At 37.2% G+C, this 72,089-nt stretch overlaps 4 protein-coding genes and 1 pseudogene across 4 annotated transcripts; 1 reads left to right on the forward strand and 4 right to left on the reverse strand.

Moving 5' to 3' along the window:
- Positions 1-21,103: 21,103 nt before the first annotated feature.
- LOC110738110 (coatomer subunit beta'-3-like) lies at positions 21,104-24,465 on the reverse strand. Its single transcript, XM_021918478.1, has 10 exons — positions 24,398-24,465; positions 24,099-24,125; positions 23,945-24,006; positions 23,588-23,642; positions 23,452-23,491; positions 23,008-23,333; positions 22,533-22,667; positions 22,269-22,417; positions 22,045-22,113; positions 21,104-21,932 (listed from the first exon to the last, which is right to left on the reverse strand). Exons 1-10 carry the CDS (start codon positions 24,398-24,400, stop codon positions 21,881-21,883), a joined length of 918 nt encoding a protein of 305 aa, XP_021774170.1. The 5' UTR covers positions 24,401-24,465; the 3' UTR covers positions 21,104-21,880.
- A 7,297-nt stretch (positions 24,466-31,762) lies between these two features.
- On the reverse strand, positions 31,763-34,784 carry LOC110738111. Its single transcript, XM_021918480.1, has 3 exons — positions 33,968-34,784; positions 33,528-33,876; positions 31,763-33,425 (listed from the first exon to the last, which is right to left on the reverse strand). Exons 1-3 carry the CDS (start codon positions 34,613-34,615, stop codon positions 32,794-32,796), a joined length of 1,629 nt encoding a protein of 542 aa, XP_021774172.1. The 5' UTR covers positions 34,616-34,784; the 3' UTR covers positions 31,763-32,793.
- Positions 34,785-40,996: 6,212 nt separating this feature from the next.
- Positions 40,997-42,316, reverse strand: LOC110738164 (formin-like protein 2). The gene has a single exon (XM_021918537.1). The coding sequence runs from the start codon at positions 42,314-42,316 to the stop codon at positions 40,997-40,999; it is 1,320 nt and encodes a 439-aa protein (XP_021774229.1).
- A 1,003-nt stretch (positions 42,317-43,319) lies between these two features.
- Positions 43,320-44,945, reverse strand: LOC110738112 (annotated as a pseudogene).
- A 3,363-nt stretch (positions 44,946-48,308) lies between these two features.
- Positions 48,309-48,734, forward strand: LOC110738165. The gene has a single exon (XM_021918539.1). It carries the CDS (start codon positions 48,309-48,311, stop codon positions 48,732-48,734), a length of 426 nt encoding a protein of 141 aa, XP_021774231.1.
- The last annotated feature ends 23,355 nt before the right edge of the window (positions 48,735-72,089 follow it).

Genomic DNA, 72,089 nt, shown 5'->3' on the forward strand with positions numbered 1-72,089 from the left:
GGGCTGTCTTAGATTTAAAATTGGGGCCTCGGCAAAATTTGGTGGGCTGACTAAAGGAATGAGGCTATTTGGTGTCCATTACCATTTTTGGTTTGTCAAAAAACAAACATTTTTGTTAGTTTGGTCAATACTCCCTCCGTGTTTTGATAAGTATTACGCTTATCAAATTTGGTCGTGTTTTAACAAGTGGCACACTTTCTTTGTTTTGGTAAAAAAAAACTACATTTTAATATTATATCTCTCTTCTTTCGTGCTCCTCACCCAAACCTACTACTACTTTTTATTTTATTATTTCTCTCACATTCATTATTTTTCGATAAACTATTAACCCTACTATCTTTCTTACATACTTTTTTAATACTTCAACTATCCCACTTACCTCTTATTTTATTTAAGTTAATTAAACTGCCTAAAATTATATCCCGGTCAAGTTGTAACACTTATTAAAACACGAAGGGAGTAATTATTATGTGCACCTAGGGGGCCTAGGGGTGCTCAACTCGTTCTCATTAAGTATCGAGTCGATCACGAGCTGTTCGTTTAGATGTTTAGGTCTCTTTAAATTCAAACATTTGTTGATTATATTTTTTCTCTTTACATAAATTTTTCCTCAAGTTTATTAATTTTAATTTATTAAGTGTCAAGGTAAATACTTATTTTTAGAGATAGAAGAATAGAAAAATAATGAATTTCTTGTACACTTATCGAGCTTCGAGCTGATTTGAGCGAGTACGAGCCAATACAAGTCGAGTTTTGACCGAGCTGACCGAGTTGAGTTTAATTTGCTTGTGAGTTGCTCTGCTCAATTAGCACCCCTAGCAGCATCATTGCTTCATAAATAGGTACACTACGTTCATATTTTTAACATTTAGACATTTAGTATAAAAAAAAATTGAACATTTTACAAAAAATGAAAACATTTAAAAAAAATTGACCATTTTACAAAAAATGAAAACATTTTACATTTACATACAGTAAAATGTTTTGTTTCCCTATCCCTACCTTATAAAAAGTAGAAAATAACTCTTAGGAATAGTGTTCTACCAATTATACCCTCAAAAAAGTGTACAAAAATGTTTATTTACTTTTTTACCCTCATTAATATGTTTACTCATTAATATGTTTAATGTTTTTTTTCGTTAAACCTATCATCAATTAATTTAAAGTTTTTTTTAAAACAAAAAACTTGTAATGCTAGCTTTTTTTTTAATAAAAAAAATTCTAATGCTTTATACTTTATATGTTATTATTATTATTATTTAAAAAGAAAAAAAAAACTGTATGTACAAAGAGACTGTTTATTACCAAAAGACTGTCTATTTTTACTCCTTCGTGGTTACTCTTCTTATTTACAATTTTATCGTCATTTAATTGCTACTACTATTAAGGTTTATTAGCTTTGAAATGCACATGAACAACATTATGGAATTTGAATGGGATTCACATTAAAAAGTGATATTTGAGCAGATGTTATCAAGAGGTATTAAGAACTTAAAAATCCTAAAATCAAGGGCAACGATGATTGGAAAAAAAAATTGGTATTAATTAATTATGGAGAGAATTTAAAAGGAAAAGTATAACTAACGGAAGAACTTACATTATTAAGGGCTTGTTTGGCATCATTTTTGGTTTTTAGTTTCCTGTTTTTTTTAAAACTAAAAACCAAAAACAGGAAACAAGAAAAAGGTGTTTTCACTTTTTTGTTGTCAGTTTTCAAAATTATTATGGTTTTAATAAGTTTAAATAATTTTTTATTCATTATGTGACATGTATCATATATTTTTATACAACAAAAAACAATAAAACAGAAAACCACAGCAATGCCAAACGAACCCTAAGTTTTTAGCTACAATAAACACTTCACATTTTAAAACTTCGTATGACCAAAGCTCACAAAGAATTCATTTGAATAAAAACACATTAGATATTATTGAAACATGTAAATAAATTAAGAGTTCTAAACTGACAATTGCCGCTTAAATTATGAAGGAATCGGATACAAATCAATTAAATACCATTTAATAATAATTTGGAAAAAAACACTATCAAACTTTTAGGGTTTTAAAAAATAACTACCATAAAAGATTTTTGTGGCTTTCTTATATTTCTACATCGCCACCACATAGGCACATAAATCAAATAGTACGTATTAAAACTACCAGGTCTACCAGCCAAACCAAAGGTATAAATACACGTCAATACAACTTCTCTGAAGACCTAGCCCTTTGCGCGCATCACGCGCGTAGGTCACCCTAGTATATTACAAAAATATTGAATTATAACGAGTCAGATAAACTTCTTTCAAAAAATTGATGTTTATTATATAGTGTTGTATTTTAATATACTACATGTTCAAATTTGCGATTATTCAGATTTTTTTACTAAATGTTTAGAATTTGCAATGTTCATATTTTTTTACAAAATGTTCAAAAGTATAGGTGTGGACTGTGTGGTGCATTGCGATTGTTCATATTTATTAACTAAATGTTCTTATGATGTTCAGATTGTTTTACTAAAAGTTCAAATTTTGTAATTGTTCAGATTTTTTTTTTATTAAATGTTCAAAAGTATAAGCATGGTGCATTGGCACGCGATTGTTCAAATTTTTTTACTAAATGTTCAAAATTTACGATGTTTAGATTTTTTACCAAATATTTAAAATTTGTAACTGTTCATACCTTTTTACAAATTATCTATCTATCTATATTTATATACTAAAGTAATCAACAAAGGGGACACTTGGCATAATTTTGTGAAAAAATTTCCCCCCAAAATGCTATTCATTTATTTTCTTTAAAAAATTTAAATTCTTTTAATAAATCTATATCTATACTTAGTATTTAAAAAAGCAAACCAAAAAGACATATGTCATCATTCTATTACACTTTCCTATCTTATTCTTCAACCCAATGTGCCACATGTCGTTTTACCTTTTTTATATTTTATTATACAATTTTTCTTAACTCTTTCATTAAATACTTCATCTTCATCTCCCCTCTTTAATTCAACCTTTTTATTTTCTCTCTTTGATTTTAGTCCCTCCATCTTTTTTCTATTAAGTCTCATTTCAAATTAAAGTCCCAAAATTTTTATTTCTTTAATTATGTTTTCAGTTACATATTACACTCATAATTATATATTGGTATTTCCTCACTCATCTTATGCAGTTTTCTATGAACAAGTCGTGCATTGCACGGGCCAGAAGGCTAGTTTTATATCAATAGCTTCAGCAAGGAAGGTAGGGTAAGAGCCTAAATTATAAGTGCAGCTGGCCACATGATTCCCCAAGTGATCATATTAATTTAAGAATTTAAAAGATAAACATTAATAAATTCAAATTTGAAAAAAAAAAATATACTTCCTCCGTTTTCTTTTAGATGCAACACACGCTTTTTCACGATATTTAAAGAAATGTGGGGTTCACATGATATAATACACTTTAAAATGGGATGAGTGGTTGTTAGGGGTGTAATTTAGTGGGCCATGTGCTTTAAATAACGGAAATAATGTAGTTTTTCCCTAAATTAACTTTCTTTTTATAGTGTGTTGCAAGTATTGTGACATTTCCTTTTTAGGGAAGTGTTGCAAGTAAAAGAAAATGGAGGGAGTATTACATTAGTCATTTTATTTCAATGAACTCTATTTAATGTCAATCGACTATAATTATTAAGAAATCTTGTTTTATAAATTCGTGCATTGCACGGGGCCAAAAATTAGTATATATACTAAAATAACAACCGATGATGTCATCATTGCCTATGTGTCACTTTTTTATTTAATTTTTTCCCTTCAAAATGCAAGGATGATGTCATATTTTTTTAAGCCACTTTATTTAACATAGTTTTGAAAATGTATTCCATTTAAATTTTTAAATTTTGGGTTTTCTACACATATTATACTATTTAGTTATTTACGAGTTGTTAACAATAGTTAATAATATAAATTAATTGAAATTTCTTAATTAAATATGAAAACTATGCACTTTCGGAAATTGTATATTCATATTTAATTATAAATTACTCCCTCCGTTTTTAAATACTTGCTCCATTTCTCTTGGACATGCATGCCGATGTTAATATTTGATCAGTAATATATTTAATTACTAATAAGTATAAATTCTAACAATTGAAAATTAATAATCAATTCATTGAAATGATTCCAACAAGTACCCACAAGACTATATTTTTTCTTATGTATAAATCATAAACATTAGTCAAAGTAGGACAAATGAATAATACAAAAAATAGAAATGGAGCAAGTATTTAAAAATGGAGAGAATAATTAGGAAAAATGAGGAATTTATTTTCTTTCACTACGGTGTTAAAAGTCTATAATTCTATTCTTATTTTAAAATCGTACATCGCACGAGATTAATCTAATTCAAAACTATAGACTCGGTGTAAGTAGTACACCATGGTACACCTTAAAATTCGCGCGTATAACCCATTGTCTATTGGATAGATCTGGCCCACTTATAAATGACCCTTGCTAGTGTAGTGCCACTTTCTCTTGTTCCCCCTCCCACTCTTTCTCAGTTCTCAATTGAAGCGCACTCAACATCTCTCACTTCACGTTCTCCATTGGGTAAGTTGTTGTTACTTTTAGTAATCATCATATCAATTTCACAAATCCATAGCTCATCTTTGATCGAAACTCTGAACTATTGGTTCTAAGTAATAATAAGATTACGAAAGCTCATAACTAGCAATTATGTAGCTAGAAAAGAAAATTATGAGCCTAATTTGATGATTAAATCACATACCCCTATAATTATGTAAATTTTCGGGCCTTGTTTGATAATTGAATCAAATTTGGTTGCTATTAGGGTTGTACACCGGTCCGGACCTAACCCGAACCTGAATAGACCGGGACATGAATCCTTGATTTTTAAGGACCGGAAACCAGACCTGAATCAACATGTTCGATTCCGGTCCAGACCTGATTGGTCTGGGTTTTGACCTGAATAGACCTGATTATTGATTTTTTTTTTCGTTTTTTTAAATAATATAATATTGCTGACCTGTTTAGACTTGTTTGAACCTGTTTATGGACTTGTTTAGACTTATTAAATAAAAAATAAAAAAATAGCTTTATAGGTTTCAGGTCCGGACCTAAAAATTCCGGGTTTAACCCGGATTGGACCTAAAACCCGAAATCCTTGAATTTCAAGGACTAGGACCGAACCTGAATCTACAAGTTCGGATCAGGTCCGGTCCCAACAGGTCTGGTTCAGGTTGGTTTTCAGGTCCGCGCCAGTTTTTGTACACCCCTAGTTGCTAATGCATTGCACAACCCTTTAATGTTAGACATCATGTTAATTTATTATAGTTAATTAGTTTCCGAAACCACCCTAAGCACCATTTCACATGGTATATTGAATGAAAACTCGGGGGCAAATGGTCATGTGAATGAAAACTCGAGGGCAAATGGTTACTAATGTGTTGTATGACGGAACTATGTAACTAATGTGTTAAGTAACTTATGTAATTTAAAAAAAAAAATTGATCTTGAAAAATAAGATTTATAATTAGTTTTGAAATTGTTTAACAATTTTTGCCTTTTTGTTTTGTTTTTCATCTCCTAGAAAAAGATTTCAAGTATTAATATAATCTTATGTAAATTGCTTTTATTTTGACAGGATTAGCTGACATATGATTTACAACATGGAAGATAATTTATGTGTTCTGGGTACTGATCTAGTTCAATATATTCTATTGAGCCTACCTCCTAAGTCAGTCTTGATGTTCAAGTGCACTTGTAAAAGGTGGTATGATTTTGTTTCGGACCCTATTTTTCAACATTCTTATTCTTCGAAGATGATCAACTCTTGTTTCCCTGCTGGTATTTTTACGCAACAAATTTGGCATTGTTGTCGTATGGCTGTTCTTTTACCCTTGTATACTAGTATGGATAAAGAGTTAAGTACAAGTACTTTATTAATTATTAGATTTCCTCCCTGAAACAACTGCTTTGGTTGGCTCCTCAAATGGTATACTATGTTGCCGCTCTTGTAAGGTTATTGCTAAGCGCACGTGTCATATCTGTGGCCGAATTCGTCCCTTTGAACCAGTAGTATTTTATATATGCAACCCAGCTCAAGGGAATGGATTTCCTTGAGGTTGCCTGAAGAGTATAAGTTGGGATTGGGGAGAGCTTTTGCATTTTCTTTTGCTTTCGATCCTCGTGAACTGAGTTTTACGTTAGTTGGCATACAGTTTTCTCTAGATGAACCAGACTTTTGCTCCTTTGTTATTTATAATTCAAAGACCAAGACATGGAGAGTCACTAAAGAATTTATGTGTTTTGCTTTAAGGATTCGTCCTGAAAGCCATGCCTTTGTATCTGATCGATGGCACTAGATTTACACATAATTCATCCCGCAATGTGCGAAGGTTTCTATATGGTAGTATTTGACATCAGAAAAGAGTCGTGCCAAGTCATCAAGTTGCCACATATAACATCAGATGAGAACACTTACCTAAGACGTTGTTGCTTGGGAGAATACTGTAAATCATGTACAGCAAACAACATGTTTATAGGTTGAATTGTAAACATACAAAACATGATTGCGGAAGCGATAATTGATTAGTATACCTCCAGCCATTGCAAATTAATTACGAGGAAGGCAAAGACTCGAACAACCTCGTCGCGACGCCGAAACCGTGAACAATCTCTTCTCAACTTTGGTGCTGGACCCTCACTCTCACTTTGATGGTGTATATGTATTTTTTGAGAGTTGGATGCAGTGACCTTGTTGCTTGAATGAGACTCACGTTGAATTACATATATGTAGGAAGTTTTGCCATCAAAAACTCCTACTTTACGTGAGTTTGTTATGGGTGGTTTCTTAAGTTAGTGGGATAATGGGTAGTTAGTTTCCTTGATCATGGGAAACTAATTTTCAAAATAAATGGACCATTTTCTTGATAATTATCTATTTTCAAAATAATTCAAAGTATATCCAACATTCTCCCACTTGGTCCATTTAAACGGAAAAACTCAATATATGAATCATAGCGACAAATTCCCTAATAACGAGAACTAATCTTCCATGTATCACAATATATTCAGCTTTTCACCACTCATATAACTTAATGAGTAAACCTCATGTTCACTCTAGGTCAAACAAAATGACATTTCTTATTGAAATAACTAAATTTCCAAAAGTACGTACATAAATTCAAATAATGCAAGAAATATCAAAAACTTAATGAAAAAGGTTTCAATAAAACAAGTAAAAGTTTCACATGACGGAACCAAGTCCCATCTTTTCTACATGACCCTTGAAACCATTAACCGGCATGCCTTTGGTCAAGGGATCAACAATCATTAATCCAGTACTAATGTGTTCTATGATCACTTTCTTTTCTTGAACACGTTCCTTTACGGCTCGATACTTTATGTCAATGTGTTTACTTTTACTTCCACTCTTATTATTTTTAGCCATAAAAACTGCAGCTGAATTGTCACAATACATCCTTATTGGACGAATGATAGAGTCAACAACTCTTAACCCAGATATGAAACCTTTTAGCCAAACACCATGTGAGGTAGCCTCGAAACAAGATATAAACTCAGCCTCCATAGTAGAAGTAGAAGTTAAGGTCTGCTTCGCACTCCTCCAAGAGACGACACCATCAGCTAGCATGAACACATATCCTGAGGTGGATTTTTGTGAGTCAATGCAGCCACCGTAATCGGAGTCAGAATAGCCCACAACTTCAAGATCTTCTGTTCGTCTATACATAAGCATGTAATCCTTGGTACCCTGAAGGTATCTTACCACTTTCTTTGCAGCCTTCCAGTGATCAAGACCTGGGTTACTTTGATATCTTCCCAATACTCCAACAGCATATGCAATGTCGGGTCTAGTGCAAACCTGAGCATACATAATGCTTCCAACAACTGAAGCATAAGGAATATTTCTCATTTGTTCCCTCTCAAGGTCATTCCTGGGACATTGATCCAAAGTGAACCGATCACCCTTTACAATAGGTGCTACACTTGACGAACAATTTTTCATATTAAATCTTTCAAGTATTTTGTTGATGTAGGCTTCTTGAGATAGACCCAAAATACATCGAGATCTATCTCTATGTATCTTAATGCCAATGACATAAGATGCCTCATCCATATCTTTCATATCAAAACTACTTGAAAGAAATTGTTTCACCTCATGCAACAACCCTTTATCATTAGTTGCTAGCAAAATATCGTCCACATATAACACAAGGAAACAGATCTTACTCCCACTAACCTTGTGGTATATACATTGATCCATGATATTTTCTTCAAAACCAAATGATGTTATCACTTCATGGAACTTCATATACCATTGGCGAGAAGCCTGTTTCAGTCCATATATGGATTTATTAAGCTTACAAACCAAATTCTCACCCTTTTCAGAGAGGAATCCTTTAGGTTGTCTCATGTAAACCTGTTCCTCTAAGTCACCATTCAGAAAAGCTGTTTTCACATCCATTTGATGTAACTCAAAGTCAAAATGAGCTACTAATGCCATAATCACTCGAAGTGAATCCTTTTTCGATACAGGAGAAAAGGTCTCCGAGTAGTCGATTCTTTCTCTTTGAGTGCACCCTTGAGCAACAAGTCTAGCCTTATGTCTCTCGATGTTGCCAAATGAGTCTTTCTTTGTCTTGAAGACCCATTTACATCCAATGGCTTTTACACCATTGGGCAATTCAACAAGATCCCAAACTTTATTAGACGTTATAGAATTCATCTCATCTTTCATGGCACTAATCCACAAGTCTGAATCCTTTGAACTTGTGGCTTGTGAAAACGTAATTGGATCATTGTCAGCTTCAACATTATAATCCGGTTCTTGTAAATACACCTCAAAATCATCAGAAATAGCTGATCTTTTCACTCTAACGGATCTTCTTAAAGGAACTTGATCAATGTGTTGATCATCCAAATGTTCCTCATTTGTATTATTATCCATTAAAATATTATCAGCATTTTGTAGAACTTCATTGGCTATTGGTTGTCTTACATCCGGTTGAACTTGAGGAACGTGAATAATAACCATCTTATCACTTGAATTAGAAGTTGGAACTTCAATGCGATCCTTTTCAGGAACATTGCCCTGAAATTGATCACTCCCACTAACTAAGTCATTCTCATGAAATTTTGCATTTCTTGATTCCACAATTCTGGTGCTATGAGATGGACAATAGAATCTATATCCCTTAGACTTCTCGGCATATCCAATGAAATACCCACTAATAGTCCTTGGGTCAAGCTTCTTTTCTTGTGGGTTGTAAATTCTTACTTCAGACGGGCATCTCCAAACGCGCATATGGCGCAAACTCGGTTTCCATCCTTTGAATAACTCAAAAGGCGTCTTAGAGACAGCCTTGGAAGGAACTCGGTTTAATATATACGCTGCCGTCTTAAGAGCTTCAATCCACAAATATGGTGGAAGTGTAGCATTGCTTTGCATACTTCTCACCATCTCTATTAAGGTCCTATTTCTTCTTTCTGCTACACCATTCTGATCCGGAGAACCGAGCATGGTGTATTGGGCAACAATCCCATGCTCTTGAAGAAATTTTGCAAACGGACCACATGCTTGTCCATTCTCGGTGTATCTACCATAGTACTCCCCACCTCTATCTGATCTCACGATCTTAATGTGCTTACCACATTGTGTCTCTACTTCGGCCTTAAACAATTTAAAGGCGTTCAAAGCTTCATCCTTGGAATGAAGTAAGTAAAGATACATGTATCGCGAATAATCATCAATAAAGGTAATGAAGTATTTTGGATCTTTAGCTTTCATGTCCGGACAACAAATATCCGTATGTATGATCTCTAATAGGTCAGAACTCCTTTTAGCACCCTTTTTAGATTTGTTAGTTTGCTTTCCTTTAATGCAACTAACACATGTCTCAAAATCAGCAAATTCTAGAGTATCAAGTACCCCATCCTTTACTAACCTTTTAACTCTCTCAATGGAGATATGTCCTAATCTCCGGTGCCATAACATAGAGGATTTTTCATTCATAATACATCTTTTAAAACCAATATTAACATGCATGGAATTATGAGTGATATCATTTTGCAACTTAAGACAATATAAACCATTAGACAAAATACCATAACCAATAGCTTCAGAATTTCTTGATAAACTGAAACCAGAATCTGAAAAATTAAAGGAAAATCCCAAAGGTACAAGTCTTGAAACTGAATTCAAATTTCTAGAGAAATTTGGAACATAAAATGTCCTTTCTAAATGTAAAATAAAACCACTACTTAGAGTTAAACTGCATGTCCCAACTGCTTCCACATGCGAACTCATCTTGTTGCCTGAATAGATGTTATGTTCACTCCCCATTGGTTTCCTTAGGTTTGTCATACCCTGCAAGGTATTCGAAATATGGATTGTAGTACCAGAGTCAATCCACCATGTATTAGAATTAACATCAACCATATTAGATTCATAACAAACAAACGCTAAAAAATTACCTTTCTTCTTAAGCCATTCCTTAAACTTGGTACAATCTTTCTTCATGTGTCCCTTCTTTTTACAAAAGAAACACGTAGACTCCTTCTTAATGGATGACTTTGCTGGAATCTTTCCCTTTCCCTTTTCCTTAGTGTGATCCCTTTTCTTCTTTTTAGAAGTTGTGAGGTTCACCTTTTCACTCTCTTCCATAGCCAATCTTCCCTCCTCTTGAACACACATGGTCATAAGTTCATTAATTGACCATTTATCTTTATGTGTGTTGTAAGAGACTTTAAAAGGGCCGTATTGATTAGGAAGAGTGCACAGAATAAAATGCACTAGGAAAGAGTCAGACATGGTAACTTCCAAATCCTTAAGTTGAGCTGCTATATCCCTCATGCGCATGATGTAATCACGATTAAGGTGCTAGCAAGAGCTTTGTCAGAAGTTGCAAAATGCTCATCGATGGCCTTAATGAGTTCTTTGACATTAGTATGCTTATCGACAGAACCACGAATACTAGCACATATCTTAGTCTTTATGAACATAACGGAGAGACGGTTAGACCTCTCCCACTTTTCATAAAGACTAATTGCATCTTGAGTGCTATCCTCCGTTATGGCAGGTGGTTCGTCTTTCCTAATAGCATAGTCAATATCCATCCATCCTAATTGCAGCAGCACTCTTTCTTTCCACACCTTATAGTTATCACCCCTTAGTTCAGGAATGTCACATTTGACATCAGAAATATTTCCAGGTAAAACTACTGCAAAAATTAAATAAAAATGCTTAATATCAATATAGACTGTAAAATAAAATCATGCTTTACCAATGTAAATCATGTAAATACATAAATCTAGTGACATAAAACTTGCCTGTGGGCTAAAGTTCTACTCATTTAGATAAACATAATATAATAATCAAACAGTGAAGCTATTAAATTGTATCAATTTCTTAATTTCCTGTGGGACATTTAAGAAACAAAGTTCAATACTTCACTCTAATTAATCATTCTAATATAATAAAATTCCTGTGGGTAAGTCTTATTATATCATAGAGGATTAATTACAAACAAATGTCTAGTTTCCACATGTGATTTTTATATAAAATTTTAATAAATAGAGATGCTGTGGCTACTCCCTAAATAACAAAATCTTAACACACTTGACATTTACACAATTTAATTCATTATCCAATTGATCCAAAATGAATAACAAAATCCTTAAACAATGATGTATTACGAGATTAATAAAGTATGCAAATAATTATCATACTGACTATTAATGCGTTGCATATGAAAACGATTTTACCGCAATAGCACTAATAGAAATCCTTTTCCTTTTATTTTAATTTATCACATACTATAATTATGTAACTGGATAAATGCAAATATATTGTATAAACATTAAACAATGCACGCAGAGGGGATATCCATACTTTATATATACATAAATCAAAAAGATATGTAAAAATATAAATATGTGATGATGAATACGATATACACAGAAACATCAAGTAGTAGTGATACATTAAAATCATAGCTTTCATGCATACTCCTTATCCAAAAACATATTATACAGTAGCATATATGAAATAATCGCCCAACACAATCGAGATTGTTGCATCGTCAATGTAAGCAGCATGTAAAAAAATATTGACGATTCTAACTAAGCAAGGCAGAGGAAAACATGGCTCTGATACCAAATGTAAATCATGTACATCAAACAACATGTTTATAGGTTGAATTGTAAACATACAAAACATGATTGTGGAAGCGATAATTGATTAGTATACCTCCAGCCATTGCAAATTAATTACGAGGAAGGCAAAGACTCAAACAACCTCGTCGCGACGCTGAAACCGTGCAACGGTCATATTCACTATGTTTGTGCTTATATATATGAAGTAATGATTTGACAGTTGAAGGACTATGACGAGCCCCCTCATTGGATACCTGCTGCGTTCAGGTTTCCGTGTCTTGCTGATTACATGAATGTGCACTGGTGTGAGGAAAATAAATATCCTCGCGATGGTGACTGCAAAGATGCATTTTGCTCATATTTCAATCCCCTGTTTTTGTACAATGATGTCCTAATCATCGCAATGCCAGGAACATTATCTACCTACAATTTTAGATCTGGTGAGCAGGTTCCAGATTTCAGCAGTCCTCTTAGGCAATTTCATCAGGAGAGAATGTGCTTGATATATAGTCCGTCTATCTATTCGTTGAAGATGCTTGATTCTAGAGGGTCACCAGTTGAAGATGCTAGAGGGTCACCAGTTAAAGTTAGCTATTCTTGCACTCGCACTAGAAAAAGGAAGAAGTCCATCTTGCCTCCAAAACGATCTCCGTTATAATGATATTTGCCCTGGTTTGATTTCTCAGTCTCAAATAAGAAGTACCTCGGATAATAAGTCCATAACAATATGTTGCAAAGAGGAGATTGTGTTCCTATGATAACCAGATAATGTCATAATATCAACCATTACAGATATTATCCTTTGGTTTATTTCTACAGGAAGAAATAAATCAAGTATAAGCACATTCTCCAACTGACAAGCAAGCAGCCCCTCCCTCCAGCAGTGACATCCAAATTTGCATAAGCCATAAGCAACACAAGAGCAATTTATCGAGGATCTTGTCATTGTTAATGCTACAATTTAGAGGGGTATTCGGAACACACCCATCTGACCAAACCCTCCCATCCCAATCGTTTGGAGATTTAGGCACAAATCCTTTTACACACTGACATTGAGGAGAATCCATTAGATCACAAATACCAAATGAGCCACAAACTGCATGTGTCACAAGTTGTTGATAAAGTTCCCTGAGTCAGGAAGTTGTGCAATTGGATTCAGCACTGATATTGGGGGATTAGTAGACCACAATCACCATGTTACACTTCAAGGGAATTGTTGGTGACACGGAAAACACCAAAAAGTGGACTTTCTCAATTTGCAACCCAAACAAAAGTCTGATCTGGAACATTTTAAAACCAAATTCCAATATTTTCTCTCAGTACTGCCTGGGGTGAAAAGCTATAGAAAAATGTATGCAGTGATGGGTCAATGATCCAACAGATCGCGTTGTTCTGCACTTATCATCCCTCGAACCTTATACTCAAGTCAAGAGAAGGGGCACAGATTCAAAACTTCTAATAATTTCCATGAAAAGCACCTGATATTAACTTTAATCTTTTTAGTGATGAAGAGCACCTTTCACTCTTCCAACATCAGATTATTGTTGTTTATATTTTTAACTTTCCTACTCTTCCAACATCAGATTACTGTTGTATATATTTTAACTCTCCTACTCTGTTACATGGATTTTTCAATTCACCTCAAGTACCCATGTCAGACACCCAACACTCGATATAGGTATGATACTTGGACACTTCACCTTTAGTTCAAAACCATGAATTTTTTTTTTTCACAAAATAGCCGAGTCAGACGCTTGGACACATACCCATGTCTTACATGGGTATCCGATTCCATGTAACATAGCTCCTACTTATACCAATCTCATCAATTGACAAATTAAAATTCAATAAAAGAGGGACTACAATTTATTTAGATCAAATTGCCTAAATTTTGACGCAAATAGATTCAGAGAGAAAAGAACCAAAAATGTAATAATCATAAAAAGATAATAAATAAAATAAGCATAGAACAGGGATTAAATCCGGACGAAGAACAAAATGCATATATTAGGTGCAATATATGCATTATTAGGTGCAATAAAGTACTAAAAGATTTTGGTTTTATACAAAAAAAAATACTAAAAAGTTTGCCTAAAAAAAACTAAAAAATGAAATTATTGAAAGACTAGGAAGTTACAATCAGTCCTATTTAGGAGCTTGATCCATATTTTTTTTTTCTAATATGCTCAATAAAACCTTTTGTAAATCTTCTGCGTAATACATCACTAGGTGGCAACTCTCCGGTATGATACCTTAACCCCATAGCGTCAATCATAATCAGTCGTTCTTGTAATTGTTTCAAACCCACCCGTTCTTGTACCTGTTTCTTTTCATTTGAATTCGACGATTCCATCTTCAAACCCACTCGTTCTTCTACTTGTTTCTTTTCATTTGAATTCGACGATTCCATCTTCAACAGATACCTTTCAATTCATATCACAAAACAAAACATATAACTATATTTAACAAACTTTACATTAAGACCCAACAATTTTGTAAAAAGATACACAATTATTTCAGGAAATCTATTAACTAATACTAAAACAAAACATTGCTGACATCATTCCTTTCCAAATTATACACATGTCACTTTGACATAAAATTTTTTCCCGCCGATTTGCTTTGATGATGTCATTAATTTTTTTTTTAATTTTTCCTTTTTTTTTTAAATCTAATGCTATAAACATTTTATATAGTTTATCCTTTGTTCCCAAAGATATTTTTTTTATTAGTATGTTAATATTCCAATGTTGAAAAGTGTTAATATTATGCTATATTAGAAATTACTTATCATGCACACAAAATATTAACGAAGTACAAAACTTTCTTTCTCCGTATTATAAACAAATCGCATAATATATTTGTTTAAAACCGTGCATCGCACGGAAACTAAACTAGTTATAGACTAAATCAGGAAATTACAAGAACAAATAAATATAATTAGAGAAATAATCAAATATCCTAAAACCCTAAATCAAGAACATAATTCGATTCAATTTGACTCAATCATCAAATATAATTCATCTCGCTTTAGATATGATAGCAGTGCGGAATAATTAATTATATCTGATAGTTCCATAATCAATCCGAACCCGAAGTAAATTGACGATTAACACTAGATTGTGAAATTGATATATGATAATTTTGAAAAAGCATCTTACCTCAGAAATCGCTTCAATGGAAGAGAGAATGCTCCGCTTCAACAAAAAAATTCAGATTAATAAGACAAAGAAAAGCAACGTTCTTCAATACAATGCTCAATAATACGTACGTAGTACCAAGTATATAAATATTACATATATACAAAGTATATATTAACTAGATTAATTCCCGTGTCATGTACGGCTTTTACAAAATTTTATAACAAATTATAATATTACCAAAAAATAATCATAAAAGATATGAAATATATGTAAATATTTTCTTAGGAAGTGAATATTACAATTATATGATTTGGTGAACAATTTTTTAAGGAAGCAAATCATAATTATATAAAAAGTGAATTTTTTTAAGGAAGATAATAACAAAAAAATAAAGAAAAAATGTTTTGGAGGGAAAATATAGCACTAAGAAGTGACACGCGTCATGCTTGGTGTCTGTTTTAGTATTATGTTATGTTATGTTATTGATTGATTGATAGTATATATTAATACTCGTCTGTAAGTAACTAGAGTGTCTAGTACTCTAGTGTAATGCACGGGTATATATAATGTTATTTTATATGATGATTATGTTATGGTTAGTCACACCGTGTGATGACCTTCAATTCAGTCCTGTTCTGATTGACTAAATTAAGCTGAACTGAATAAAACTGAATATTTTATAAGAGAAGAAAATTAAGAATTGAACTGAATTAAATTGAGTTGAAAATAATTTGAAGAGAACATGCTCATATCCATTCAGTGTTCTAGAGGTAACCCCTTTAGTGTTATAAGGGTTACTCCATCAATGTTATTAGCGTTACTTTGTTTTTTTGCAAGCACCTACACTTGTGACTGATCGCACAGAAAATGTGTGTTTTTCTTTATTTTTTATTTTATATGATTAGTGGATTACTAATAAGGTAGTTATTGAATGTATTTTTTTTTGAAATATCAGTCAATGTGTGTACTCGTGCTAATGCACAGATTATATTATGCTCAATAGAAAAATGCACGGATTATATTATACGCGAAGGAAAACAACACAAAATGAAATGTCAGTAGATATTGAAATTCCTAAAAAAAAAGAAAAGAAATTATTGGGATGGGAAGAAAACATATGATGTATAAATTTTTGTTTCACAAAGTTTCATATGTGGCCAACCACACTATGTGGCCAGTTATTTATGTAGAGGTTACTAAGTTGGTTAAGGGTTACTCGGTAGAGGGGTTACTCAATATTATGGTGATTGTAATTTATTTTTTTCTTAAATGAAGTTCACAAAATTTAAAGATTGATTTGCAAGTATTATGCGAAAATGTTAGGAAAAAATGTGCAATAAAACCAATAATAATATAGATTCCTTGTAATTTTGGAGTTTCTAAAAACAATTTATTAGAAACTCCAAAATTACAAGGAATCTAGAAACGCAAAATTTTGGACAAGGGTTGAACATTTTTTGGCTCGTAACCTAAAGTGACTCGATCCGAGATGACTTATGACCCGACCCTGATTGATAGGTCTACATAGTAATGAAATTATATTAGATTGTGAAGTATATTATTTTAACCGATTAGTTTATATATTATAAATGGATATTTTACGTTTTGAACTACTTCTTTCGCTCCAAAAAATATCATGATATTAAAAACAAATTTATATAATAATTTTTGATAATTATAATTTAAAATATTTTTGAAAATTATAATTCAATTTATACATTTGAAATATTGGTATTTTATTGAAAATAAAACTCTAAATTAACAATTTTATCCTAAAATTTTATCCAAATTTGATTAAAAATAGAATTCTAAACTTTTTTTTTTATTATATCTATCTAAATCTGTCCGACGTGGCGCGACACTTGGCGTTTTAAAACGTCAAGTGTCACTGTCTTGTGGTCTGGCTAAAAGTTAGCTTTATATATTAGTTACTAGTTTTGTGCCCGTGCGATGCTCGGGCTGTTTATTAAATTTAAATATATATATTTTAATCTATATGTCAAATTTTAAAACATATCATTGATACAAATTAGTTAGGAATTGACGTGTTTTTGTGACAATTTAAACTTGTAGACATGTAATGACAAATAATAATAATAATATTGGTGAAAAATATTTTTTGACCCTGTCTGAAATGACTCGTGACCCGACCTGATTGACAGGTCTACACACAGTAATAAAATTATATTAGATTGTGAAGTATATTATTTTAATTGATTACAATATATTATAAACCATGGATGTGGTACATTTTGAACTAATTCCTTCGCTCCAAAAAAATATTATGATACAAAAAATAAATTTATATGATAATAATTTATGAGAGGTATAATCTAATTTTTTTGAATAAAATTATAATTCAATTTTTACATATGAAATATTGGTACTTTATTATCAAAAATAAAACTCTAAAATAACAATTTTATCCTAAAATTCTATTCAAATTTGATTGAAAATAAAATTCCAAACTACCTTTTTTATCCTACAAATTGAATTCTATATAGTTCTATCCTACGTGGCACGACACTTGGCGAAAAGTTGGAACGCCAAGTGTCGTTGTCTCGTGGCCTGGCTAAAAGTTTAGATTTATATATTAGTTATATGATATGATTATATGATATATTAGAAAAAATAAGTTAAAAAAAGGGGAAAATAAAAATATTAGAAGTAGAAGTTATTTAGAAAGTTTTTTTTAGGGAAGTTTTTTTATTTGGAAAAGAAAAGGAGATGGAAGTTATTTGGAGAATAGTGCAATTAAAATAAAAAAAAAAGTGCATGAGAATTGAGGATTGAGGTTTTGGAGAAACCTTTTTATTTGATACAATCTAAGGTTAGTTCCGTGCGATTCACGGTTTCAATGGTAAAAAAAAAAAAAAAAAAAAAATCACTTGTAATGGTGTAGCATAAATTTTTTAAGCAAAACATAGTAATCCTGATCTCTCTCGTTAAATTTATTGAGCTAAAATGGAGAACATAAATATTATAATTAAAGCTATAATAAAATTTTAAAAAATGTTAACTTAACCTTGAAAAAGGAAATAAATAAATAAATATAACAAAAACAAAAATAAATAAAAATGATTTCAACAATAGTTTTGGAAGGAAAATTTTTAATAAGAAGATGTCACGTGTATAGTTATGATGTAAGCGATAATTAGTTAGTAATAGTTATAGATAGATAGATAGATAGATTATTATTGTTGGCTTTACTTTCATATTCCATCTGTTTTAGAAATAACTTGAGTTTCATAATTAGTTTTTTAAAAAAAGTTTAACACTTTATATATAGTTAAGGAAAATTTTTAAATAATCGTACTCCTTTCGTCCCCATTTGGTTGTCACTTTTTCCATTTTTGATGTCCCTAAATGTTTGTCTCATTTGGTTCTAAGAAGAAAAAAAAAATGTTTGTCACATTTCACATTTTCATAATTATTAAGATACATAAAAAGACTTTTATGTATCATAATTATTAAGATACCCTCATTTTTTTTTGTTCTTATTAAGTCCTCTTCCTATTTTACTCTAACATTTGCCATAAAAATAGTGTAAACTTTTGACTAATTTAATGTTTTACACTCTTGAATTGAATCTATCAATTTATCTTTCCCACGTAAGTACTTTAATTATTTTTTAAACTGGAAATGTCTCTCTCCTATGCACTTTTATTACTTTATTAATTGAAAATTTTACTTTCCCATATACTTTCATTACTTCACATTCTTCACCTTAATTCCTGTGATTTTCCTTAAAAAGGGACGGAGGGAGTATAATGACAGGCTAAAGTCGTATCACCTAATCAAAAGTAATTCCTAAATCCTCTAACTAATGTCGATAGGGAAGTAGGGTCGAAGCCACAGAGAAACGAGTCTTTCTATTCCTAATTAATTAATATAATCTAGATTATAAAGTAACCAAAATATAATAATCGAAGGAAACTAAACTACTAAGAGTAAAAGTGGGAAAGAATAAAAGTATGAGGAGAAATAATGAATAAAAGGGCTAGGGCATAGGTTCACCAATAAATAATATTCCAGGGTAAAATATAATAATCAATCATCAATGCATAAATTAATCAGATCATAAAGGCCTTTCGCTACGTATTACAATCACACAATTAATTTACTGGTATTAAATCTCATCTCTCGAATCTCGACTTAACCATTTATAAATTAACCTGCCTATTAAAACTAGACCTAAACATTAATTCTCATCTCTCGAATCTCGAATCAATATTGTCAAACTCATGCATAAAAGATCTGCGCAAATCTAGTCACAAAGCATTAAATCAATCAATAGGAAATTAATCTAGCATTGATAATTAACAACAATAAATTACCCCTTCATATTATTTATGGATCCCTACAAACCCTAGAAATAGAACTACTCACACATAATTAAAACTAACCTAATCAAGATAAATAAACAAGACATGATCAAAGGAATAAAATAAATAACTAAGATTAAGAGAAGAGAAATTGTTACCAAAGAAATCTGGAATTAAGAATAAAGTTAAGAACAAAAGTATATGAGAGAGAAACTAATCTAAACCCTAAGTAGAGAGAGAAAATCTAAGAAAGAATTAAGAAAGAGTAAAAAGAAGATACTAAACTCGCTTAACGGAAAAGTATTTATACTAAGCGAGAATCCTAAACTAAAACAAACTTAAACGTCGAAAATTAACTCCTAATAATAACACGCGCCCGATCGGGCGATCCTTCAGATACACTTCTCGCGCCCGGCCGGGCGCGAGTTCGGGCGCCAGCCTTGCTTCCCTCGCCCGGCCGGGCGTGCCTCCGGGCGCCAGCCTCTTTGGCCGGGCGGCACTCTTGGGCCTCTATTTGGACTTCGATTGGGCTCCAATTCTTCGGGCCAATTTGGGTTTCCTCTTTGGGTTTTGAATACTTGGTCCAAATGCCCTGATATCACCTATACCGAGCCCTTAATCACCGGTTCGATGACTCTAATCGGCCTTGGGCTTCAAAGATGGTCGTGCTTCTCCAATGCTCGTAATTGCTCTATAATATCCCGGGAAAATGCTCCAAAAGTGCAAATCCCTACAAAAGTCAACCAAATCTACGAAAACACTAGAAAACACAAGTTAGTAATAAAAGTGGCTCAAAAGAGCCAAAAACACTACCAATTATGACCAAGGGACGGGGGTAAAATACTATATAAAATAGACATATCATATAACCTTTGGCTTGTTATACAACATTTGAGTTATACATTAACTAGTATTCATTTTTCTACCAATTCCAATAATTTGAAAATTTATTGGAATAGGGTAGAAAACATTTGATGTATGCATTTGGGGGAAGGAGAGGGAGAGATTCATTTTTGCTCTCATTTTAAGAATTAAACATTATCCCTCCAATATTGAAGAGAATTGGAGGGAAAGTGGAGCTCACATTTCCCCTTTCTTTCTCTAAATGGCGGACGCATGCCATTTGAATGGGGTCTCTTGACCCCACTTGAGCATAAAAAAAAAGATTTTTTTTTAAATAAAATTACTTGTTTTTTTTTTTTATTTTTTTATTTTTATTTTTATATCAAAGAACCCCATTAAAATTAATCAAATGCATTTTAACCTCATTAAATACTTTTCTGGATTCGCCACTGCTTTCTCTTCTCTAACCATCTTGTCTTTCCAGTCCCTTCCTTTCTACACTTCTTTGCTAGTTAAAAAAACAAACATTTAAAGATAAACTAATACTTCCTCAATTTTTTTTTATACTTGCAACACACCTGTTATCACGCTTATCAATGAGGTAATTAAACTAGGTAGACGAATGAATTAAGTTATGAAATTTAAACCGTAGCAACTTATCCCTTTCTTCTTATAGGTGTTAAAATTTTGTAATTTAATTTATTTGTTCACCTAGTCTAATGTCTTCCTTAACATGCATGCCAAAAGAGTGTGTTACAAGTAAATAAAAACGGAAGAAGTATGTTAAAAAAAAAAAAAAACTATATCGATTCTATTATGTTCTACTGTACTCACTTACTATAAATACGCAATTTAAAAATTATTGAAGAATGTGAATGGGTGTAGAATAAAGTAAGATAACAAATGTAAATAAGTGAGTTTGTGTAAGAAAAAGGTGAATAAATGAAAATAGAGTATGAAAAATTGATATGTGGAATTGAAGGGGTAAAATTGTAAAGGGGGTATGCCACATCGAAAAAAGCAAAGTGAATAAAATATAATAGAACGACCAACAATGAAAGTGAATGAAACCAAAAAAAAAAACACAAGGAGTGCATAAAAGAAAAGGGAAAAAAAAAAACTAGATTAAACAAAATAAAAGAAGTTCTAAAGCTTCTCCAACAACATCATATTAATGCTAAAATTAATGGTCTTGCAAAGTATGAAAATACATTAATATGTAGGACAATGACCCTTTATTTATTGTAGCACTAGATCTAAATGCACGTAGTGCATGCTAAAACCTTTAGAAAATAAAGCATAGGTGATAATCATCTCTACAAAAAACGCATATTCAGCTTTCAGGTAGACATCAATCTGTTCAAATTTGATTCCAAGACATCCCATAGTTCGAATTCTTCAAGGCTCAAACTTTCCCACGAGGAATCCCTCATCACAGCCAATAACAATCCTAACACATTGAACCCAAAATCATGATTAGTTATTTGAACCCTAAATCATGATTAGTAATTTGAATCCAAAATTAAAGTTTTTCAAATAAAGGATAAGCTTGATAGTCTTACTGATTGGAAGTTTTGTCATACTTAAGTGTCCACACTCGTCCAAGACTCTGATCAAGGGTCTTCTCTAGCCTAAATTTACAGGAATTTGATTAAATCATTAGAGCAATTTACAAAAATGAAATTGTATGAAAATGAAAATATATATATGTTGCTTTAAGAAAGAAAAACCACAACGAAATGAAAATTAATAAATAAAAAATGTTTGAAAGGAGAAAGAATCTTACTTGTAAGTGATTGCATTCCAAATTTTAATTGTTTTGTCCTCAGATCCAGTAAAAATGAGCGGAAGGTCAGGATGAACAAGAGTTGTAGACACATTGTTTGTGTGTCCTTTTAACACTTCAACACAGTTCATATTTTCATAGTTCCATACCTAATTTTTACATGCTATCATAAATTAGATTTTCATTGAATTGAAATCATAATATATGAAAACAATTATCAATATATCATAATATTAATGTAATAAGCATAAAGTATGAACTAACCTTTGTGGTAAAATCATCCGAACCAGTGAGTATATAGAGTTTATTATCACTTGTTAAGTAATAATCAACACAATTAACTCCAGTGTCATGGGCAGCTACGGATTGAATTGGATTTGAATTGTCAAGATTCCATATCTATATTAAGAAAAAGAGATAATAATGGCAAAATTAATATAATTTATAGACTCAAATATGATTCTATTGTGCAATTCTGAACATATATGTGTTAGTTCTCTGCATTAATGTTTCACAAATCTGATCATGATAATCATTAAAAATGTCTTATGGTTAAGTTTATTATTACTAGTAATTTATAGAAATCGTAGAAGTGAATAAGTGATGTTATATAACCTCCGCTTCGCATTACTCGCAACAAAGGGGTATTATTTGTGAGATATAAAATATTCGTTTGTTGCGAGTAATACGAAGCAGAAGTAGTATTTATATATGATCAAAATTCCTATGTAGTACGTACCTTAATGGAGCCATCAAGAGAAACACTAACAAAGTTGTTATGGTCATTCGGGTTGATAGCCACCTGCATCACATAATGTGAGTGTCCTTCGAAGGTTCGAGTACAAACCCAATCGTTTTCCCAATCCCAGAGCTTGATTTGTTTGTCGTCGGACGCGGTTAAAACATATGGAAGACTGGGATGAACAACAATGTCCCTCACATAATCTTCATGTGCTGTAAACTCCTTGACCTTCTCTTCAGTTTTGTAGTCATACACTCGGATCATTTTGTCATCGCTCCCTGTTATTATCCAATCCTTTTGTGCTACAAATATTGCTGACCTCACTGTCAAAATCAACACATCGCTACTTCATTAACGAGACATAAAATATACGGCGTACCAAGTAAAAGTTTGATACACCCGGGTATACATAATAGACTCTCATGAAAATCGAAGACATGCCTGGTATATTGGAAGTAACCTCGAACGATTTCTCCATGCTCTGAGAGAAAAAAATTAGAAAATAATTAAGTTGTAAATTTCAAACAGAATAGCAAAAGAAAATCAATTTATAAATATGATACATCTCGATTATTACCTTTGATTGATAGTTCCAGATTTGGACTGTTCCAGAGTAAAGACCAACCAAGACCCTGCATATTATAGGGGGATTATGATTTATTTTTATTAACTAGAAAAATGTATTTTAGTTTCTATTTACTGATAAGTGATACGAAGTAACAATTAGTCAATGCCTTATTGACATGCTACGTATACCAATATTTTTATAAAAATCCATATAAAAAAAAAAAAAGAAAAATCATTTGCCTTTTACATGCGTTTTAATAAAGACTAAATAAATAGTTTATTTTGTTGATTAAATGAAAATATGGTAAACTATATATACAGGGCATACAAGTTTATATAAATGGTTGAAAATCGTTCATTAAATTACCATGGCTGCACCGGATGAAGGTCCAATGACTTTACTCTAGCGGATTGTTGAGTGAATTCAACCTGAAAACAGAAAAATTGCAATAAGGCTTATGAATTTCCAAAAATAGAGATTATGACAATTTAAATTGATTTTTGTGAAAAAGATGTATCACCTGGAAATCATTGGTGTTGATGAGAGACTGCAATAAACAATGAAAAATGCTTATGTAGTTAATTAAAGGCACATATGTAGATCCATATAAGAAATTTCATTCAATTCTGACTCGGAACAAACATATTCATATGAATTTGTTTGTTTCAAACACTCAAAAATTTAAAATATGACTGTTGATAAGGAATTAGACTGCATAACAGGTTACCATATCATTTTATTTCTTCTTAAATTTTTTTAAAAAAAAAACGCACAATTTTGTAAATTACCATTAAATGATTTAAATACATAATAAATTACCATTTTTATTTCTTGAATGTGGAAATAAACTTGAAAATTCTTCTTTAAGTTTACAATTTTGTAGGAGAAATGAGAAATAATAGAAAAAATGTATTGCATGAAATTGCAACAAAGTAAGATGGGTATTTATACTATTCGTCACGACAACAAGAACAAGGATATTATAAAATAAGGTACTACTTATTATTGTCATCATTCAATATACTTTTAACCGTTGGATTCATTATTTGTAAAAATGAAGGGTGGATATTCAAGCGAGTGATGCATTCTTCTTGAGTAAATGTGCAACTGCTAATAAAAGAAAAGTCGTTTTTGGCTCCTTTGGTATATCTTCTATTGTTTCACACCTATATTTTCAATTTTTACTCTTTAGCCTCTAGACATTTGCAAAATTGCAAGCTTCAAACTATGCACATTGGGCCTATTTTTTAGCCTTGTCCAACAGCCCACCAAATATAAATATACATAATACTCTAATGAGTCTGATCCATACATCATAAACATTCTTTTTTTTAGCAAGGAAGAAACAAAGAGCTTGATTAATACGCTAAAACGCTAACAAACTCATTGCATCTATGTAGTATTATACTTCCCAATTCCCCAAAAATACAACTTGAAATAATTAACTCTAGTATAAAAACATAAGAACACTCTATTTCACTGATGTGGAATTGGACCCTTAACTTGATTAAAAGAAAACAAAAGATGAAATCTATTTGAGAGAGTGAGTTTTTCCAACTGAAATTAATTGGCTATTTATAAATCAAATTTACTTTGGAAAAACATCTTTGTACTGCATATCCATGTCGCCACTACTCTAAACCCACTAAGCAGAATATGCCCTAAAATTAAGGACATAATCTCTTCAATGTGTAAGACTATGACATGAACTAAGGGTCTGTTCTGATTAACTGAATTGAGTTGAACTGAACTTATTAAAGCTGAACTGAACTGGACTAAACTGAAAATAATTTGAAGAGATATGCCCTACGTCATGAAGAGTAGTTTGCAAGTTTTGGAAAACAAAACTCAGATTGTTAAATATGGAATAGAAAATAAAGAGAGATGAGGGAAGATTGTTACGTTGTATTTCATATTCCATCTAGTACGAGATATATATAATGTACATTTCCTAGGGTTCCATAAATGGATAAGACCAAATACCCAACTCTAGAATATTCTAGATTGTACATGGGATAATAGTCATCCATATTTAGATATTATCATAACACTCCCTCTTGGATGACTATATATTGAATAAAACAATAACTAACATTTACTACAAAACCTGTACAAAATAATACACTATAATGCGCATAAGATGCTGCCTCGCTAAAAACCTTACCAGGAAAACCCAGTGGGAAAAAAACCATGGTTAAGGAAAAAAGAGTGCAGCGCGCATTAACTCCCCCTCATGACTACATCACTTGAGATCTTTAAGATGACGCAATCCAATGCCGTAAGCTAACTTTTTGAATGTTGCTTTCGGAAGAGCCTTAGTAAATAAGTCTGCTAAATTCTCACTTGAACGAATTTGCAATACATTTATATCTCCATTCTTCTGAAGATCACGAGTGAAGAAAAATTTGGGTAAGATGTGCTTTGTTCTGTCGCCTTTGATGTATCCTTCCTTAAGTTGAGCAATACAAGCAGCGTTATCCTCATATAAAGTTGTTGGTGCCTCTTTCCCAGATGATAAACCAAAAACTTCTTTTATATGTTGAACTACCGACCTTAACCATACACATTCACGACTAGCCTCGTGAATTGCTAAAATCTCAGAATGATTGGAAGAAGTAGCTGCAATGGTTTGTTTCATGGAATGCTAAGAAATGGCAGTACCACCATATGTGAACACATATCCAGTTTGTGACCGACCATTATGAGGATCAGATAAATAACCTGCATCTGCTAAACCAATCAAATTTTCTTTGGACAACTTTGGGAAAAATAAACCCATATCCTTCGTACCTTGAAGGTAACGAAGTAAATGTTTAATCCCATTCCAATGCCTTCGGGTTGGACATGAACTAAACCTTGCTAATAAATTAACTGAAAATGATATATCAGGTCGTGTATGACTTGCAAGGTACATTAGTGCTCCAATTGCACTAAGATACGGTACTTCAGGACCAAGAATTTCTTCATCATTTTCCCGAGGTCGGAATGGATCTTTCTCTACTTCAAGTGATCTTACAACCATAGGGCTGCTCAATGGATGTGCTGTATCCAAAGAAAATCTTTTAAGAACCTTTTCTATGTATGTTGATTGATGCACAAGGATTCCATTCTCTAGGTGCTCTATTTGTAACCCCAAGCAGAATTTTGTCTTTCCTAGATCTTTCATTTCGAACTCTTTCTTTAAATAATTGACAGTCACTGAAATCTCTTCAGGAGTTCCAATGATATTCAAATCATCAACATACACTGCAATTATAACAAATCCTGATCCAAATTTCTTTATAAAAATACATGGGTTGATAGGATCATTCTTATAACCTTCTTTCAACAAATACTCACTTAGACGGTTATACCACATACGCTCAGATTGTTTCAATCCATAAAGAGATTTGTTCAATTTAATACAGAGTTGTTCTCGAGAACTAGATTTTGCTGTTTTCGGCAACTTGAATCCTGCTGGGAGCTTCATGTAAATGTCATTATCCAGTGGGCCATATAAATAAGCTGTGACTACATCCATCAAACGTAAGTCAAGTCCTTCTCTTATTGCCAGACTAATCAAAAATCTAAAAGTAGTTGCATCCACCACAGGAGAATATGTCTCCTCATAATCAATACCAGGTCTTTGTGAGAATCCTTGTGCAACTAAGCGTGCCTTATATCTTACAACTTCACCCTTTTCATTTCTCTTTCGCACAAAGACCCATTTATATCCCACTGGCTTTACACCTTCAGGTGTACGGACTACTGGTTCGAATACTTCTCTTTTTCCAAGAGATTTTAATTCTGCTTCTATTGCTTCTTTCCATTTTGGCCAATCATTTCTTTGTCTACATTCTTCAATAGATTTTGGTTCATGATCCTCATTATTATCCATAACATCTAATGCTACATTGCATGCAAAAACATCATCGACGTCGATTTGATTTCGGTTCCATGTAATTCCAGACATGATATAATTTATTGAAATTTCTTCATTATCAGGTACCTGAATTTCTTCTTGTATCATGTCTAAAGTCTCTTCTGGAGATCCTTCGGAAATTGTTTCTTCAATTTGACCATCATCAATCAATGCTCCTTTTCTTTTCCGAGGATTCTTATCTTTGGAACCTATTGGTCTTCCACGTTTTTGGCGTGGTTTAGACTCATTAGCAATTTTATTTTGTCCTTCCGGGACATCTATTTTAAATGGAGCATTAACAGCTGGAATATGCGACTTGGTCACTCTTTTTGGGTCAGCAAACGAGTCTGGCAATTGATTTGCTAAACTTTGTAAATGAATTATCTTTTGAACTTCCAGTTCACATTGTTTAGTTCGAGGATCAAGATAGGATAATGATAATTCATTCCATTTAATTTCATTTTCCAGCTCTCTCTTTTCTCCCCCTAATGTTGGGAAAAGTGACTCGTTAAAATGACAATCTGCAAAACGAGCCGTATATAAATCCCCTGTTGTAGGCTCAAGATATTTAATTATTGACGGGGATTCAAACCCAACATATATCCCCATCCTCCTTTGAGGACCCATCTTAGTGCGTTGTGGTGGAGCTATTGGAACATAAACCGCACATCCAAAAATTCTTAGATGGGAAATATTTGGTTCCAGACCATAAACCAATTGTAATGGGGAGAACTTGTGATAACTTGTTGGCCTATAGCATGTCCCCAAGCAGAAATTGGGAGATTGGATTTCATAAGCAATGGTCTAGTAATTAACTGAATACGTTTTATTAATGACTTTGCTAGACCGTTTTGTGTATGAACATGTGCTACAGGATGTTCAACATTTATCCCAATGGACATGCAATAATCATTAAAAGCTTGAGATGTAAATTCACCAGCATTTTCAAGCCGAATAGTCTTAATGGGAGTATCTGGAAAATGTGCCTGTAACTTAATCAATTGGGCAAGTAGTCTCGCAAACGCCAGGTTACGAGTTGGTAACAAAGACACATGTGACCATCTAGTTGATGCATCAATTAAAACCATAAAATATCTAAATAGTCCACATGGGGGATGTATGGGCCCACAAATATCTCCTTGTATACGTTCCAGAAAACTAATTGATTCAAAATTAATTTTAGCTGGTGATGGGCGAATAATCAACTTGCCTTCCGAGCAAGCAGCACATGAAAAATTATTATGAAGAATCTGTTGGCTCTTCAAAGAATGTCCACATGAATTCGTAATTATTTTTCGCATCATTATTGAACCGGGATGGCCTAACCGGTCATGCCAAACAACAAAATCATTAGTAAACTTCTGGTTTACTATAGCATGAGCTTCAATAACATTGATTTTTGTGTAGTACAAACCACTAGAGAATGTAGGTAGTTTCTCCAAAACATGTTTTGAGCCTTGAGTTATATTTGTGATTTGAAGGAATTCGTTATTTTCTTCATTGATTGTCTCAATATGATAACCATTGTTGCGAATATCCTTAAAACTTAATAAATTTCTTTGAAACAATGGGGAGTATAAAGCATCAATTATTTTAATTTCAGTTCCCCAAGGCAACTTTATAGTGGCTCTTCCGGAGCCCTCAATGATATTTGTACTACCCGATATGGTACTTACATTAATCCTTTTCATCATCAAATGAGAGAAATATTTTTTATTTTTAAGTATTGTATGTGTAGTTGCACTATCAGCAAGACATAATTCTTCACCATTCATAGCAAATTGAACTTGAGTAATATCCATGTTCTTCATGAAATAAAATACATGTCAAAATATTAAGCATAAAAATAAAGATGATAAAACAAAATAAATCAATAAAAACACTCAAATAGTTCATAAATTTATAAAGCAAAAATCCTTATTACAACGAAAGAAATAAACTTAAATAAATTACTAGAATAAGCAAACATAAGTCTAATACTTAAAACTGACATAATACAATATAATTTTAATTATTCCCTTCTGGGGCAGTGAAGAAATCGACAACTTCTAAATGAGTTGTACTGTCAAAATCAAAATTATTCCCTTCCGGGGAAGTAAGGAAATCACCAACATCAAATTGATTGGTATTGCCAAAATCAAAATCACCTTCACCATCTTCAAGAACAAGGTTTGTCTCAACTTTCTTTCCTTTCTTCAATGATTCTTGGAAAAGTTCAATAAGATGCTTTGGAGTTCTACAAACCCGAGACCAATGACCTTTTCCTCCACAACGGTAACATATATTGTTATCACTTTTCTCTTTTTCATCCCTACGTTCCCACTTCTGGTGGGAATGTGAGTTTGTGAAATGACCTCCACGACCTCTACCATATCCACGTCCACGACCCCGGCCGCGCCATTGGCCACGACCACGACCTCTACCTCGACCACTACTGCTGGAATGGTCCCTATTTTTAGTTTCTTTCCCATTATGGGTTGTCACATTCGCTTCAGGGAATGGAGTAGAGCCAGTAGGACGTGATTCATGATTTTTCATTAACAGCTCGTTATTTTGCTCAGCCACAAGAATATTTTTTAAAACCTTTTTCTCTATATTGTGTCTGCAGGACAATATTATTAGCATGGAAAGTGGAGTATGTCTTTTCAAGCATTTCTGCTTCAGTAATATTTTCTCCACATAATTTCAATTGAGAAGTTATTTTAAACATAGCTGAGTTATATTCACTAACAGATTTAAAATCTTGCAATCTCAAATTTAACCATTCATAACGAGCTCTAGGGAGTATCACTGTTTTTTGGTGGTCATACCTTTCCTTTAGATTACTCAAAAGGATCGGATTTGTGGGTCTTTCACAGTTAAATATTCATTTTTGAGCCCTTCATGGAGGTGATGGCGAAGAAAAATCATGGCTTTAGCCTTATCTTGAGGTGTTGCCTTATTAGCCTCTTTTATTGTTTCACCAAGCCCTTTAGCATCTAGGTGTATTTCAGCATCTAACACCCATGATAAATAATTCTTTCCGGTAATATCAAGGGCCACAAATTCGAGCTTGGCAAGGTTCGACATTTTTCACTATACAAAATAATATTAAAAGATAAGTATATATAAATAGTATTCAAAAATATGTATTAAACGTTATAATCATGCATAATTAAACCTGATACAAATCATGCATAAATAAGAACGAAATAGAAGATGAGAACGTTAGCATAGAGAAAAATAAGAATGGAACCTTAAATTATATATCATGCTCTGTATTCGTTATATATGTTGATATTCCAATAAATAAGCATGCAAAAGTAGATAAATGTTAAATTATAATTGTTATGGGCTGCGATCATACTTACATGATAATAATAATATGGGATTCTAGATAAATGTTTGGTAATCCTACTTAGTTGACTAGCAATGGTGCTGATAACGTGTTAAATATGGAATAAAAAATAAAGAGAGATGAGGGAAGATTGTTACGTTGTATTTCATATTCCATCTAGTACGGGATATATATAATGTACATTTCCTAGGGTTGCATCAATGGATAAGACCAAATACCCAACTCTAGAATATTCTAGATTGTACATGGGATAATAGTCATCCATATTTAGATATTATCATAACACAGATTTTATTTTATAACTAATATTTCGAAAATAAGAGAAAATAAAATCCTTTTCATAAATTCAAAAAGATGAGATTTTAAACCAACTATTTTCCTAAAATCAAGCGACACAACTTCTCTTCTCTAGTGAAGCTTCTACTCCGAAACTTCTATTTCTTGAGGTGAACTTTTCTTCTCAAGGCTCCATCTTTGAACCACCAGGGAACTCTTCTCTTTTGGATTACTTTATCCTGGGTTATCTTGTTCCTCATGGAATCTTAGCAATACACTCAATTCTCCTAGTCAATGCATCTAATCATACTTAAACAACCAAGCGCTTATTAGTCTGTGAATAAGTTAGGCTGTGTCATCATCAAAATCATAATGTCAACAAACGTTCAAGCTACCCGGCTAAAGAGCTTCTTTATTATTGTACTGATTCTTTTTAAAAGCAGTGACGGTAGTTGACACCATTGCAAACACATAACCATGATCAATTCTAGGATATTTCTCCATCCACTTTGTGACATACAAGTATCCCCTAGAGAAGTTTAGGTCCCCGCTTCCTTCTTTAGAACAGGCACTTGGAAGTGATGGAGAAAATTAAACACCTACAACCGGCCACAAGTGTTCGTAGTTGAAAGGATTTATCCTCTTAATATTAAGATTAAGATAACAATGTAATTCCAACCAATAAACCAAACCTTGTTTTTCTTGCATATTACTTGCTACTCTATAAATATAATCTACGGCTATTTCACCAAATGCCACTGACAAATTACGAAATTCATCAAATGCCATCGAACTTTTCAGAATTCACCAAATGCCATTGACAACTAGTATATTAACACAACGTGCCATTAATGATGCCAGGACGTTAGTTGGCCGTTAATGAAATTCTTAATTCATGAAATGCCATTGAGAAGTTTATATATTTCACCAAATGCCATTACTTTTATGTTTTGTTTCCCAGAAAAACCTCTGTTCATATGAAGGTGTAACGACTAGTTAGTTTGAGTTTTTTTAAATTTTTTTTGGACATAATAGCCGTTGCACCGCATTTGTTATATATACAGTAGACTACAACTGTTGTAGGAAATGATTTTTGCAAAATCATGAGCTTCATGTCAAACACATCCTCTTCAAAACATGAGTATGCGTATGTGAGGGTTCCAAATAAATTGTGCAATTGTGTTAGAAAATATGCAATTAGAAGCTCAGAATCAACATCAAATCCCCAAAGGCTTTATTATAAGTGTGATGCATGTGATAGCTTCAAATGGTGCAAGGTTGTGATGCATGAAGAAGGTCAAAGCATGGGAAGTCAGAGCAGGGGAAGCTGTTATGCAAGGGATGGGTCAGGCCAAAGCAATGTACATGAAGAATTGAAACTGTTGAAGAAGAAAATCAAGCAACATCAGAAAGTCGTGGATTGTATAATTAAATTAGGGGTACTGATTTGTGTAGTAGTGATGTTTGTAATATTGAAGTAAACTATTGTGTAATTGGATTGAAATTTAATAAAAACTGAAGTTATATTTTGTGCCCAAAAAATTTGGTTCCTGTTCAAATCATGTACCCAAAAGATGCTTCCTGTTTAATTACAAGTTTATAGTAAAAAATACTACACAAAATAGCACACACAACACTGTCAATCTTCAAAAATTACATGGAGAAACTGGGTGTGCACTAAAAACAGGAGAAACTTTGCATTCATGCTGCTTTCTTTTTTCTGTTGTTGGCTTGAGAGGTGGTGGCTGATGTGCTTGCTTCAGTTGCAGCCCTTTTCTTCCTTGATGAACAAGTGACCTTGTTGTGTCCCAACTCACTGCATAAGCTGCACTTTACTGTTGCATGCCTCTTCCCTCTCCTAGATTCATTTGGCCCTCTTTGTCTTTGCTTCTTTGGTCTCCCTGCAGCTCTTTTCACCAAAGGGGGCAATATGCCAGGTAGGTTCCCGGATGGCCATTGTGATGGGTCAGGCATAGGGTGCATATGCTCTGCATAAGTGAGCTTGTATGCCTTCCCTTTGAAACAGGGGGCTACAAAGTCTGCTGGTTGCAGCCTCTGGTGGTATATGACCCTCAGCACATGTTTGCATGGAAGTCCAGAATGCTGCCATTTCCCACAACCACATATGCCAGTGCTCAGCTTGATGGGAAAATGGACATGTTGGTCTCTGACCTCAAATTCATCCCCACCACAGGGAATAGCATAGCATAACCTTGACTCATCTGATCTTGTTTGTAGAATCTTGTCTGCATACTCAGTCAGGTCCATATCCCCCATGGTTAGTGATTTGTCAAACCTTGAGCCAATCCTCTTCATCACCCATTGCCTTATAGCTTCAAAACAGTATGCAAAAAAAAAAAAAAGGTGTTAACAACATGGATTACAGTATATTTTTGTGTGTTCAGCTTCAAAACAGTATGCAAAAATAGTCGTACCTTCAAGTATTTTCAGAACTGGTAAATCTCTGTATGGCTTGGTGCATGAGTTGAAAGACTCCACAAAATTTGTTGTGTTATGGTCACAACAGAGGGCAGGATCAAACTTATGCCTTGACCAGACCTCAGTGCAACTCTCTAAGTACTCAACAGCCTTAGGGTTGTATTCTTTTATCTTTTGCATTGCCTTGTTGAACACATACTCGTTGTATGCATCAGCAGCTATCCAGAACAGCTTGTGAAATGCTGAACCACTAAATCCTTTAGCCTTGCAGTTCATGTATAGGTGCTGGCAACACACTCTTCTTGTTGCTCTAGGGAATGTCTCATTAATTGCTGTGTCAACCCCCTGCATACAAAACAGTGTAATGAGTAATTGTTAAACATGAGAAACTAAACTAAGAGTGACATGTAAGAACAAGAATATGAGGGTGGATTACCTTCATTCTGTCAGAGATGAAGGTCCAATCATCTCTCCTACAACCTTCTTTCTCAAACAAGCACCTCAAATTCCTAAGAAAATAGCCCCAACTGTCAATACTCTCAGAACCCACCACTCCATATGCAATGAGAAAAATCTCATTATTCCCATCAATCCCAACAACAGTTAGCAGAATGCCCTTGAAATGTCCACTCAGGTGGGCTCCATCAATGCCAATGAATGGCCTGCATCCTCTCAAGAATCCCCTTAGTTGGGTAGCAAAAGAAAAGAAACAGCCCTTGAACCTTGGGGGCTCAGTTGCAGTGGCCTCACCCCATGTGACCAGGGCATAACTACCTGGGTTGGTCTCCTTCACCATTTCAGCATACCTAGGCAACACTGAGTAGGCCTCCCCATAACCACCATGGATAATCTCCTTGGACATTGCCCTCACCTTGTACAACAACCTTTTCTTCACTTGTAGCCTAAACCTTTCCATACAAAGTTTCTGTAATGCATCAACTGGTATGTCAGGATTGGCATGAATGTCTGACTGAAGATGCCTACACAGCCACTGAGAACTCACAATTGGATTTATTTCCAATCTCCCACAACTACTATGCTCTCCTGTTAGAGACTTGATTGCCCAGCTGATCTTGTCTTTCATAGTGGAGGCATGAATCCTCCAGTTGCATGTGTCAATAGCACACCTTGCTATCAATCTTGTTGGGTCACTCTTTTCTACATAAACCCCAAACCCTTCTTGGACACAGTAGTCCTTAAACACATCCAGAAATGACTGCCTGTCTGCAAATATGAGCCATGTGTCACGACCCACACATTCCACCCCTCACTAGGGCCATTGGACGGTAGGCAACAATCGTGGCTAGGGGGAATGCCCTTGGTGCGCGCTGGCTAGGCCAGAGACACCCTCCCCCTATAGAGCTTTATATTGCTCCAATGCTGTCACCCTAGTGAACACCCAAGTGACAGTAACACAATAATGGGCTATTTGGGGACCCAAATGAAGTTCGATTGAGCCCAAATTTGGGGGTCCACCATTTTTAGGCCCAATGAACATCATGGTGGTGTTAGATTTTGAAGGAGAAGTCCGGAAGGTTCCAGAATACTCAAGGAGACTCGAGATGCATCCGGAAGCTTCTAGAACCTCCTAGGACATCCTTGAATCATCAGTAAATTCTAGAGTTGTGTAGATAATTCTAGAGCCTTGTACATAGAGGGAATGTACTAAAGAAATGTATAGAATACTCTAGAAAGGATTAGATCTAGAACCCTCCATTTGAGGAGGTTAGTGAAGGTTCTAGGCCATGCTTAGAACACTATAAATAGGGGACTTGACCTTCATTTGGAGGCATCTCAGAAAATACTTGTAAACACTCTCTCTCAAGCAATCAAAGCATTCAAAATATTTATATCCTCTTGTGTTCTCAACATTCCTTAACTTTCGTTGCACACTCTTGCTTGAAGCATTTCGGGGTTAAGCCTTGACTAGCATCCGAGGGAGAGAAGTTAGTAGGCTAGCGTGCATAAGACTAGGGGGATTAGTCAGCACTTGACAACGTGGTATCAGAGCAGCTACGGTCGTGGGGGACTATAGTGCTGTCGAGCTTTGTTAGCAAGTTGTGAGCGAAGGAGGAAGAATGGCAAAGAGCAAGGACGACAAGGACGCTAGTGCTTCACAAACAACCGAGGGCTATGCGCCTGAGGCTCTCATTCAAGCTGTCCAAAAGCTTGAGAAGCGAGTGAATAAAGTTGATGAGAGATCGGCCAAAGCCGAAGTTGCTGCTTGCGACATGACGGATTCTGTCGGCAAGGTCGAGAATGAAGTTATTACGCTCAAAGGGCAATTAGGGGAACTAGACAATCGTCTAGAGGAGGTATCCCTTGATGCTCAATCACTCGCTGATCAGGCTTTTGAGAAGATGATGGGCGAGATGGCGAAAATGCGTGAGGAGTTCACGGGGGAACTCCTTGCTTTGAAGAAGGAGAATGAGCTCCTCAAGGAGGAACTCACGTTGCTAAAAAGGGCTACGGTGGCTGGGGGCGCCACCATTCAAGCCGGTCCTAAGGTGGAAATCCCCAAGCCTCCAAAGTATCATGGAAAGAGGGATGCTCGGGAAATTAACAACTTCCTATGGAGCATGGAGCGATACTTTGAGGCTGTGCACTTGGAGGAGGATGCCTCCAAGATTAATGCTGCCACTATGTATCTCGGAGATGATGTCATTCTGTGGTGGAGAAGGCGTGAACAAGACATCAAGAGTGGTTCATGTTCCATCCGAACATGGGACCAATTCAAGGAAGATTTCAAGAAGCAATTCCGCCCGCATGACGCAGCCAAGGTCTCCATGATGAAGCTGCGTGAACTCAAGCATAGCAGCACCATCAAGGAGTACATCAAGCAATTTACAACCCTCGTGCTCGAAGTTGATGATTTGCCGGAGGCTACAAAGCTTATATATTTCATTGGAGGGTTGCAACGATGGGCTCAACAAGAGGTAGAAAGGAGGAACGTTCAAACACTTGCTGAGGCCATCGCAGCTGCAGAGTCCTTGGTTGATTACAAGGACACAAGGAAGGAAGGGCGCAGCAACGGCAGCAAGGGAAAAGGTGGGGGAGCCAAGCCCACCGATCGAAGCAGCACCAGTAGCAACAAGACGGTGAAAAAGGACAAGGCAAAGGGATCATCGTCGTCTTCTTCATCATCTGAAAAGCCCAACAACAGGGGCTGTTACTTGTGCGGAGGGCCGCACTGGGCAAGGGATTGCCCTGGGAGACAGAAGCTCAGCGCCATCATAGCTTCGGGCGGTGAATCGTCGGGGGACGATGCACAAATGGGGTCGTTGCGCCTCTTTAGTAGCGTACGGGCCACACCAAAAGCTGAGGAGAGCACCAAAGTGGTCAAGGTAAGCACGTTACCTCGCCCGAAGGGCTCACTTATGTTTGTTGATACATTAGTGAATGGGAGAGCTTCTAAGGCACTCGTGGACTGTGGTGCCTCACACAACTTCATTACGGGGAAGGAAGCAATGAAGTTGGGAATCAAGTACACCAAGGAACCGGGGAGGATCAAGACAGTCAACACCTCGCCCGTTCCTATCCTTGGTGTGGCGCACAAGGTGCCTATTTGTCTGGGACAATGGAGTGGCACCATAAATCTCACAGTCGTGCATATGGACGACTTCTCTTTGGTGTTGGGACTTGAGTTCATCGACACAGTAAGGCCCTTTTCTTTTGAAGCGGACGGGTCAATTATGATCAAAAGGGATCAAGGGTCATGGTCCGTTCCTGTCACACGAGAAGAAGTTGAAGCCAAGACAATCTCAGCAATCCAGGTGTCCAGGGGGATCAAAAAGGGACAAGAGACTTTCTTGGCTTCACTAGTGAAGGAAGAGGAGCCCCATGGGAATGAGGTTCCATCAGAAATCTCCGGAGTCCTTGTAGAGTATAAGGATGTGATGCCTCCGGAGCTACCGAAGAGACTACCTCCTAGAAGGGAGGTGGATCACGAGATTGAGCTGGAGCCAGGGACCAAGCCTCCAGCCATGGCACCATACCGCATGGCCCCACCAGAGCTCGAGGAATTGAGGAAGCAATTGAAGGAGCTGCTGGAAGCAGGGTTCATTAGGCCCTCAAAGGCACCATTTGGAGCACCAGTACTATTTCAACGCAAGCATGATGGCAGCTTGCGAATGTGCATTGACTATCAGGCTCTCAACAAGATCACTGTCAAGAACAAGTATCCAATCTCGTTAGTCGCCGATTTGTTCGATCGACTCGGCAAAGCACGGTACTTCTCCAAGTTGGACCTGCGATCGGGGTATTGGCAGGTGCGCATCGCCGAAGGGGACGAGGCGAAGATGGCATGCGTGACCAGGTATGGTTCTTATGAGTTCTTGGTGATGCCTTTTGGACTCACCAACGCCCCTGCTACTTTTTGCACCTTAATGAATAAGATTTTTCGGCCTTTCCTTGATAAATTTGTAGTCGTCTATCTCGACGATATCGTCGTGTATAGCGACAACTTACAAGATCATGTGGAGCATTTGAGACAGGTGTTCCAGGTCTTACGAGAGAACGAGCTTTATGTGAAGCAAGAGAAGTGCTCGTTCGGACAGGAGGAGGTGTCATTCCTGGGACACCATATTAAAGCCGGAAAGATAATGATGGAGCATGACAAGGTGCAAGCCATCAGGGAATGGGAGGAGCCCAAGAACGTGTCGGAACTACGTTCTTTCCTTGGGCTCGCCAACTATTACAGGCGGTTCATCATGAGCTACTCAGCACGGGCGACACCATTGACTGACCTGTTAAAGAAGAAGGCACAATGGTGTTGGAGCGACAAATGTCAAGAGGCCTTTGATGACTTGAAAGATGTCGTCACCAAAGAGCCCGTATTAGCACTGCCCGACTACTCAAAGCCATTCGAGCTACACACTGATGCCTCAGATTTTGCTATCGGAGGAGTTCTCATGCAAGAAGGGCATCCAGTGGCCTATGAGTCACGTAAGCTCAATGACACTGAGAGGAGATACCCAGTGCATGATAAGGAGATGACAACTATCATTCATTGCTTGCGTGTCTGGAGACATTATTTGCTTGGGAGTCGGTTCACCATCTATACCGACAATGTTGCAACAAGATACTTCCAAAATCAAAAGAAGCTTAGCCCCAAGCAAGCTCGATGGCAAGACTTCCTGGCTGATTTTGACTACGCTATGGAGTACAAGCCAGGGAAGGTGAATGTAGTTGCTGATGCTCTAAGCCGCAAGGCAATCTTTGCTAGCGTGAGCAGCATAGCTAGCACCCTCCTTGATCGAGTCAAGGACGGTTTAAAGGAGGATTCTATGGCCAAGAGTTTGATGGACTTGGCTAACGAGGGAAAGACCCGACGCTTCTGGATAGAGGATGGGATACTCTACACCGTCGGACGTCGCACCTATGTGCCTAAGTGGGACAACCTTAGGCGTGACATCATGAAGGAGTGTCATGATTCATTATGGGCTGGTCACCCTGGGATACAGCGGACAATGGCACTCTTGGAAGAGGTATACTACTGGCCTCACATGCGGGACGATATAGAGGCCTATGTGAAGACTTGTCTTGTGTGCCAACAAGACTAGGTAGAGCAACGTGTGCCAGCAGAACTCTTGGAGCCCTTGCCTATACCAGAGAGGCCATGGGAAAGCGTCTCAATGGATTTCATATCTGCCTTGCCCAAGTCAGAGGGGTTTGGCTCTATCATGGTGGTAGTTGATCGCTTTTCCAAGTATGGGACTTTTATACCGGCACATAAGGATTGCACAGGGGAGCAAGCCGCCAAGTTATTCTTCAAGAATGTGGTCAAGTACTAGGGCTTGCCAAAGAGCATCGTCAGCGACCGTGATCCAAGGTTCACTGCAAATTTTGGACGGAGCTTTTCAAGTTGCTAGGGTCAGGTCTACATTTCTCCACAAGCTTCCACCCGCAGACGGATGGGCAGACAGAGCGAGTGAACGCTTTGTTGGAGCTCTATTTGAGGCATTTTGTGAGTGCCAATCAGCGAGATTGGGCAAAGCTCATAGACATTGCCCAATTCTCCTTTAATCTGCAGCGGTCCGAGGCAACCCAACAAAGCCCCTTTGAGATAGTCATGGGTCAACAACCCTTGACTCCACAAGCAGTTGTATTGGGATACACGGGTAGCAGTCCCGCTGCCTACAGATTAGCTAAGGGATGGCACGAGCAGCTCGACATCACCAAGGCTTACTTGAATAAGGCCGCTAAGAAGATGAAGAAGTGGGCCGACAAAAACAGGCGCCCATTGGAGTTTCAAGAAGGCGACCTAGTCATGGTGAAGCTCTTGCCGCACCAATTCAAAGTCTTCCGCAAGGTGCATAAGGGGCTAGTGTGGAAGTATGAAGGGCCATTCCCGATCATTAGGAAGGTCGGGAAAGTTTCCTATAAGCTTGAGCTACCTCCCAAGCTGAAAATACATCCGGTGTTCCATGTTAGCATGTTGAAGCCTTACCATGCCGATCTGGAGGATCAGACCAGGGGAAAATCACAACGGGCACCTACGGCCGTGGTAGGATCGTTTGAAAGGGACATTGAGAGCATCGAGGCAAAGAGAGTCATAAGGCGTCGAGGTGTGCCAAGCTACAATGAATACTTTGTTCGTTGGAAGGGTCTCCCGGAAAGCGAGGCCTCGTGGGAAAAAGAAGAAGATTTGTGGCAATTTGCGAACAAGATCGAGGCGTTCGAGTCGGGATCTTGACGAGGGCGTCAAGACTTAGGTGGGGGAGTATGTCACGACCCACACATTCCACCCCTCACTAGGGCCATTGGACGGTAGCCAACAATCGTGGCTAGGGGGAATGCCCTTGGTGCGCGCTGGCTAGGCCAGAGACACCCTCCCCCTATAGAGCTTTATATTGCTCCAATGCTGTCACCCTAGTGAACACCCAAGTGACAGTAACACAATAATGGGCTATTTGGGGACCCAAATGAAGTCCGATTGAGCCCAAATTTGGGGGTCCACCATTTTTAGGCCCAATGAACATCATGGTGGTGTTAGATTTTGAAGGAGAAGTCCGGAAGGTTCCAGAATACTCAAGGAGACTCGAGATGCATCCGGAAGCTTCTAGAACCTCCTAGGACATCCTTGAATCATCTGTAAATTCTAGAGTTGTGTAGATAATTCTAGAGCCTTGTACATAGAGGGAATGTACTAAAGAAATGTATAGAATACTCTAGAAAGGATTAGATCTAGAACCCTCCATTTGAGGAGGTTAGTGAAGGTTCTAGGCCATGCTTAGAACACTATAAATAGGGGACTTGGCCTTCATTTGGAGGCATCTCAGAAACTACTTGTAAACACTCTCTCTCAAGCAATCAAAGCATTCAAAATATTTATATCCTCTTGTGTTCTCAACATTCCTTAACTTTCGTTGCACACTCTTGCTTGAAGCATTTCGGGGTTAAGCCTTGACTAGCATCCGAGGGAGGGAAGTTAGTAGGCTAGCGTGCATAAGACTAGGGGGATTAGTCAGCACGTGACACATGGCTCTAAAGTGATGGATCCAAACTCCTGATTGGTCCAAATTTTGCCATTTTTATATGTTTTATCCATTGCTGAACTGCCATCCAAAAAATCCTGAAACTGCTTCTCTGGAACATCATCATGAAGGTCATCTGTGTCTCTTTCATCCTCTATGAAATCACAGAGATCTGCCTCATCATCATCTTCCTCACTGCTAGAAAGTATATAATCATCATCCTCACTGTCACTTCCAAACTCATCAGAGTTTTCTTCAGAGTTTTCTTCACTGACAGGAACATTTGTAGCCATGTTCCTTGCTGATCTCCTCAGACTGACACCAACCCCCTTACCCTTGCTAGAAGCAGTCTTTTTTGACCTAAATCCCTCAGGTCTTGATCTCCCCTTTTTTGCTGGAGCAGATGGTGGAGGTGGAGGTGGGACTTCTGTTTCTTCACTGACAGGTACATGGGAAGGATCAGGGGAGGGTTGTGGTTCAGGGACTGGTGGGGAGGATTGTGATTCAGGGACTGGTGGGGAGGGTTGTGATTCAGGGACTGGTGGGGAGGGTTGTGGTTCAGGGACAGGTGGGACTGGTGGGGAGGGTTGTGGTTCAGGGACTGGTGGGGAGGGTTGTGGTTGAGGAGGGGGTTGGGATCTTTTTTTGGGAGTGGTTTTCTTTTTCCTAGGAGTGCTTTTTTTCCTAGCTGATGGCTTCTTGGGCTGGTTAAAAGGAGAGGCTGGTTGAGAGTTTTTTGGTGGAGTTGGTGGTTGTGTACTTTGTTCAGGTTGAGGCTGTGATGCCCCAGGAAATACCACATCAGCTTCTGGGGTGGCAAAAACTCTAACATATTCAACATCATTTATCTCCTCTGCATTTACAACAGGAACCTCAACTGCAACTTGATACTGTTGCTGTTCCATAAGCTCCCTCTCAGCTTCCTGCTCTTCAACCACCCTCTTGGCCTTTTCCAGTTCTATTCTCTCCTTCTCAGCCTTTGCCTTAAGCCTATTTTCCCAACTAGCTACATCATCCTTAAACACCACACTAGGTCCACTCTTCTCCTCTAAGAACACTTGTATTGTTTCCCTACCTTCATACCAATCCCACATTTGCAGCATTTGAGTATCCCCAGTTAACTCTAACTTCCTATTAGTCCTAGGAGGCATTACATACAAACTAAAGTATTTGGGAAGGATCACATTTTGCCTTTCTGAATCCTCAAACATGTACTCAAACAAGTCCATTAGACTTGTTCTGTCAGTATCCTCAATCCTCACATCAAACCCCTGGTCTTTGTAATGAACATCAAGCCACACTGAACTCATCCTAAGAACAACAAATTACTTATTACTACAATGCACTTCAACACACATCATTCATATCAACAAACACATATGCACTCAAATATACTGATCAACTTGCAAATTTAACTCTCAAGCACACAATTACTACGATAAACACAAACCGGGTTACCCCAAAACACACATTGACAGATTCATACCCACAATTCCAGTTTTTAACATGCATTTTTTCAATATTTCACAAAGGCCAATTCAAATACACAGATTGCACTGATCATATTGCAAAACCCTAACCCTAACACAATTTTCGTAAAAAATATCAGAATCGAAAAGCGAAATAGAGTATCGATGGATAGATTATTACCTTGCGTGCTATCTCCAACCCCTCAAACTGAATTTTGCACTTCAAACTTCCTTCAAGTTCTGGCACTACTTCCTCGCACTTCTGGGTTCGCCCAGAATGAAGAACACCAAAAGGTTCGAACTTGTTGCAGAGTTCCGTCGTTCAATGCTCCAACTTTGCTTCTTCGTTGCCAGAGATTTCAAGGTTTCAGTTTTGGTGAACTTTCGAAGAACAGGGGAGAAGTTACGGAAGAACAAGGTCCAACAACAATTGAATAATTGAAAAAAGAGAAGTCAGACAATCAACTTCTTAATGGCGGCATTAAACACAAAGAAAGGGTAAAATAGTATTTTCGCAATAACGGCCAACTAACGTCCTGGCATCATTAATGACACGTTGTGTTAATATACTAGTTGTTAATGGCATTTGGTGAATTCTGAAAAGTTCGATGACATTTGATGAATTTCGTAATTTGTCAGTGACATTTGGTGAAATAGCCGTATAATCTATGGACTATGTAACATTGTACTCGGTATTAACTAGCGATCACGACGTATGAAACATAATACGTGTACGAAATAATAAAACCCATGTTTATCCTTTCCACATACTTAGGGGTATTATATTACTTCACCAACTACTCTATTAAACAAGCAACTTGCCAACAAACAAACTGACAATTTGTTTAATTTGTTTAAGCAAAATTCTCCAGATTCAGAGTATATTCTCAAAGGACAGTAACATCCATACATTCAGATAAGACTAATATTCTAGCTAAATTTTTTTTATGATTAATTTTTGGTGGAGGAATCTAACTGTACAATACTACTTCTACTAATATTTTAAGATTCAACAACAAATCTTTGAGAATAAAAAAAAAATATATCTAAAATAATATACTAGTCCAAATTTCTTTCACATAAAATTGGACCACCTTTAACAAGATTATGGCTAGAAAATTTTCTTCATAACCAAATATCACCTTTTTTTTTTTTTTTCCTTTTTTTAGAATAAGAAACTAATGAACTTGAGCCAAGGAGAAGCAAGTTTAGTTGCTTGATCAGCCTGTTTTGCACAAGACGACGCCGTTTCCGCCACCTCTTTCCTCTTCTTGCATAGGAAGAAGTTTCTTGACCCTAACTCTGCAATCTTCTCTTCCCTATCCAAACCTGAAATCCACCAATTAAAATTTCATCAATTAACCTTCCAATCATCGATTAATAACGACACAACATAATTTGAACGAGTAATGCGACAAATAAGATAATACTATATGATCATATGATTTATATCAATGATAGACTAGTATATTGACTAATACTTTCACGGCTTTAGTTGTCACGTTGATAGAGTAACTTAAACGAGTACCAATAAATAATCCGGGCAGACTAATAATAATACTTATAATAAATAATACCAGTAATAATAATAGAATTAGTTCAATATTTAAAAGATTCTGACAGAGAAAATCGCATCAACAGAACAATTTAAACCAACAAATCAGGGAAAATAACAACGGAATCTTATATGAAATTAAAATAAAAATAAAAAAAAGAGGAGAGAGAAAATTACTTTCAAGGCTAAACTGAGAGTAATGGAGGTCAAAATCATCAACAATGGCGGAAGAAAGAACAGGACGACGACCTTCTTTGACATACTGTTTAAGAGCAGTATCAATCAAATCTTTAACGATAAAAATAAGGACTAATAATAACCTGAACAGCACCAACACTTCCTTGAATCGTCACATTCAACAACACTTTCGTCAATTTCTTCGGCTTAACCTCCTCATTAACCGGAGATTCACCGGAAAATTGCATAGCCGATTTTGATTTTAAATCCGGCACCGTTTTGGGTCGCCGGAGATTCTCCGTCGCCGGCGAAACTCCGGTGGTTCTACTGCTGAACGACATCGATCTCTCGGAAACTCTAGGGGAAAACAATATGCCGTTCCTGCTCGAATTGGGGGATGGCATATTGAAGAGCAAGAATTTATAATTTTTTCGGTCCGAGCCGGTTTGTGAACACCCCTATAAATATTACGGTCTTAGGGTTTATGTAGCCAACTTCACTTACGGATTTAAATTTGATTAGCGTAGGCGACGGTAACGGTGATAGCGATGGCGAGGAAAGCCGAAAGCGGAGGTGAAAGAAGAGCGGAGGCTCTTAGATGAGTAATTAGCAGCATAAATTATCATAAAGTCATTTAATTTGTTAGACAATTAAGAGTAGTAATCAAAAAAATTGATGTGTTTTATTTTTTGAAAGGGAGATTATTATTTGGAGTGATGACGGATAGGAAAGGAGGGAGGGGTGATTTATAGTGAGGGAGGAGAGAGAAAGTAAGGAAGGTAATGATGGTCCAATCATGATAAGTTTAAGGATATGGTTGATTGGTGTTTATTTTCTTTAATTTAATTAATTGTTGGGAAATGGGGATGTTGGGAAATATAATTACTTAATTAATTTGGGGTTAAAAAAATGAAATTATTATGGTTCCTTCATGAAATAATGAAGGGTGGGTCCGTAGTTAGTGAACATGCCGGGCTGAGCTCCGGCTCTGCGCACCTGCTCACACCTTTATAAATTGGTAGTTTGATAATTTGTGGCTCATTTTAATGCTAGTTTTGAGTTAAAAGATGCGGTTACTATCTCTGTTTTTTGACTGTTACTTTATACGAATCAAACATTATATTATACTCCGGATATGTTCACATTTACTTAATTTCAATTAAGTTCAGTTCAACTCTAATCAGTTCAGTATAGCTCCAATCAGTTCAGTTCAATTCAGCTCTTAATTTCCTTCTCTCATAAAATATTCATTTCAGCTCAGTTCAGTTCAGCTCAGCTCTAATCAATTCAGTTCCTTTCAGTTCAGTAAATGTAAACAAACCCTCTGTATAATAACATTTAATATTTATACATTTGTTAGATCAACGCGTTTTGTAAGTGGTGGCTGGGATGGCCACTTGTAAAACAATAAAATAATTCTTACCATGTAATACTGATCGGTAGTGTCGGATCCAGAATTTTATGAGTGATGTGTCACTGTCATCCATCAGCCGCATACCAATCAATAAATAATGCATGAATATTCAAAACTTAATAATTCAATAATTAAAAGTCACTCCAAAAGTATCCATATTACAACCAGTTATTTTAAAAAGAATACAATTATTCCCTACGAGTTTTCATGTTTTGATATTGATCTATGACATCATTAACAAATCTCGCTCTGTATAAGTAATTAAGAAATTATTCAAAATTTGATCTTCATTGTAAAGAGTGGGGGAGGGGCAATCGGGTAGTGTAGGTTTTTTTTTTTTTTTTTTTTTTTTTTTTTTTAAATTTTAAATGTGGGATAGGATTAGTGGCTCTAGATTTTAGGGGCTTTGGGTGGAGGGAAGGGAAATTGGTGTGGTGCAATTCAAAGAAGGGGGTGACACTGATTCACGGGGCTAGGGGGAAGGATGGCGCTGACGTGATGGGAGAAGTAGGCTTTGCTAGGGCGGTGTGAGGCAAGGAGGGGGTGGCTAGGGTAGTGCTTTTCTTTTACTTTTTTTAATGAATTAAAAAAAAAATACTACCTCCGCTTCGCATTACTCGCAACAAAGGAATATTTTATTTCTCACAAATAATACTCCTTTGTTGTGAGACCAATAATACTTCTGTTGAGATAATATTATATTTGTGTAAAGATAATATTTAGGAAATATTGTTAGGATTCCTTAGTTATCTTTATGTTAATATTTGATTTGATATCATTCCTAAGCATAAGATAATTAGGAATATATTGTAACCTATATATGTACACATTGAGGCATAATGAGAAGTTGAGGTATTCAGTTAATTTGACATGATGTTCCGCCACCACCACCCCCAATTGATCTAGAGTATCATCTGGGATCGAGTGATCATCCCGGAATTATTATTACCCCAATTAAGCTCCGTGGTGAGAATTATGACGAGTGGGTGACAGGGTAAAGTCGTATCCCCTAATCAAAAATAATTCCTAAGTCCTCTAACTAAAGCAGATAGGGAAGTAGGGTCGATCTCCACAGGGAAACAAGTCTTTCTATTCCTAATTAACTAAAATAATCTAGATTATGAAGTAACCAATATTTATATTTGAATAAGAAACTAAACTACTAAGATTGAAAATAGGGAGAAAACAATATATAAAAGTAACTAGGGCACAGGTTCACCAATAAATAATACTCCAGGGTAAAACATATTAATCAATCATTGACATTGCATAAATAATATGATTAACAGGCTCTCGCAATTTATTAATCAACATAGATCTAACAGGCTCTCGCAATTTACTAGATCTAAGTTCTTATTGAAAATAGCCTTTAATATCAAATTAACATCTGCTCGATTCATCAATTCAATATTGCTATACTTTTACAAGCCGCAATTGTAAAGCGTTAAAACAATTCAATAAGAAATTATCATGCAATATCAAAAATCAATAATAGTCAATCATCAACGCATCAATTAACCAGATTGTAAAGTGCTTTCACTACGTATTACAATCACACAATTAATTTACCGGTATTAAATCTCATCTCTCGAATCTTGACTTAACCATTTATAAATTAATCTGCCTACTGAAACTAGACCTAAACATCAATTCTCATCTCTCGAATCTCAAATCAATATTGTCAAACTCATGCATAAAAGATAGGCCTAATCTAGTCACAGAGCATTAAATCAATCAATAGGAAATCAATCTAGCATTGATAATTAACAACAATAAATTACCCCTTCATATTATTCATGGATCCCCATAAACCCTAGAAATAGAACTACTCACACATATTAAAAACTAAATTAATCAAAGCAATAAAATAAGTCATGATGAAAGGAATAAAATAAACAACTAAGATTAAGAGAAGAAAAATCGTTACCAAAATAAATCTGGAATTAAGAAAGTAATTAAAAACAAAGGTTTTAGAGAAAGAAAATCTAAGAGAACAATTAAGAGAGTAAAGAAAGAGTAAAAGGAAAGAGAGAGAGAAAAGAGAGAGTAAAGAGAGAGTAAAGAGAGAGTAAAGAGAGTCCTAAAATCGTATTACGGAGGAGTATTTATACTCCGTACAAGTTCTAAGTTAAAACAAACTAAAACGACGCTAATCGTCTACTAATCAATACACGCGCCCGATCGGGCGCGCCTTTTTGCTCGATGTACTAATCTCGAGCCCGGCCGGGCGCGTCACTGGGTGCCAACCATAGCTTCTCCCGCTCGGCCGGGCGCGCCTCCGGGCGCCAGCCTCTTTGGCCGGGTGGCTCACTTGGGCTACTATTTGGAATACGATTGGGCTTTAATTCTTCGGGCCAATCTGGGTTTCCTCTTCCGGTCTTGAATACTCGGTCCAAATGCCCCGGTATCACCTATATCGAGCCCTTAATCACCGGTTCGATGGCTCTAACCGGCCCTGGGCTATAAAATCTGGTCGTGCTTCTCCAATGCTTGTGATTGCTCCAAAATAACTCGGGAAAATACTCCAAAAACATAAATCCCTACAAAAGTCAACCAAATCTACGAAAACACTAGAAAACACCAATTAGTAATAAAAGTGGCTCTAAAGAGACAAAAAAACTACTAATTACGACCAAGGGAAGGGGGTAAAATACTATATAAAATAGACACATCAGTGGGCTAAGGCAATGCGTCGCGCGTTGATTGCAAAGTGGAAGTATGGGTTTGTGGATGGCTCGATGAAGAAGCCTGCTGCCGATTTTCCACAAAGGAAGCACTGGAAAGCAGTCAACTCGATGCTTGTCTCTTGGATCAGTAATACGCTAGACGAATCTTTGCGTTCTACCATCGAGGATTATGACTATGTTAGCGAGTTATGGGTACACTTACAACAGCGATATTGTGTTGTTAGTGGTACTAGAGTGTGTCAATTGAAGAACTCTTTGGGTGAGTGCAAGCAAACGTCCACGGAGTCGGTGACGGAATATTTTGGACGATTATCCAAAATATGGACAGAGTTGCTGCAATATTCTCGAATTCCGAAGTGTTCTTGTGGGCAGTGTACGTGTAATATTGCGAAGCAAGTAGGTGATATTCGGGATGAAGATTACTAACATTATTTTTTGATTCGCCTAAATGATCCGTATGAGGAAATCCGTGCTCAATTGTTGGCACAAAACCCTCTGCCTCATGTGGATAATGCGTATCAAGCGATGATCAACACCGAGAGACTACGGTCTAAGGATGGAAAGGTGAAGGAGAACGTAATGGCGTTTAAAGTAGACTCGCGTGCTAAGTCCAGTGATGGTGAAAGACCCTTTTGTACCCACTGCAATCGGGAAGGCCATGACAAAGAGGGATGTTACCAATTGATCGGGTTTCCCGAATGGTGGGACGAGAATCGCAAAGGAGGAAGGGGCCGTGGCAGAGGTGCTCGTGGGGGACGAGGTGGTGGTCGCGGTGGTGCTAGTGGGGGCGTAATAATGCCTCTACGAACACTACACACCGCGCCAATGCTGTACAAGGGGGCGTGAACAATAATAGTGCAGCAAGCAGCAATCAATCTTCCTCTACGCATGGACTAGTGGGTGTGACCTCTGACCAAGCTCAACAAATCATTGAATTATTGAGTAATAAATCTAAGTCTCGCTTAGAAGGTAAGAAAAAAGTCCCGTGGATCGTAGATACCGAAGCCTCTAATCATGTAACGAATGATTTGTCAATATGAGGAACATTAAAACAATTTAAAATTGTCCGGTAGGATTACCGGATGGTCAAACGGTGAACGCGAATCAATTGGGTTCAGTTACACTAGATGGTGGTCTTGTTATTGATAATGTTTTTTTTGTACCAAATTTGAATTGTAACTTAATTTCTGTTACTCAATTAAGTGATGAGTCAAGATGTACAATACAATTTACTAACAAAATTTGTGTTATTTAGGACCAGTCGACGAGGATGGTGATTGGCGTGGGTGAAAGAGGAAATGGACTTTATTTTTTCCGAGGTGTGCCGCTAGTGAAGGTGCTGGCAGTGGATTGTGTGGTCGATCTTTAGCATCAACGCATGGGTCATCCGTCAGAAAAAGTTTTGAGGTTACTTCCGCCTGTGAGTAATTCAATTAGAAAGAATAATAATGTGTGTGATGTATACCCTCGAGCAAAACAATCTAGAGATAGTTTTCCTATTAGTGAAAATAAGGCTAGTAGTTTGTTTGATTTAGTTCATATAGACTTGTGGGGGCCTTACAAAGTTCCCTCTTCCTGTGGTGCTAAGTATTTTTTGACAATAGTAGATGATTATTCTAGGGGCGTTTGGATTTATTTGATTAGCAATAAAATTGAAGTTGAATTTCATTTTCTCAATTTTGTTGCCTTGATTAAACGTCAATTTAATAAAGATATAAAAGTGGTTCGGAGTGATAATGGAACCGAATTTAATCATCTAAAGGAATATTTTGTCAAAAATGGGATTATATTTGAGTCTTCTTGTGTGGGTACCCCTCAAAAAAATGGGAGAGTGGAGAGAAAACACCAAGATATTTTGAACGTGGCACGGGCATTGAGATTTCTAGGTGGATTGCCAATTAAATATTGGGGGGAATGTGCTTTGACAGCTTGTTATTTGATTAATTGTACTCCAAGTCCACTACTTGGAAATAAAACTCCATATGAAATGTTGTTTGGAAAAATTCCTTCTTATGAGTCGATTCGTGTGTTTGGATGTTTGTGTTATGCACATAATCAAAGAAGTAAAGGAGATAAATTTGACTCTCGGAGTAGAAAATGTGTATTTTTAAGGTATCCGTTTGGAAAAAAGGGGTGGAAATTGTTTGATTTAGAGACAAGGGATACTTTGTGTAAAGGGACGTAAAATTTCATGAGCATTTATTTCCTTTTGTTGAGCATTCGGGTGACAAGTCAGAGTTGAGATTGGGTGAGGAGATGAGTGGTGTAGAAAATGGAGTTGACTTTGATGAATTTGCAATGGAAAATGGGTGACATACAAGGTGTGGAAGCCGGAGGAGATGGAGCACCCATTGGGGGTCCATCGGGCGATGGCAGAGAGCAGCCCCAACAGCACGAACCCACTGCTTTGGGCGCTGGGTTACCAGCGGGCGCTGGCCGAGAGCAGCCCCAGCAACCCGAGGTAGCAAGTGCTGGTCTTGAGCCACACCAGGTCAGTCCAGCCACAGCAGGCCGAGAGCACAGCTCACCGCAGCACCAGGCTAGCCCAGCACCTGCTGGCTTGGTGCACGGCCCGCAAAAACAGAAAAAGGGGAATGAAATGCGGGGGCAGCAGTGACTAGAAACAGGGGAGGCAGAACACTCCGCGGCTAGGTTGCGGGGCAGTGAGGGAGACCGCAACGAGGTTGCGAAGTAATCGGACCAGCAGCAAGGGGCAGCTTTGGGTACACAAAGTTTGCATACACAAGATAAAAATGAAGAAGAATTGGGTCGAGGAAAGCGAGTAAAGATTCCTTCAACAAAGCTTCGCGATTGTGTTACGCATACTATTCGGAAAAATAAAAACCCATCGTAGTCATCCGCGGAATCATCTTCCTCAGGTACTCCTTATCCTATAACCTATTTTGTTAATTATGATCGGTTTTCCGAAAAGCATAGAAATTATATTGCTGCAGTGATAGAGGCACGGATTCCAAGAACTTTTAAAGAGGCAATGAAACATGAAGGGTGGAGAAATGTAATGGCATATGAGATTAAGGCCTTAGAAGATCAAGGTACGTAGACTTTGGAGACACTTCTGAAAGGGAAGAGAGCACTTGGAAGCAAGTGGGTTTACACTGAGAAGAGAGATGAAGAAGGCAAACTGATCAGATTGAAAGCTCGATTAGTTATTCTGAGAAATCATCAAGAGGAAGGCATATACTACAATGAGACGTTTGCTCCGGTGGCAAAGATGTCTACAGTTCGTACTTTTTTAGCTGTAGCAGCGGTGAAGGAATGGGAAGTGCATCAAATGGATGTACACAATGCCTTTCTCCATGGAGAGTTGGAGGAGGAGATTTACATGAAAGTTCCCCCCGGGTTTCAGAAAAACAATTCAGATAAGGTGTGCAAAATGAACAAATCGTTGTACGGGCTAAAACAGGCGCCTAGATGTTGGTTTAAGAAATTGTCCGTGGCTCTTAAGAAATATGGTTTCAAGCAGTCATATAATGACTATTCGTTGTTTAATTTGACGAAAGGTAAATTGCAGTTGAATGTGTTAGTTTATGTGGATGACATGATTATTTCTTGTAATAGTAAATTTGCATTGGAAAGTTTTAAAGCATATTTGTGTGAATGTTTTAAAATGAAAGATCTAGGAGCCGTGAAATATTTTTGGGATTGGAAGTAGCTCGTAGCAAACATGGATTTTATGTTTGTCAGAGAAAGTATGCCTTGGATATTATTTTAGAGACAGGATTGTTAGGTGCTAAACCTGCAGATTTTCCGATGGAGCAAAATCACAAGCTAGCAGTTTCAGGGGGGAAGGAGTTCGCGGATGTTGAGAAATATAGGCGTCTGGTAGGACGTCTAATATATCTGGTTGTGACTAGGCCAGACTTGGCATATTCAGTGCATATACTATCTCAGTTTATGCGATCTCCAACGGAGTTGCATTGGGAAGCCGCTTTGAGGGTAGTACGTTATCTAAAGAAGTGCCCGGGCCAAGGTATTCTTCTTCGATCTGATAGTGCTTTGCAATTAGAAGGTTGGTGTGACTCGGATTGGGCAGGTTGTCCATTGACTCGAGGATCTTTGACTGGTTGGTTTGTGTTACTTGGTTTCTCTCCTGTGTCGTGGAAGACTAAGAAACAACCTACGGTGGCTACAAGTTCGTAAGAAGCAGAATATCGATCAATAACGGTCGTGACATGTGAATTGAAGTGGTTGAAGAGAATGCTTCGAGATTTAGGGGTTGAACACAAGCAAGGGATGAAATTTTTCTTTGATAGTCAGTCAGCTCTACATATTGCTAATAATCCAGATTTTCATGAGCGAACCGAGCATATTGAAGTTGATTGTCATTTTATTAGAGATGCGATTCAAGAGGGTCTCATATGTCCGTCATATGTGTCTACGAAGCGGAAATAATACTTCTTTGTTACGAGTAATGCAAAGCGGATGTAGTAATTAATTAATTAATTAAATAAGACCTAATTAGAGGCTACCATTAGAGCTGACAAAAGCTGACCTAAGCTAGAACCTGATTATTAATCGACCTGTTTGAACCCAAAAAAAATGGTAACCTGAACTCGATATGACCCGACCTAAAACCAACCCTAGACTCGAGTTAACCCGAGTATTTGAGACCCGAACCTGAACATGAACCGATTTGGAGATAACTCAACATGAACCGAATCTGACATGAACCAAGATTGACCCAAATCCGTTTTAACCCGTCAATACCCGAATTTAACTCGAGCTTCTACTAACCTGAACCGAATTTAACCCAACCTACTGTTATTAAATCTACCCGAATTTAACCCGACCTGTTACTAACCTTACCCGAATTCTACTCGACCTGTTATCCCGACCAGAAATTCAACTCGATTTGTTACTAAACTGACCTGAAACCAACACGACTTGTTACTAACCTGACCCAAATTCAACCTAAATTGTTCATGTCCCATTTCAAACTCAACCTAACCTGTTATTGACATAACTCTCTTTCAAATCACCTTAAATTCAATTTAGATCACCTTATTACTATTAATCAAAGTATAGTTATATAGTTACGTTGTCACTTATTATGTATATCTTATCTAACCTTATTTGAACTAATTAGCTCAATTTAAACTTATTTGAAAGTATTTCTCTTACAATAGATGAAGAAAATGATAATTATTAAACGTGAATGTCATTACATGAACTGCTAACAAACCGACCCATAGAATGTACTCAAACCCTATATGACTCGACCTGAAATCAACCTGAAACTCAGATTAACCCAATATTTGAGACCCAAACACGACTCGAATTGGAAATGACCAGACTTGATTGTAACCCGCAAATTATTGACTTGAACCGAACCCGACTTGAACCCAAGAATGACCTGACTTGGAAAGGACCCGACCTGATTATAACCTGCAACGAACCCGACTCGAACCCTAGAATGACCTAACCTGATTATAGTGTAAATTATTGTCTTGAACCGAACCCGACTCGAACCTGAGAATGACCCTAACTCGTTTTAACCCGTGAAAACCCGAATTAAACTCGACCTATTATTCACCGACCCGAATCCCGACCTGTTATTGACCCAACCTAAACCCAACCCAAACCCGATAAGATGTATGACTCGACGTGACCGACTCAAGCATGACCCGACCCGAATCCGACTCGCATAGGTTACGACATTAACCCGAGTTAACCTGACCCAAACCTAACTCGTTTACCTGAATTAACAGCTCTAGCTACTACGTGGCACACTTAGGGCCTGTTCTGATTTAATAAATTGAGTTAAACTGTACGAAACTTATTGGAGCTGAATTGAGGTGAACTGAGCTGAATTGAACTAAACTAAACTAAACTAAATTGAACTGAACTGTTTATGAGAGAAGGATATTAGGAAATGAATTAAACTGAACCGATTGGAGCTGAGCTGAACTGAACTGATTGGAGCTGAGCTGAGATAAAGAGAACATGCCCTTAACCTAAATGACACATGAAATGACATTTGGTGACATTAATTATAAAACTTATGAATATTGGTGATTTTTTTAAAGTTTGATGGTGTAGACACCCATTTGTGTCTCCCCAAAACCAAACCCAGTGATGAATACCTTTCACGTCGAACCATAATCAAATGAGGTGAAAGTGTGAAAAGTCTAGTGTTGCGGTTAGTTTTTGTTAAAATTCTTTCTTTCTGTTTTCGAAAACCCACTCTATTTTATGAAAACGTCCATTCTAGTTTAGTTTGGTCCATGATAAGGGTCCAATAATGGTGTAGTTGGATGGGGCTTGCAAAGACCTTTCCAACGATATATTATAAGCCCAATTCCGATGAATAATGAGGAAGTTATGTCCAAAATACTAAACTGGGCCCAAACCGAATTTTGCCTACGACCCAATGATCACGAGGAGTGTCCAAAGGTTTAATCCTATTCCTAAACTAATTAGGATTGATTAGAATCTTCTATAAGTTTCTAAAATATCTTAATTATCCTTTTTTGAAAAGATAATATTAAGGAATTTGATTTAAATATAAACTTTCCTTTTTTTATAAAACTTTCTTTTTTTAAAGTCCTAATTCTATTCGGATTTAAACATGTTCAAATACAGTCAGATATTATTTTTGTGCCTCATATTTTTTATCCAAATTTTATATGGTTAGATAGATCTTGAAATTATCTTTCCAATGATATATTATAATAATCATTCCGAGCAATAACGGAAAAGATATGAATAAGATATCAAACTCTATCCAAAACTGACACCGTCTCACTATTTCGTTCATATATTTTATTCTACAATATATCTTAATCTGATTCTAATTGGGTTAGAAAGTAGACTTCAAGATCTTTCCAACGACATCTTATTCATCTTATTCCGATTCCTGGATCAAAAGATATGATAAAAACAAAATCCGCAAAAACTGCTGTCTACGAGTTTTATTTCGATTCGAATTTGGATTCTTTTCTTAATTCTTCGACCCTCTTTTTTCCTATAAATAGAGGTTATATCTCCCCTTTTTCAATCATCAACTCTCATCAAAATTTTCTTGATTATTCTCTCTCTTTTCTAAACTAGCCTTTTCTCAAATAAATAATTCCGCATTCGCAAGATCTAGAAACACCTAGCCATATTCGAAGTTGCCTTCGCCCTAGACGTGAAAGGTTTTAATTTCTGAGGGTTTGGTCCCAAATATCTCTATTTCAATTATTTAATTTAATTGTTTTGATTATTATTTTCCTTGAAGTTACTAACGTGTGTATTTTGTAATTAGAAAGAGGTACGAGGCATCCAAGTAAGTATCTTATTTAATTGATTTTGTGATGTAGATATCACGCTTAGATTGTTATTTATGGTTCCTAGTATCATGTCTAGGGTATCTTTAATATCAAGTATGATTTAAAAGTATGATACTTCTTATGTTCTTTCTAATATTTCTAATATTTATGATTATGATTTATTATGATTATTTATTATGTTGCTTGATGCATATTATTTTATATTGTTATTGTTTGATCACCTTTATGCATGCTTAAAGGGAATTGGTACTTGCAATCATGCTTAATAAGATAATTAATAATCTTGTTAGGTTAATTGTGATTATAATTCAAGTGATCGCCAATAATAGATTTGTTTGTGCATTAATATTCAACCAACATAGATAAACAGGTTTAGGGTTAATCCTATTGATTGTATGTTAGTCAGGAAGCGCACATGAATACGAGTAGAATAAAGTAGAGGCCTATTATTAGGGCAGGTTCAATCTCTTTTAGGTTGGATTTGTACTATCATCCCCGAACCCTTATTTGGTTCATGACCTTATGGAGTTGGCGATCTCTTGTATCGTTAAGGGGTGTAACCTTCACCTCGTGAACGGTTTACAAGTTCCTTAAAAACTTGTTGGCGACTCTTTTGCTCTATCTTCTTCCCTTTTGGACGCCACCGTACTTTAGTGTATGATCACAGTGGGGTTCAAGCTAGTGGGATTTTAAAGGCTTGAAATTATTCCCTATAGATGGGTTTATGGTGAATTAAATAATAATTCAAACCGAAAATTATAACTTCAACTCAATTTGATGAACAAAACCATAATTATATCCATGTTTTAATACTTATCATAAGTTTTGTAACAATAGTATGCTTAGTAATCTAAACACATTCACACACATCAATAAAAATAAAAATAAATAAAATAAAATCAAAGTTAAAAGATTAAGAACTGTCGCTGATACAAAATAATTAACACATAGTACGAAATAATTAAGCCTCTAAAAAAAGGTAGAACTACTTATAATTATTGTTGTTATTTATTAGTGTTTAATCATCAAAATGAAAATTGTGATGTATTTCTTGTCTTTTTCTCCCATTATTGTTGAGTCCTAAACTCTCATACTTTTCTTTCATACTTTGCGTAACATGTGTCGATATCATTGTGGCGAAGTAGTGCTGATGTGCATGGTAACGACAAATTTATACTAATATTTAATCATTGTTTATACCCTAAATTCTACACTTGGACGGTGGATATTTTGTGTAATCTCATTCTTTGCCAAACTGCCAATGTAAGCATTGTGGATTTGTGGTTCACCTATTCTTATACGTAGTCACATGTTAAATTATGAGGGTTCATTTGTTGGTGTTATTATAACTTATGAACGCGGTTAATGTTAAAAGTAATACTTGATTAGTGTTTTAGGATTTATTTTATCAGTTTTATAAGAGTTATTGGGTCAATTTTAAAGGATTACTTGTTCAATATTACATGTTACTCGATTAGTGTTGTAATGGTTAGTTTCATCTTTTACAAACGGTCAGGTGAAGCCAACCGAACACAAAATACATTGAATATGTTTTAAAATATTTATACTCTTTCATTTGAATTTTTTCAAACAATATTGTATTATATTTACTAAAGATATGTATGATGTACTAATATGAAACTACACGTTTGAAACATACAAGTTCAAGATTGGTATAACAAGATCCTATGTAACGATGGGTATACCTATTTACAATTTCTTAAGATTCAAAATACAAATTTAAATCATTTAAAAAAAATACACTTTAATAATCACAACTATTGTCGATTTACTTCTAATAATTCCAACTTAGGTTTTTTTTTTATAATAATCCTAACTATGCATTGAGTTTGCCTCCATTAGTCCCAAAAACCGGTTATCTACTAAAAGGGTAATTTTTTTTTTAATTTTTTTAAACGCTACATGTCAGCACATGATTGGTCTAATATTGAAAAAAAAAATTAAAAGGAAAAAATGAAAAAAAATTAAACAAAACCCATCCCAACCACCCCCAGTCCATCGAAAACCGCCAACAAACTCCTAGCCAACCAGGAAACTGGCCGGCCAACCCCCAAAACCACCCAGCCGCCTTCCCCCACCCCAAAAATGGCCGACAGGCCCTCCCAACCCCCAAAACCACCCAGCCACCTTCTCCACTAACCACCGCAAAACCCTAACCCCACACTGCGAAACCCACCTAAACTCGCAGGTAATTGGCTGCACCGAAACCAGCCGATTTCACCTTTACGACCCCATGTGACATATCCCCGACCCCCGAAATCACCTTCGATCTTCCCGAAACCATCAAGTCCAAGGAAAGTTCATTAAGGTGGCTGGGTAGGTGGTTTCGAGGGTCAGGATTGGGTCAGGTCGGCTTGTTGAGGTCAGGTCGGCGATGTCCAGTGGGTAAGGGGGGCGGGCGGCGAGTTTCCGCCAGTGAGGTTAGGTAGCCGACTAAGGTTTTGCGATGGAGAAGGTGGTTGGGAATTTTGGGGGGTTTTTTTGTTTTTTTTTTAAATTTTAGTGTTTTTTTATTTCTATTTTTTAATATTTTGGACCAATCATTGCTAACATGTGTCATGTTACCTGTTATAATAGGTCGCTGACTTTATGTTGACCGGTTGGGGCTGTTGGAGGAAAACTCGGGACATAGTTAGGATTATTAAAAAATAAACCTTAGTTGAGATTATTAGAAGTAAATCGACAATAGTTGAGATTATTAAAGTGTCTTTTTCCAAAAAAAAAAAAGAGTTTAATCTTTATACGACCTATATACAACCAAAGCAATAAAAATACAGATAGGTGAAGTTGGTGGAGAACTCAACTTGTGACTTTAAGGTCATGAGTTCGAGCCCCACTAATTACAAAAGTGCTTGAATGTAAGTCTTAGTTACCTCCCCTCTCTACTCTCAAGCGATGAGGGCCGGTTTAATAAGATCTTTCATCTTACTTTTAATAAATATATAAATAAATAAAATGACATAGAAAACTATCAACATACTATAGACAAGAAATGAATTAGAGCCCAATGGAGTAAATCACTAAACTGCTATCACTCCGACTGTTCACCGGTGATTCAATTCCCTGGCCTACAACTCAATGGAACGAGTGAAATAAATATGAGTAGAACTTCACCAAACCACGGAAACATGTGTAAAACATACAAAACCCTTACTCAAATACACGGCTATGAAGACTACGCGGTATTTGCCTATTTGGTAATGGAAAATTTAGGAATAAAAGTTAAAAGGGGTGAAAATCATATGTTGTTGGAAATCCATACATACAACTATACAAGTATAAGATTAATGCATGGTTTAAAGGTAAATGGTACTCTCTCCGTTTTTAAATACTTACTCCATTTTTCATTTTCGACCGTTTTAAATACTTGTTATAATTTGAAAATATTTTACAATATTTAATTCATTTATCTCATCTAGTGGATCCAGCAGAATTCATATTTTATTAATTTGATTTTTTTCACCTTACCTCCTGCCAGCTTAACTTTTTTATTGTCATCATGCTCTTGTGCTCCCCTTTTCCTCCCTACCTTAGCCTCACCTAAATTTTCTGTAGTGTCCATTAAATCACTCCCTTCCTCCTCTCTAGCGACACTATCCATCCTTCTCCAAGAATTTTGTAAAGCCCTCACCTCCCTCACCTGTGTTTGTTTCCCCATCTCACTATTACCTCCTTTAACTCCCTCCCTCTCACTCCCCTTTTCAGAAAAATTTTAAGCCTCGACAGTAGGTACATGAGTCAAACTCTCCACGGGAGCAGTTCGAAGAACTAATTTGTTGCTGCCTTCCTCTATCACAGCACGCAGGATAGCTTCACTTGCCTTGGGAGTGGGTGATCCTAGGCTAGTGGGAGAGAATTGAAGCTTTCGGGCTGCACTTGGGGGTCCCAATCGGATGGCATTGGGATTATTATACGAGACTCTATTCACTTGCTTCCTGCTTGAAAGGTTCTCCACCCACTTTTTCTCCTTTTCTCTATCTACCAGGGAGATACGCGATTTTTGGTGCGGGGAAGCCACCAGGAAAGGTCCATATTGGAAAATCAGAGCATTCTCTCCTTCTTGTTCTTGCTCCAAGCAGTCCTTATCAATGTGCCCTATTCTACCACAAAAGTAACAAAATTCACCCAATCTTTCGTATTTAAATCCAATCCATTTGGTTGAAGAGGAATTAATAGCAATTTTTACACCACGACGCAAAGGTTTTGTAATGTCAATCATGGCCTTCACCCTCATGAACTTCTCCCAACCAACCGGATCAGAGTCATCAAATTCCATGAATTCACCAATTGCATTTCCAACTTCTCTCGCAAAGGTTAAATTCCTTCGTCCGAAAGACACATCCAAGAGTCGAATCCAAAAAGGCGATTTATCAAAGACAATGTCAGAGGGTTGTTCATTGCCATCCATGGATTTCAGTAGCAGCAATTGTTGGTCAAAACCCCAAGGCCTCCCTTCTAGCACTATGTTTTTGTCTTCCACATTAAAGAATTGAAAGATGAACAGGTTTGTCTCAACTACACGCACCGCTACATTATCCTGCAATCTCCATAAACCCTTGAGAACACGAGTCATGGCTTCCACATTGAAGGGTTTCTTCGTAAGCATCTTTCCTACAAGGGCAAGCTCCAATCTGATTTTCTGATTTTCATCAATCGAACAATCTTCCCTTCCCCCAATAACTAGGTTTTCGTCCTCTGTAAGCCTAAGTTTTTCCCAATCTCGAACCAAATCTTCCGCCATAGTCAGGGAAATACACTTTGTAACTTTCTAGATCAATCGAAGAAGGCAAGGGGATGAAATTTCAGTCAGGAATCCAAGAAGTACCATCGATCACTCACAATTCGAGCCCTAGCAGAGCACTCACTCAAAACCCTACACGAGGGACTAGTTCAGCAAACCGAATTTATTATCCAAGTATAAGATTAATGCATGGTTTAAAGGTAAATGATACTCTCTCCGTTTTTAAATACTTACTCCATTTTTCATTTTCGACCGTTTTAAATACTTGTAATAATCTGAAAATCTTTCACAATATTTAATTCATTTATCTCATCTAGTGGATCCAGCAGAAATCATATTTTATTAATTTCATATTATCTCTCCTCCAATTCTCTCAATTACTTTTTCTTTTTACAATTTTTTATTCTTCTTCCTACCACTACTAGTATAAGCTTATTTACCGATAGGAAGTACCGATGACCATTAAAAGCCATCGGTAAAAATGTAATTTACCGATGGTTTTATCAAGCCATCAGTATATTTTTTCCGATGCCTTCCATCCATCGGTATTTTTTTTTTAAAGAAAATTGAATTTTTTTACCGATAGCTTACCATCGGTAAATATATATAAAAAAAACACCGGAAAAGATCAAATAAACCCTAAAGGGTGCCTCAATCCCTTATTCTCTTTCTTCTTTCCTTCTCTCTCTTCCTCTCAAGCATTTCTTCTCTAACCTCTCTCCTAACTTCTCTTTCCTCCTCTCCCCTTTGTTCGTTCATCTCTCTCCTCTCTCTTTCAAATTTGTTCTCCTTTTTCTCTCATCGTTTTTCTCATCTGTTTCTCCTCCATTTGTGGTTTGATTCGTGGGTTTTTTCCGTAAGTATTCTGGTGGTATTTTGGTCTTTTTGGTCAAATTCGACCATGAAACCCCAAACCCCATATCTAGAGTTTTTATGGTTGAATTTTACCATTTATACCTTGAGTAAAAGAAATTCTACGATAATAATTAAAGGTATGCTCGTTACTTGGTCTCCCCCTCCGTTCGGATACAGTAAATTAAATTTTGATGGCTATGCTATACTTAATTCAGCTTCAGCTGGATTAGTGCTTAGGGATCATTTAGGAAATCATATTGCTAGTCATTCTTACAACTTGGGCTCATGTCCAGTTTATCTTACTGAAGCTATTGCCCTCCGTAATGGTTTTCTTTTGGCCAAACACCATAACATCTCGCATATTTTCATTGAAGGGGATAATCAAACTATCATTAACATTTTGTAAGGCCATTTCAGCTATCCTTGGAAGCTTCACCTCCTGATGTCAGATATCAAGACAATTTTGGTATCTTTCCAGGCTTTCAAGTCTCAACATATTTGTAGAGAAGGAAATCGGGCTGTAGACTATGTTCGTTGCTTCTCTCGGTTACTCTACTCCGACTCATCAAGCTAGATATCGACCCTTTTATGGATAGCAAGTTTTCTTATTTTTTACTCCATGATAAATTAGGTCACGATTTTGTGAAAAGACGGTCCTAATTTTCCCCGTGTACATTACTTTTCCAAAAAAAAAAAAAAAAAAAAAAATTCGACTTTTCATTCTCAGATTGAATTTTCTATCCTTGATTTTCACTATTAATTATTCATAAGTGAAGTTGTTAATAATTACTTCCTATCTATCTCTAATATTTTTACTTGCAATAAATTCATTTTATGTTTGTCAATTCATTATTCCAATCACTTAGATAAGACGGGTTTAATAACTTCTCACATTATTTTAAGGAAAAATTGACAAAAATAATCCCAACTATTGCCGGTTCGCTCAAATAATCCCAACTTTGAATAAAAAGAATAGAGGAAGTAGAAATTAATTTTGTTTTTTTTGCATGTCTCACTTCTTTAATTATCATAGGGTCAAACTAAAAAACTCTAATGAGCATAATTGTACTCTTTAATCATTAGCTAGCTAATCCGTCGGTAAATTGGATAACAATGATCATCAATAATTCCATTTGCTTTGATCAATCATTTCCTTAAATTATCCTTCTATAATTGGGTAAAGACTTAGGAGAAAACAAAACTGAAAACATATTAGGAGAAACGTGGAAACACACAAGTTAGAGCAATAAATCAATTGTTTTGATAATTTAAGAAATCATATAATTGTTTTATTTAAGTGTAAAATAAAGGGAATCAAAGTTGATTTGATTTGCTTAAATATATTTAGATGATGTCATTTGTGATTCTAAAGAATTAAAGATTCTCGAGGAAAGAAAAGTTGTTGGCTATTCAATTTCCGTTGAGTTTAAAAGTTTTGAAAATTATTGAAATGAACTTTATGTGAGTTTTCATGGTATTCCATTCCAATATTGGATAATACTAAAATATTACTACGTACTTAGAAGCTATCTTAGACATGGGTGCATAATGATGTTGTGGAGTTGAACTATTCCATTACCCTGGAAAGTAGCTGTATGGGAAGATACTGATATTAGGCCGACAAGGAGTTTATGGGCCGGTTTCTTAGCCGGGTTCGGATTATTAGCTACTCTTGGACATACCGGTATTTGTGTAATCGGCATACATATCGGCTTGTCAGCAAGTGGCACGTGTCATTAGTAATTTGACACTTGGCGCAAGGTGGTCTGCATGCCATGCAGCCCTGTCACGAGGATTATTATAAATAGTAGGTTAATCTTCATTAATGAGGTTAACATTTATTACTCTCTCTCTCTCTCTCTACTTTCTCTCTCTTATTTCTCTTCTTAAATACATTCTAACTTTATCATCGAAGTCGTTATCCCCGGATCACCCTGGGGCTAGCTAACTTCTGCTCATTGTGTAGGTTCTCAGCTTGCCGATAGGAGTATCATGATCTGGGGTAATCAGATCCGGACAAAAATAATTTGGCGCTAGAAGGAGGGGCAGTGATCACTTCTATCGCCTAAGAACCTCACATACAAAACAGTAGTGATAATGGCTGGAAATAATGGAATACCCGTGGCTAATAGGGTAATAAATCAATCAATAACATTACAACCATAATTTGAGATAGAGGATGAAACTCACACTTTGGAAGGAAATCAATTCCACATGTCGTTAACCCCAGAAAGGCAGGCGGAGACGGTAGTAGACCCCATGGCTGAGTTCACACCAGAAGAATTGGAGGTAGTAACTAGGGTGATGACTGTAATGAGTAAAAAGAGGAAAGAGGCTGAAACGGATCAGGCTGGAGGAGGGGTGCCGTTAATAAATCATGATGAACAGTTAAATCAGGCAACAAATTCACCAAGGCGTCGCCGGGAAGGAACGCTGGTAAGAGCACGTACAACACCGCGACAGACAGAGGGTCAGTCCTCGAGTCACACTGTTATTACAAGAGCCCATCGTCAGAGAAGCTCCCAAGTTGAAGGGCAGGAACCACGAACTGTGGTGCGGTTAAGAGCATTGCAGTTTGCTCAAGATATCTTAGATCAACCAATGGAGAAAATTAAAATGCCGACTTGTAGGTATGATGGAAGAGGGGATCCTAGTAGATACATAACGTCCTATGAGGGACATATGATGTTGTACACTAACTCGGATGCCATTTGGTGTAAGGTTTTTCCAACTACTCTAACAGGGGCTGCAGCAGATTGGTTCAATAACTTGGGAAATGGAACGGTAGATAGCTTCGAGAGATTGATTGAGATGTTTGTGGGGCAGTATATTAGTAACAGTGTGCGGCAGAGAACTTCAGGGGAGCTGATGGCAGTGGAACAAAGGCCTGATGAGTCTTTGAGGGACTATATCTGACGGTTTAACAATGAGGCGAATACAATTCCAAAGTTGCAACAAGAGATAGCTGATATGGCTTTGATGAACGGCTTGAACGACTCTGAGTTTAAGCGTTATCTTACAAAAAAGAATTTGCCGACATTGGCAGCAACTTTTAACAAGACTCTTGATTACATCAAGAGTGAAGAGTTAATGAAGACAAGTAACAAAAATGTGACTGCCGGGAAGGGCCAATATCAGTTTGAGGGTGCATCTTCAGGAAGTGGAAGGCCGAGAACTTCGACCCTAGGAAGGGGAGGGGGAAATCGGCAGGAAGTTAGGGTTGCTAAACTACCAATGCGGTATAGTACGTATACGATCCTGAATACACCCAGGGCAGCAATCTATTCGGTGAATCAGAATAGAGAAGGATGGACAAGGCCCATCCCGATGAAGGCGATGCCGAGGGATGTTAAGAAGTATTGTAAGTTCCATAGAGATGTGGGTCACTATACTGAGGAGTGCACACAATTGAAAGATAACATCAAAGAGCTGATAAGGAAGGGGCACTTAATTGACTCAATATCGGTTGAATGCAGGGGAAAATCAACCACCTCGGTAGATAGAAAGGCAGCAGCTAGAAGCAAGGCCAGAAAGGCCACAAGGTGGAGTGGTTCGAGAAGAAGGTGGAAATGCCGCCATTGTCAACAGGAAGAGGAGTAGATGTGATAACAGGAGGGCCAGTTCATGGGGGAACATTTAGTGGGGCTAAGAAGCACGTATCTGAGCACCGCCATATAATTAATGCCCTGGATGCCGATAACCGTCCTCGGCCAACTTCAATTCCAGATGTGGTATTTACCGAAGAGGATGCAAGGGGTATTGTTTTCCCGCATGATGATCCACTAGTGTTGATAACAAAGATCAATGGAGCTGACATCAAAAGAGTTTTGGTGGATGGGGGCAGCTCTGCGAATGTTCTGTTTATGAAAGCTTTAAATGAGATGATAATTGGAAGGCAATATCTAACTCAGGTATCCTATCCAATTATTGGGTTCAATGGGTCAACAGTGAGACCAGAAGGAAGTATAGTTTTGCCGGTACGATTGGGTGATGGGCCGACTGCAAGAGATGTGATGGCAGAATTTTTAGTAGTCAACATTCTGCAGCTTATAATGCAATTATCGGTAGGCCGATAATTCATGATGTCGAGGCAGTAGTGTCAACATATCATCTGACGATAGCTTATGTATCGAAATTGGGGGCCGTGGAAAAAGTTCATGGAGGGCAGGTAACGGCAAAGTCTTGTTATGTAACAGCTTTGAAAAATCCAGTTGGGGATGGTTCGGTTCCGAGTAATCCAAAAAAGGAATTGGAGCCAACAGTACGAGATCTGGCCATGAGCAATTTTGATATGAGGCTAGAAGAAACTCCAAGGCCGTTGCCAGGTGAAGAGACGGTGCAAGTTGAATTACAGCCAGGTGATTCCAGTTGGACAGTTAAAGTTGGGGCATATATGGATGTTGATATGAGGTGCCATTTAATAAGTTTTTTTCGTGAGAACGCAGATGTTTTTGCCTTCTCAGCAAGTGAAATGCCAGGAATTCACCCTGGAGTGATGGAACATAAGTTGAATGTCAACAGGGGGTTCAGACCGATAAGGCAGAAAAAGCGTAATTTCTCTACTGAGAAGATAGAAGCCATACAGGCAGAGGTTAATAAACTCTTAGCAGCGGGGTTTATTGAGCCATGCACATACCCGGAATGGTTGGAAAATGTTGCAATGGTGAGAAAGCCGACGGGGAAGTGGCGCATGTGTGTGGACTTCACTGATTTGAACAGGGCTTGTCTCAAGGATTGTTATCCGTTGCCCCGAATAGATAGATTGGTGGACTCCACTTCCGGCCATGCTATGCTCAGTTTCTTAGATGCATTCTCAGGGTATCACCAAGTCAGTCTTCATTAGCCTGACAGGGCAAAAACAACCTTCATAACGGATGCCGGAGTGTATTTCTATGAGGCAATGCCGTTTGGGTTGAAAAATGCTGGAGTATGGAGTAACTTACCAGAAGCTAGTTGATAAAATTTTTTAGAAGCAAAAGGCGCGAAATGTGGAGGTGTATGTAGATGATACAATTGTTAAAAGTAGGGAAAAGAAGGATCACATAGCTGACTTGAAGGAAACATTTGAGACATTGTAGAAGTATCTCATGAAGTTAAATCCAGAAAAGTGTGTGTTTGGAGTTCGATCAAGGACGTTTATGGGATTTATGGTTAGTGAACGAGGAATAGATGCGAATCCTGATAAAGTGAATGCAGTACTGGAGACAAAAACCGAAAACTATTCGAGATATACAAAGGCTGACTGGTAGGATGGAAGGGTTAACACGGTTCATCAGCAAATCTGCTGATAAAGCACTTCCATTTTTTGTGGTTTTACGGCAGAACAAGGCATTTGAATGGGGAAAAGAGTAAAGAGATGTGTTGGAGGTAGTAAGGAATCACTTGAGATCTCTTCCAACGGTAGCAAGGCCGGAAAGAGGAGAATTACTGCAGCTATATATCTCGACATCTCCAAAAACAATAGCTGCAGTGTTGATGGTAGAAAGGAAGAAGCAACAGATGCCGATATATTTTGTTAGTCATGTCCTAAAAGCGGCTGAGCGCAGGTATCCTGTAATTGAAAAAATGGCATTGGCAGTGGTGATAGCAGCTAGAAAGTTGAGACCGTATTTTGATGCACATCCTATAGACGTTCTGACAAACCATCCGTTGGAAAAGTCCTTGCACAAGATGGATACATCGGGTCGGCTGCTAAAGTGGGCAGTGGAGTTGTCGGAGTATGGGATACATTATAAGCCCAAAGTTTCAATAAAGGCACAAGCCTTATCTGACTTCATTGTGAAAACTTCATACAGTAATGAAGAGGAAGAATTGGGCACTTGGCAGGTTTCAATGGTTTATAATTTAAGATCTATAATATAAAAATGGTTTAAAACTTTTAATATTTAAAGCATTTTACAGTAAATGATTAACGTGTAAAGTATTTACTATCAGCTTATAATGTGACAAGTTTCAGTGGATGGATCCGCAACATCAACAGGATCGGGGGCAGGAATAGTTATAACGGCCCCAGATGAAAAAAAAATTTGAATATGCAATTAAGTTTAAATTCAAGGCCACTAACAATGAAGTTGAGTATGAAGCAGCTGTAGCTGGAATTCAACTATCTATGGCGGCTGAAGCAAAATGGCTAATTTGACAACCGATTCTCAGCTAGTATCCAACCAGTATACTGGAGAATATGAAACGCGAGAACCAACGATGGTAAGATACATTGAAAAGATGAAGTAGTTAACAACACAGTTGCAGTATTTTGAAATTAAGCTAATACCGAGAGCACAAAATGCACAAGCTGATGCCTTGGCAAGGTTGGCCAGTTCAAGCTTTAATGACTTAGAAAGAACAGTCATGGTAGAGATCTTGAAACATAAAATTATTGATGAAGAATCTAAACAAGTTCTCTATGTTAGTAACGGCACACAGTGGTTTGATAAGATATTGACATACCTTCTATATGGAGCATTGCCGCTTGATAAGGGAGAATCAAAAAAATTGCGGAAAAACAGTGTGTGGTTCATTATGCATCAAGGTCAGTTGTATAAAAGAGGATTCTCATTGCCATTGCAGAGATGCATAACAGATGTTGAATCTGCCAGGTTAATTGAAGAGATACATGAAGGTACTTGCGGGAATCATCTCAGTGCAAGAGCTCTATCACGAGAAGCAATGATAAGGGGATATTATTGGCCGACTATGAACGAGGATGCTGTTAGATATGTGAAAAAATGTGAGAAGTGTCAGAAGTTTGCACCCGCAATCAATTTGCCGCCAAATGATTTAACGCCAATACTTAATCCGGTCCCCTTTGTACAATGGGGGTTGGATATAGTAGGGTCATTTCCTTCAGCAACAGGAGGAAGAAAGTTTCTCATAGTGGGGGTAGATTATTTTACAAAATGGATAGAGGCAGAGCCGGTAGCAAAGATAACAGCGTCGGAAGTAAAAAAGTTTATTTGGAAAGATATTTTCACAAGATTTGGGTTGCCGATGGCAATGGCCTTTGACCATGGATCTCAGTTTGATAAGCCGGTGAAAGATCTTTTGTCCATGTACAAAGTAAAGTTCGCATATGCGGCAGTGTGCCATCCGCAATCAAACGGCCAGGCAGAAGCAGCAAACAAGAAAATCTAGCGGTAATTAAAAAGAAGATTGAAGATGCGAAGGGTTTGTGGGCTGATTTAATACCGAAAATTCTATGGGAAAATAGAATAACAGTTAGAGAAGCAACAGGGGAATCACCCTTCACATTAGTATTTGGAACAGAAGCAGTGGTGCCGGCTGAAGTAGGGTTATCGACATTCAGAATTCAGCATTATTGTGAAGATCAAAATGATTTGTTGTTACGACAACAACTGGATTTCCTACCTGAAGTACGGGAGAAAGCAACAATTAAGTCAGCTGCCTACAAGGACAGAATGTCAAGGGCATATAATAGACCGGTTGCGTATCGACCTTTATTTAAAGGAGATCTAGTACTGCGAAGAACGACAGCAACGGGCAAGGGTAATGAGGATGGATAAGAGACATGGTAATGCAAGGGTCCTTTTACTTGGAAACAATGGATGGAAAGCCATTGAAAAATGTTTGGAATACGGCAGTACTTAAAAAGTATTATGTGTAAGTAATGTAAAATCGTTTTGTAAACAATGAAACCGATATTAGTAAGAACAATATCAATGATAAATATAAGAAAGTTATCAGAAATTGTGTCGTCGAAAAAGGCATCCTCCACTTAACAGATTATCGTTAAGTGGGATGGACAGCTAAAAATCGCTTCCGTGGAGTTAATGCGCTTACAACCTGATCAGTTGTGATCATTAACTCATGAGGTTGCTGGTTCAAAATATAATTCCGGTAGAATCAATTCAAGTATATGCCGACAAGAGGAATAACTTTGATAATGATCGCCGAGAGGTTGCCTAACTGAATATGAAATCAGCGCAGTAGGTGACCGATATTGTAATCTGAACCGGCAAAAGAAATTCTGACCTAGTGCATATAATTGTCTAGCAAATATATACACTAAAAGGGCAGGAGATATGGTTAATTTGACATTATCCTTGTTTTAACTGAAAAGCTAAAGTTGGAAAGGGCAATAGTTAATAAGCTTGTATGTAAAATCGAGTTAAGGCGTTAAAGCCAGTAATGTTATGACCTTGCAAAATTAATTTGATAAGTTGAAATACAAAACGTTGAAATTTTTTATGCGATAATTTGAGTATAAAATTTGTGATGGAAGGCAAGAATTACATATAAATAAGATACATGTAATTGATAGTTGTGAGATTGAGGCAACATGAGCAATTAAAATTTAAAAATACTACATGTTTACTGTTTCGGGGTTTTCTGATGTCCTGCGGGAGAGTTACAATTCCGAGACTGGAACCGGACGCCTGTACCTGCAAAACAAACGGATGCTCCGGATGATTGGAGATCCGCCTCCGACGGTCAAGTTAGTACTTGATTAAGGAGTAATTAATGCAGAAATTAAAGTGATTGGGTCTCTCTAGGTGAGAGAGTTTAATGTGTGTAATCTGCGTAATCTCCCTTAATGAGGATTAAGGGAGGTATTTATAACCTCGGGAAACGTGCCAATCTAGGTTTAGGTTAACCTTGGGCTGATTGGGCTTCCCACGGAAGTTGGGCCTAGGTGACCGGTTATCCCAGGTGTCATGGGAAGGACACGTGTCGTGTCGTAATTGGTCCATAGTGGACGGATCATTGCTTGACACGTGGCAGGCTCCTATTGGCCCATGTGACGGACACATGGCGGAACCTGATTGGTCCACTTGTCAGATGGTGATTGGTGGGGAAAAATCCCCTAATCATTTGCCCCTCACAGGTGGCACGTGACTGGTCACGTGTTACCTGTGACAGGTATCGCCCTGTAACAGGCGACGGCCTGCTACAGGTGTCACTCGGCGAGAGGCCGAGAGATTCTCCCGCCAAAATTTTGAATTCTGGAAGTGACCCTTCGCCTTCTCACTTCGCCTATATAAAGGAGTGTTGACTTCGGTCATTTTCACACTTGAAAACTTTGTGAGAGAACATTCGGACCCCTGAACTTGCTCTGACATTTTGGACCCTTTATGCCTACCGCCTGCTCTGACAAGCCGACTGCAAAGGATTTTCAGAACTTCATCAATCGTCACTCGTTCAGGTAACCGTCGGTTCTCTTACTCTTAATTTTCTCTTTACTTTATTCTTTTTTGAAATGGCACCACGGAAGCACACGACACGACCTAGGTTAGTGATCAGCCGGTCACCGGGGACGGCTGAATCTAGGACTAGGAGTGCCGCCTGCCCCTTTTCTGGACCCATCTTTGCCCTTTATACAAAGTCCGACTGTATCTGTGTCTATGCAGAACATGATGGCCAGAACAAAAAAGACTGCCAGGATCTCAAACTCAGACGGCTCCTCCCACAGGGTGCCGATTAGTGAAACATCTGACCAGGCGCCAGATGTGGAAGTGAAACAAAGCGGCTTGAAAGCCGGCAGTTCTGAGGGAGGAGTCAAAGTGACCCCTTCCCATTTTACAGTTGACAATTCTACATTCTCTCCTGCTCCTTTTAAAGGAGAGGAGGCGGGCCCCTCCTGGAGAGGGGAGGAGTCGTCCTCTTCGGACTCGTCAGAGGACGATTCCGAGTCTAGCTCTTTTGGCCATGCTTCTCTGGACACAGAAGAGAAAAACAGTCGCCTGCAAGAGGCGAGGCTTTCTCACGCAGTTGAGAAGGGGGACGATTGGGCGGAGCCATCCGCCTCTCACCGAGAGCAAAATACCCCCTACTACTGCACGGTACCTCGGGGCCGGATCACAGCCATGCAAGAGAAAGTGGAGAGCTTTATCGCAAACCACACAATGGGCCCCGCCTTTTTAGTGTTCGTGCCGGATCCAGAAGACACAGTCGTCTGGCCGGCTGGTACCAGTTATGATGGCGCCTGCTTTGGCTGCTACGAGGCGGCCATCAAGGCTGGGCTGCGCTTCCCACTACATCCGGCTGTTCAGCGGATCTTGGATGGGTATGAGTTGGGGTTATGGCAGTTAGCCCCGAACTCCTGGGTCAACGTACTCGGCTATGTGGCCGGGTGCGAACTGCACGGGGTGGAGCCGAACTTCGAGGCTTTCGCCCACATGAACTACCTCAGCCGGACCCCTAAGGCAGGCGGTACCGGCTGGTATCAATTGACGAGCCACAGGGGCTACCTCATGACGAGAGGTAAAGCAAACAAATGGAAGGACTGGCGGAGCACCTTCCTTCTCATTGAGAGTTTAGACACAGAGCTGAACAAGCGCTTCAACAGGTGGAACAGGAATCCGCCCCTTCTTGCAGGCGGCCGCAGCATGCCGCCTGTTCCCCCCAAGGCTAAGAAAGAGATCCTAGATAAAGGACTCTTCAAAGTAGAGTCGAAGGTGAACTCTACTTCAGGGGTACGAGAGCAAGTACCCCTGCACTGCGTCCCGAGCTTCAAATGGCTCTACGATGAGTACTTTTTGGCCGCCTGTGGCCTCAGTCGGTGCTCAAGAGGTAGTCGGCCTGTCGAATACTCTGTTGTTCCATGCATTTCTTGTTATGAATTTTATTAACTTTGCTATTTGTTTTTGCAGCGGACGCCATGAGCAAAATTACCGCCTCCAAGACTACGGCGGCCATGTTGCGGGCCTCCATCATGCAACAGTCTTCAACCGACTCCCCCAACAAGGGGGCACCCTTGGTGGGCTTCGAACCTTTCACCCTCTTTTTGGAGTTGTGTTTATGCATATACTGACTCTTTTCTTCTCTTTTAGACAGGCGCTCCAAGAGCTTCTTCTTCCCAACAGCCGGACCCCAAGGCCCGGAGGACGACTGTTGCGAGCTCTCCTGGTTCTGCCA

The sequence above is a fragment of the Chenopodium quinoa genome, unplaced genomic scaffold (assembly GCF_001683475.1).
Source record: "Chenopodium quinoa cultivar QQ74 unplaced genomic scaffold, ASM168347v1, whole genome shotgun sequence".
In the NCBI taxonomy this organism is placed as follows: Eukaryota; Viridiplantae; Streptophyta; class Magnoliopsida; order Caryophyllales; family Amaranthaceae; genus Chenopodium; species Chenopodium quinoa.

Coding starts and splice junctions, on each gene's coding strand:
- LOC110738110 (XM_021918478.1), bottom strand. Junction 23,492..23,587: donor TCTGGAACTATCAATCAAAG/GTAATAATCGAG, acceptor TTTTTCTCTCAG/AGCATGGAGAAATCGTTCGA. Junction 22,114..22,268: donor TGGAATGCAATCACTTACAA/GTAAGATTCTTT, acceptor CTGTAAATTTAG/GCTAGAGAAGACCCTTGATC.
- LOC110738111 (XM_021918480.1), bottom strand. CDS start 34,615: ATGAAAGACAAGATCAGCTGGGCAATCAAGTCTCTAACAGGAGAGCAT. Junction 33,877..33,967: donor TCATCTCTGACAGAATGAAG/GTAATCCACCCT, acceptor TTTTGTATGCAG/GGGGTTGACACAGCAATTAA. Junction 33,426..33,527: donor AGTTCTGAAAATACTTGAAG/GTACGACTATTT, acceptor ACTGTTTTGAAG/CTATAAGGCAATGGGTGATG.
- LOC110738164 (XM_021918537.1), bottom strand. CDS start 42,316: ATGAGTTCAGTGTGGCTTGATGTTCATTACAAAGACCAGGGGTTTGAT.
- LOC110738165 (XM_021918539.1), top strand. CDS start 48,309: ATGCGTCGCGCGTTGATTGCAAAGTGGAAGTATGGGTTTGTGGATGGC.